At 37.0% G+C, this 72,089-nt stretch overlaps 3 protein-coding genes and 2 pseudogenes across 3 annotated transcripts; 4 read left to right on the top strand and 1 right to left on the bottom strand.

Moving 5' to 3' along the window:
- The first annotated feature begins 10,542 nt into the window (after positions 1-10,542).
- LOC130725326 (cytochrome P450 71D11-like) lies at positions 10,543-27,399 on the top strand (annotated as a pseudogene).
- A 3,842-nt stretch (positions 27,400-31,241) lies between these two features.
- Positions 31,242-33,713, top strand: LOC130723715 (cytochrome P450 71D11-like; annotated as a pseudogene).
- Positions 33,714-43,231: 9,518 nt separating this feature from the next.
- Positions 43,232-44,330, top strand: LOC130722095 (cytochrome P450 71D11-like). The gene has a single exon (XM_057572720.1). The coding sequence runs from the start codon at positions 43,276-43,278 to the stop codon at positions 43,822-43,824; it is 549 nt and encodes a 182-aa protein (XP_057428703.1). The 5' UTR covers positions 43,232-43,275; the 3' UTR covers positions 43,825-44,330.
- Positions 44,331-47,489: 3,159 nt separating this feature from the next.
- LOC130725327 (germacrene A acid 8-beta-hydroxylase-like) lies at positions 47,490-50,495 on the top strand. Its single transcript, XM_057576566.1, has 3 exons — positions 47,490-48,485; positions 49,133-49,660; positions 49,745-50,495. Exons 1-3 carry the CDS (start codon positions 47,490-47,492, stop codon positions 50,399-50,401), a joined length of 2,181 nt encoding a protein of 726 aa, XP_057432549.1. The 3' UTR covers positions 50,402-50,495.
- Positions 50,496-53,264: 2,769 nt separating this feature from the next.
- LOC130722094 (cytochrome P450 71D11-like) lies at positions 53,265-56,305 on the bottom strand. The gene is made up of 2 exons (XM_057572719.1): positions 55,224-56,305; positions 53,265-53,958 (listed from the first exon to the last, which is right to left on the bottom strand). Exons 1-2 carry the CDS (start codon positions 56,130-56,132, stop codon positions 53,335-53,337), a joined length of 1,533 nt encoding a protein of 510 aa, XP_057428702.1. The 5' UTR covers positions 56,133-56,305; the 3' UTR covers positions 53,265-53,334.
- Positions 56,306-72,089: the final 15,784 nt, after the last annotated feature.

Here is a 72,089-nt window from a genome sequence, read left to right on the forward strand (position 1 = left end):
AAAATAATATCTGAAGACCATTCTATAGTTTATCAGGATTTTAGAAAATTGAGCACAGTAAGTGATTCCTTAATCCCAATTAAAGATTTTTGTCTTTCAAAAGAAATTAACCTCATTCAAAATCAAGCAAAAACTAAACCAATAAATTAGTCTTACATATCAAAGAAGGTCTGCAGCCTCGAATCGAAGCTATGATCGGTAATTTGTTCCCAGAATCCATGCAGCTCATCCTTGGTTATGGAAGCTGATGTTATGCCCCGACGACGAGCTAACGCATCCAATAACTCACCAGCAAAATCCCTGGACTCTTGCATTCCTAGAATTCATTCCCACCCAAAACAACAAAACAAAATCAGTTTCAGTAAAATGCATTCTTAACTATTGTCATTTCCTTTGCACCTTTTAGCTTCAGCTCACAAAAAACAGAATATCATGTTCGGATCAGCTTCTCTTTCATCATGCAACGTAAGCAAACCTATTCGTTATTTTACTTGGCGTCAAAATAATCTTGCCGAGCATCGATTGCGTCATAATTTTCTGTAGTTGGAAAATAATATGCATGAATAGTAAATTAAATTCACCCAACTAAATAACACACAACAAATATTTCATAAATATTTCCCGCCAATACAAGCGTGAATAACAGTTTAAACATAATTATACACTGAAAGAACACACAACACTAAAATACGAAAATTAACTAAATAAAACTATTTATTTAATTTGGGGTCTTACAAAGAACAACAAGAAGATGTTGCTAGTGGTTCACATGACGTGTAGAGGAGAAATGCTGGGTTGAGCAGTAAGCGAAAGGAGCCACATGAGGCAGACTCAGCCCAGTTGAAAAGTTAATGATTAAAAATTAAAATTAAAATGATATTAATATTAATTTTAATATAAGAGAAATTGATTTTTTACTAAATGATATTGTTATTAACGTAAAGGTCAAATCAATTTAAATTATTATTATTATTTAATTTTTTTCCTCAAGTCATGGTTAATTTTAAATAATATTAAATTAAATTTTAAATATAAAAAATTGAACAAGTGTATAATTAATAACTAATATAATGAATAATATAACATTATTAATAACTAATTAATTTTTTTACATAAAAAAACTAATTAATTTTTATTAATGCGAGTCAATTTTACATTTACTTATCATTATTATTTTTAGTTATTTTTATCAAGTTGTGTTTAATAATTAAAATTTAAATACTGATATTTTTTTAATTTTATTTATGAAAAATTGAAAAAATAAAATTGAAAAATTGGTAATTAATATAATTAATATTATAATAGGTTATTAATAACTAATTAATATTTATATTATTAACTATTAATTAATATTATTATTAATGTAAAGGTCAAGTCAATTTAAATTATTATTGTTTAAATTTTTTCCTCAAGTTTTGATTGATAATAAAAATGTACATAATATTAAAATTTAATTTTTAATATGAGCAATTGACACCGATTGCAATGTTTTAACAAAGCTATGACACTCACAAATCATTATCTGTCATATTTGCATAGTATCCTGGATGATTGCAAGCTAGTTACCTCTAGTTTGAACACGTTTTCCTTAGTTATGTAAAACGCCAGTGGAATATGGCTGATGACTTTATGTTAAAGTACGCTTTTTCTTTTATTGATAATAATGTATGGATTGAGGAAGGTCTTATGGGTCTAAGCCCTATATTGTTAGGTGACCATTCTTCTTCCTCTATTTCTAATCAATGATATATATTTGGTTTGACCGTAAAAAAATATATATATGAGAAATTGAATTTTCTTACAATTCGCAACTAAATTTATGAATAATATAATAATTTATTAGTAAACAGTATTATTGTTAATAATGTGTGAAAACTTTAATTTTATTTATTATTATAATTATTATTTATTATTTCCCAATTTAAGATTGATAAATAAATTTTAATGATTAATTTTATTTTAAAATATAAAATTTAAAAATTAATATAATGAATAAATATTATTAATTAATCAATATTTTTATTAATGTGATTCAGATTTAGCTTTGCGTATTATTGTTAATTATTATATTTTATTATTTTTTCTCAAGTTTTGATTGAAAATTGAAATTGAAATAATGAATTTTTTATTTTTAATTATAAAAAATAAAAAATAAAAAATAACATTATAAAAGGTTATTAATAACTAAATAATATATATATATATTAATAACTACTATATAACATTTTTATTAATGTAAAGGTCAAATCAATTTATATTATTATTATTTAAATACTTTCCTCAATTTGTCATTTCTAACTAAAATTTAATTTTAAATACGAGAAATTAAACTTTTTATAACGAGTAACTAATAAAATGAATAATTTCAAAATTTTATTAATAACTAATAAATATTATTATTAATGTGCGTCAATTTTAATTTCCCTTATTATTATCATTATTATTTCTAAAATTTTTCTCAAGTTGTGATTAATAATTAAAGTGTAAATAATGGTAATTTATTATTTTTTAATATATTTAATTGAATAAAAATTACAAAGAGTAATTAATATATGGAATATAATAAAAGGTTATTAATTGCTAATTAGTATTGTTTTTTTGATGAAATTAGTATTGTTATTATCTTCCTCTTGTAAGAGAATTTGAGTTATATATATTGATTGCTTTGTGCCTTGATTAAGTCCATCCATTAGTTTATCTCAATGGCTCCTCAAATGCATCACTTGTTAGCCCTTTTCACTTTTTCCATATCCATGATCCTTGCACTTGTCACGACCCTAACCTAAGCCGTGATCGGCGCATAAGCTATTACCATAGCCTAACAAGCCTGCTTTCACATGATTCGTTTCCGCAATACCTCTTATAAAGGAAGAAACATGCTTACGAAGCTCAAACGATAATTGGATAGAGTTTCCTTTGTATTTCTACATTTTTACAAAATAACAAGACCTGCTAATGAGGTGTAACATTCAGCCAGAGATCCAAATATACACATATTCATTATTCAAGAAGTAACATCATCAAATACATCATAGAACTCTTACACTTTACAAAATATGACTATTACATTTTCCATATAGCTGCAGAATACCAAAAAGATCAACAAAACATATCAACATGGCCACCAACCATAGGAGGCCTACCAAAAAGAAGTACTGAACAAGCTGCAACTGAAACAAGCTCCTACTTAGCTGCCTGTGAATCTGAAATGCAAATAAGGAGGGGGTAAGTCACAAAGACTTAGTGAGGGTAACAACACAGGCACGATTTTCTCTTTAAAACTCAGGATAAATATGACAATTGATCAAGTCAAGTAATTCAAATCACTTTCATAAAACATATATGGCATGGTAAAAGCTTCATGCTTTACTAACTCAAATCAATGTCACTTTGACATAGAGAAAACTTAAAGAATAATAATGCGGTTAAAGCATTTTCAATTTATAAAATCACTCAAAATCTGATAATCCAAATACAATAGGGAACACACATGAGAGAACCATAATCATAAGGCGGCTCCATCTCGTTGATAGCCCTTTCCTCCTACGGGGTGGCCTTTTCCCTAGGGGCGGCTCCATCTAATGGATAGCCCTTTCCTTTCTCAAGTCACATCGTGTCATCGGGGGAAGCTACATCTCGTTGATAGCCCTTTCCTCTTAAGGATTATCTTATCCAAGAGGTAGCTCCATCTAACGGATAGCCCTCTCCACCCGGAATCATGTCATATCTCATCAATCTCATCGGGGGAAGCTAAATTCCGTTGATAGCCCTTTCCGTGCACTGGCGGCTCCATCTAACGGATAACTCTCTCCACCCGGAATCAAATAACTAGGTGCACCTAGGCCGTTACCTCCGTTAACGGCTACAGGGTTCTAACATGTATTCCCACAATCATCTTTCCAAAACCATAAGCAATCTCACATCAAAGTTTCAAATATGAATGTTCTCAATAAATATCAAAGCTCATCAAGATGCCATTCTCAATCCAACATGGTTCAATACATGAAGTTTGTAACTTCATAGCTTAAAACAAACTAAAATCATTCTCAAATTCATTTATTTGATCGCATAACTTTAAATAACTCAATAAAAGATAGTCATGTGAATTAAAGGATGTTCCCCCAATTTTAAATAAGTAGACACTTCTAGTTATAATAAAATAGTCCAAACCATAAACATAGAGTAATTAAAAATATGCCACAATGGTCATAAACAACTCACAACTATGAAGGATCAAGAGTAGCACTCCTAACAACTTCAAGATGTCCGGATGAGTCCGTGGTCGGCAAATATGAACACCGACAACAGATTTCAACTCTTTAGGAACTTAATTTAGCTATCTATTATCCAAAAGCAACCATGAAATCCCTAATTGTGAGCTCAAATCCCTAAAGTTAATTTACCCAAAACTAACATAGACTAGAATACCATTCTTTATAATTTTTGGGTTGTGAATATACCTCATTGAGCTCATGTGAATACTCATTATTGGGTGGGTACTGTAAGACCCTATTTTAGTTTGTATTGTTTTTTAGAAAGATTGAATAAAATGAGGGTTTTGTTCAAGTTTGAGAAATTGACAGATGACAACTGTCAACTTGTGTGAATTTTTAGAGGGTCTTAACGACCTCGTTTGGGAAAACTTCCTTCATGAGAGTTGTAGCCCTTTAAGCGTAGACAATTCTCGAAGTAGAATCGCGTCATTCCGACCTCTGTAGCTCGAGATATTCGAATTTTATCGAGCAGGGTTCTGGCTGTAAAGTGCCAGCGAATTTATTAATGTGTTTTTATTTTTATTCCGAATTTGGTTGGGTTTTTAATTGAAAATAGTTGGGTTTTAATTATTTTCAGACCTGATTAGGGTTAATTAGTGGGCCATAAGTTTAAGTGGTTTGGGCTTAAAAAGGTAAAAGCCAAACCCTAGCCCACATGTTGGTTTGCATGGGTTTTAGTCAAGAGAGGGAGGGGGGGGGGGAAACCCTATTTTCTAAGAATCAGAAAACAGAAGTTGCACCCACACTCTTTCACGTTAGAAACCAGAGGAAAAGAGAGAAGAGAGAGTTTGAGAGAGAAGAAGAGCGCCGCCGCCCAAGCCGCCACCACCACTCACGACGCGCGCGCGAGAGAGAGCTTGCGAGAGGGAGAGAGATCGCGAGTGGAAGAGGGAGAGACCGAGAGCAAAGCAAGGAGGTTTGGACAGCAGGAGAACCATCTTCTTTCTTTCTATTTTCAAGCTCTAAAACAAGGTAAGGGCTGGTCCTAGGAATGGGTAGGTTTTTAGGGAATATGCCATGAATTGCCATGAGAAACAACTTGAGTTTGTACTGTTTTTGCATGATTTCTTGTACATGCTTGCTTGCTGGAATTTTTCTCTTGAACAGCCATGAATATGATTCTCAAACGTGGTTTATGATCTGAGTCTGTGATCCCATGCGAGTTGCCATGGTATTTGTTGAATTTTGTGCTGTTTTGCACTTATTATAACATGATACTTGCTAAATGTTTGGTTCTGAAATTTTGAGTGGATATTTGGGTTGTTGGGGCTGTACCATAATTGCCATGGTCAAGGGGGAAGGAAGGAAAATTATTTTGAAAACCATAGAGCCATGGGAGGGTTCGGCCGAACCCTATTTCTTGGGGGTTCGGTGGATTTTCCTTCCGTTTTGATGGTGGATGTCGTGTGGTACCCTGTCGTTGAATTTTCTATGATTATGTGGTTGAAAGGTATGCAAATTATGATTATGGTTATGGATCTGCGATATAATATGCTTATTCTAGTAATTGTCACAAAGGGTCGCTCACCTAGCTGTAATTCCCAATGTGACTATGATTGCTTTGTTGTTATTTTTATTCGACGTTGAAAATTGTAAGACTCTAGGATGACTTTAGAGCCTTAAGAACAAAGAGAAAGAGAATTAATAATGTTGTGACTCGCTTGCAAGTGAAATTAATTAGCGGACATAGGTCAGGTAGACTATGGTCCATGAGAACGATGGGCTTGCACGCGAGGGTGTTTTTGTGGATGAGCCGGTTAGGTCTCCACGTGATAACCATGATTTAGTCATGGGATAGGGATTGACTGTGTGGGTCTCCCTGAGTGATTTGTGGATGAGCCGGTTAGGTCTCCACGTGATTGAGGGTTGTACTGCGGTCCCCTCCGAGAATTGTTCATCTGCGGATGATCGAGATTGGCCAAGGAGTTTTGGTGGGTTGTGTGAAGTGAGATTTCTTTAGCAACTGACTAACTGACTTTATTCTCATAAAAGACATATAACGTACTTATATTGTGTACTGTCGATTTTGTTGTTATCATTTCTGTTGGACCTGACCCTTGCACCACTTGTTTATTTGTTATTTGTGTGTGGGGGGGGGGGTAGATTGTCGTGAAGATAACGGCGACGACCCACTCTTGGGAGCTGATACTCCGTGACGAGCCACTACCGGATGACGACTACACTCCTGATGAAGAGGAAGAAGATAAAGAGGAATAGGCCAAGGAATAGGTTTGGGTTGAGAGACATCCATTTTCTCTTTGGGTTGAGAGTACCGAGTTCGGGAAGCATTGAACAATTATTTTGCTTTCATTTGGATAAATAAAGTTGATGTAATTTACTTTGGTTTTAGATGTATATTTCATACTTATTTTATTTAATTCAAAAGTTTTGGGATGATGTTTACTTCCGCGAGATTTGTAAAGGTTAATCTTTCAAGAGTTTCGCAATTAATGAACCTTTGTCATTAATCAAAGATTAATAATTGAACGACGAAAATTCTTTGCGAAAATTGGATTAATTGGTTACTGTGTGACACTCGAGAAATCGGGGCGTTACATTGTGGTATCAGAGCTCCGGTTGAGAAACCAGAGCACTAAGGGTTTTGGGCTTACGAGTTTCCGAACTCGTGGTGTTTTGTTTTGATAAATGTGTTTTCAAAACTTCGCGGTGAGATTGGGTAGACTTGTTTGCTAAGATGTTTGCTTGGCTGTGAGAATGTCTGCGATTAGTATCATTGCCGTGATACTTGAGATTAAGTGTTTGACTCTTTGTCAAGATATTTTGAGGAAGTTGATTTTGGATGAGGAACATAAGAGTAGAATGAGTATTCATCCGGGAATGACGAAGATGTATCAAGACTTAAAACTTCAATTTTGGTGGCCTGGGATGAAGATACGAGTAGTCGAGTATGTATCAACGTGTTTGACGTGTCAAAAGGCGAAGGTAGAAGCTAAGGATGAATCTTAGTGGAATGACATATGAAATCCAGAGATGAGATGTCAAGGGTACATAATTTTTGAGGTTGAAGTATTAGAAATGGAATCTTTTGGATGGGACCTCAATTTATGTGGCTACTGGATGATAGGGACTCATTGACCTTTCCAGTGATTTTTTTCTAAATTTCCATCTTCGACATATTAAGCTTAATCGACTTAATATTGAAGGGTGATGATCTTCATAATTATAGCTGGTGATGGACCATGATAGAAATGTTGATAGGAATTGATAGATGTTGGTCAAATCTGAGAGATGAGTTTGTTAGGTGTTTGATCCCTTTGTGAAGAAGTCGTAGTGCTAAGAAATGAATATTCATCTAAAAAGTGTTGAAGAGTTAGAGGACATTATTGAAGCAAACTCGGTGAAGGTTTAGATTTTAAGTCCATAAATTCTTGTCCTAATTGTGTAGGACTTAAAGTTTGTTAGAATTGGATTGAGAGATTAAGAAGTTGATTGGTATGATAATGATCAAGTTAGAGAAAGAAATTTTTAGCATAAGTTGAATACATGAGAGTGATGATATGAATTTCAGAGAAATGTGCTAGGATTACTAAGTGAGATTTACTAAGCTGGATTAATACCTTAGGGGTTAAGATTGTCCTTGAAAGTTGAGAGACAGGTATGAATAAGAGATTTAATGGTTTTAGTTGTGACGATAGCCGTTGAACCTTTGAAGATTAAAATCTAGGGAGCGAAAGTTGGGCTAAGTCCCTTGAGGCACAATATATGGTTTGATCTTGAAGGGAATGAATTCTGAGTTATGCAGAGATTTCAGACATAAAAATAAGCTATAATTTGACTTGTGGATAAGTGAAAGATTGCTTTAAGGTATGAAAGGATAGTTCCGAAACAAGAGATGACGTATGGATTGTTAGGTATTGAGATGATGATTAGCTTATAAACGGTTGATCAATTGGACTTGGATTTGGCGCCTAGTGCCCTAGTACGAGCGTGATATCTAGGTCTATCTGAAGATGATTGCTAGATATCTAAGGGTTGTTGCTTACCAAAGATTGAGGTTGGAATGGACGCTCCAAGTGGGACACGCCTGACCACATCGAGACTTTGTGTCAGAATTGGTAAAATAAATAATAATTGGTATTATCTCATTTTGTGAATGGTTTGTGATTTATGTGTGTGATATGATTTGGTGTGCTGAATGCTCATTATTGAGTCATAGAGGCGGGGAAGAACACTGACCGAGTCAATGTCTTCCTTACGTTTTTGTGGTGTTTTGTGTGACTGTGTTACACTCTCGATTTTGTTTTTCCTTACTTAGTAAAGATGGTGGATGGAACCATCGGCTAAGAAAGGATGGCGGATGGAGCCAATGAACGGAGTGCGTCGATCAAGATGGTGGATGGAACCATCAAGGTCGATGAGATGGTGGATGGAACCATCGGTGAAGCAGGAATGGTGGATGGAACCATTGGTCAGACTGAGATGGTGGATGGAACCATCAGGAAAGACGGGATTGGTGGATGGAACCAACAATCGTATATGGTGGATGAAACCATAGATCGGACAAACTAGATGGTGGATGGAACCGTCGAATGGACTAGGTGGTGGATGGAACTACTGAACGAGTGAATTGGTGGATGAAACCTTTGAGTTCGGTGTCCGAAAAGTTTGTTTTCCCGTGCCTGAGCTGTTGATGTTGCATCCGGATCACCTGGGCGGGGCGCCGACCAACGTGTACCGGCATGAGCATAACACATGTTTGACTTAAACTTTTGTTGTTTTGTGTGACTGCAGTGAGGCAGTTTGGGTCGTGTTCTAACGGAAGAGTTCCGTGAGGCTCTACGACGAGTGTCTAGGTTATAGACAGTGAAATGAGAGTGACTTGAACATCCTTACCAAATATTTTTCCTGATTGTCATCTTTTGGATATTGAGCCTGATCAACTTGATATTGGAAAATGGTGATCGGAATGATAGTTGGTGTTGGACTATGAAAGGAACGTTAAGGAGAGACGGATTCTCTTTGTGAGAATGATGTGAAACCAGACCACTTGAGATGTCACGTGAAGACTAGAAAGATGAGACTAAGGACAATAACCTATGCGTCGAGACGACTGAGAAATTTGTGGAGAGTATCAGAGTGCGCAATGGAAGCGTGGTTTGTCCTGCTTTACTAGTTTCGAGGACGAAACTATTTTAAGGAGGGTGGTATTGTAAGGCCCTATTTTAGATTGTATTGTTTTTGAGAAAGATTGAATAAAATGAGGGTTTTGTTCAAGTTTGAGAAATTAACAGATTACAACTGTCAACTTGTGTGATTTTTTAGAGGATCTTAACGACCTCTTTTGGGAAAACGTCCTTCATGCGAGTTGTAGCCCTTTAAGCGTAGAAAATTCTCGAAGTGGAATCGGGTCATTCCGACCTCTGTAGCTCGAGATATTAGAATTTTACCGAGCAGGGTTCTGGCTGTAAAGTGCCAGCGAATTTATTAATGTGTTTGTATTTTTATTCCGAATTTGGTTGGGTTTTTAATTGAAAATAGTTGGGTTTTAATTATTTTCAGACCTGATTAGGGTTAATTAGTGGGCCATAGGTTTAAGTGGTTTGGGCTTAAAAAGGTAAAAGCCAAACCCTAGCCCACATGTTGGTTTGCATGGGTTTTAGTCAAGAGGGGGGGGGGAAACCCTATTTTCTAAGAATCAGAAAACAGAAGTTGCACCCACACTCTTTCACGTTAGAAACCAGAGGAAAAGAGAGAAGAGAGAGTTTGAGAGAGAGGAGGAGCGCCGCCGCCCAAGCCGCCACCACCACTCATGACGCGTGCGCGAGAGAGAGCTTGCGAGAGGGAGAGAGATCGCGAGTGGAAGAGGGAGAGACCGAGAGCAAGGCAAGGAAGTTTGGACAGCAGGAGAACCATCTTCTTTCTTTCTGTTTTCAAGCTCTAAAACAAGGTAAGGGCTAGTCCTAGGAATGGGTAGGTTCTTAGGGAATATGCCATGAATTACCATGAGAAACAACTTGAGTTTGTACTGTTTTTGCATGATTTCTTGTACATGCTTGCTTGCTGGAATTTTTCTCTTGAACAGCCATGAATATGATTCTCAAATGTGGTTTATGATCTGAGTCTATGATCCCATGCGAGTTGCCATGGTATTTGTTGAATTTTGTGCTGTTTTGCACTTATTATAACATGATACTAGCTAAATGTTTGGTTCTGAAATTTTAAGTGGATATTTGGGTTGTTGGGGTTGTACCATGATTGCCATGATCAAAGGGGAAGGAAGGAAAATTATTTTGAAAACCATAGAGCCATGGGAGGGTTCGGCCGAACCCTATTTCTTGGGGGTTCGGTGGATTGTCCTTCCGTTTTGATGGTGGAAGTCGTGTGGTACCTTGTCGTTGAATTTGCTATGATTATGTGGTTGAAAGGTATGCAAATTATGATTATGGTTATGGATCTGCGATATAATATGCTTATTCTAGTAATTGTCACAAAGGGTCGCTCACCTAGCTATAATTCCCAATGTGACTATGATTGCTTTGTCGTTATTTTTATTGGACGTTGAAAATTGTAAGACTCTAGGATGACTTTAGAACCTTAAGAACAAAGAGAAAGAGAATTAATAATGTTGTGACTCGCTTGCAAGTGAAATTAATTAGCGGACATAGGTCAGGTAGACTATGGTCCATGAGAACGATGGGCTTGCACGCGAGGGTGTTTTTGTGGATGAGCCGGTTAGGTCTCCACGTGATAACCATGATTTAGTCATGGGATAGGGATTGACTGTGTGGGTCTCCTTGAGTGATTTGTGGATGAGCCAGTTAGGTCTCCACGTGATTGAGGGTTGTACTGCGGTCCCCTCCGAGAATTGTTCATCTGCGGATGATCGAGATTGGCCAAGGAGATTTGGTGGGTTGTGTGAAGTGAGATTTCGTTCGCAACTGACTAACTGACTTTATTCTCATAAAAGACATATAACGTACTTATATTGTGTACTGTCGATTTTGTTGTTATCATTTCTGTTGGACCTGACCCTTGCACCACTTGTTTATTTGTTTTTTGTGGGGGGGGGGGGGTAGATTGTCGTGAAGATAACAGCGACGACCCACTCTTGGGAGCTGATACTCCGTGACGAGCCACTACCGGATGACGACTACACTCCTGATGAAGAGGAAGAAGATAAAGAGGAAGAGGCCAAGGAATAGGTTTGGGTTGAGAGACATCCATTTTCTCTTTGGGTTGAGAGTACCAAGTTCGGGAAGCATTGAACAATTATTTTGCTTTCATTTGGATAAATAAAGTTGATGTAATTTACTTTGGTTTTAGATGTATATTTCATACTTATTCTATTTAATTCAAAAGTTTTGGGATGATGTTTACTTCCGTGAGATTTGTAAAGGTTAATCTTTCAAGAGTTTCGCAATTAATGAACCTTTGTCATTAATCAAAGATTAATAATTGAACGACGAAAATTCTTTGCGAAAATTGGATTAATTGGTTACTGTGTGACATCGAGAAATCGGGGCATTACATGTACTATTTCTCCTCTCTTAAAGCATAATCCCTAGCACCCAAACTAACCAAAAGCTTCTCCACTTAAAAACATCTAGCTTCTTCTTCTTCTTCAAATAATTGTAGTTTAGAGGTGGCAATTGATGTAGTTTTGGTGAGGAAAAAGAAGAAAAAATAAAATTCAAGAAGAGAAGGGAGAAGAGGTTGCTGTCGAAGGAGAAAAGAAAAGAGGAAAAGTGAAAAGAGAAAGGGAAAGTGGGGTGGGGTAGGGTCGGTTTTGATTTTCTTTTATTTAATGTTAATTTTTTTAAAAAAAACTTAAAAGTGAAACGGTGCGTTTCAGCACTCATGATGATTAGGAAGAAATTTAGAAAAACTCAAACACCTACAAATATACCGCCAGGGCCATGGAAGCTACCTATCGGATCGTAGGAAATATTCCCCATCTTGTTTCATCTCTTCCACATCGAAAATTAAGTGATCTTGCCATAACATATGGACCCTTGATGCATCTACAACTTGCAGAGGTGTTGTTCATTGTTGTTTCCTCAGCAGAGTATGCTAGGAAGGTATTGAAAACCCATGATGTTTTCTTCGAGTCGAGACCTTGTCTTCTCGCCATATATGTAATGTCTTATGATTACACATATATAGCTTTGGCGAATTCTACCATACCTCCATTGTATGGTACACGACTGACACGATTTAGCGTGTACCAATAGGGGACCGACACCTGACAGTGTATTTAAATATTTGTTTCATTTTAAAACATATACGGAAAAAAGGAGAAAAAGACACTTAAATGTTATTGGTCCACGTCAACTATTGTATCGTACCCCAACTAAGTGTTGTAGTATCCTAGCAAACACCATATAGCTTTTGCACCTTATGGTGATTATTGGAGGCAGCTTCGGAAGATTTGTACTATGGAGCTTTTAAGCATAAAACGGGTTACATCTCTTTGGCCAATCAGAGAGAAAGAGATTAGTACCCTCATGGATTGCTTCAAAAGAAGGATCAGAAATCAACCTTACTCAAGCTGTTGTCTCAATCATGTACACATTTACTTCAAAGTCTGCGTTTGGCAAGAAATACGAGGACCAAGACGATTTCATGTCAGTGATAAAATAAATTATAAAGTTTGCAGGAGGTTTCGACTTAGGAGACTTGTTTCCTTCAGCTAAATGGCTTCCCAAAATTTCGGGGATGAAGCCTAAGCTTGAGAAGTTACGGCAAATACTAGACAGGGTTTTGGAGAATATCATCGACGATCATAGAGAAGCAAGGTCAAGAGCTATTGATGCTTTGGTGGAAGCTGAGCCAGAGGGAGATCAAGTCGATGTTCTCTTAAATTTTGAGGATAGTAGCCCTGACTTTGATTTTCGTTTAACTTCAGAGAATATCAAAGCTATAATAATGGTAAGCATATATACTTCCTTATCTTAAGTTACATATATTGAATATATTGAATGACATTGAAGTAGAGAATGTAAGATCAAGTTTTGATCGTGTAGTACAACTCTATGTTTTGATGATTACAAGTTAACTTTTTAGTATGAACAATTATGGTACTCTAACGTGTTTTCTGAGTGTGCTCTTAACAAGCTCTGACCTTAACATAATCTCACACAAATCAGAAGCACTGTGCTTAAAGAGTGACCCTAGCAACGCTTTCGCAATCTCTATGTTCAATCTGAACAGTAGAAAAGCTTCAGAAGATCTGAAGTCAATCAAGCTCTGATATGGACTCAGCTCACTTGAAATTCTGAAGATCCAGGCGTTCTGACAACCCAAACACTCTGAAGGTTCAGAAGTTCTGATGGTGTAGAAGACTCTGAAGATCCAGAAGCTGAAAAGTGAAGACTCTGAAGTCCAGAAGCAAACTGGCTCTGAAGACCAAGTACTTCTCCTCTGAGTTCAGAATCAGAAGGTACAACGGTCAGAGGATCCATGCTTCCCTCTGACTCTGATCAACAAGCTTCACAAGTTCCAACACGAAGCGTTCTTCTGATCAGAGATCAATGAGGTTAAAGGTCAAGTCACTATCCAAAGTACAAAAGCAAATATACTATCCTAACGACCTAACCTAACATACTCAGCCACAACAGAAGCTGGAAAGCCTAGATCTGCCCTCCAACGGTAGTATTCCCATGCAATGTTCAAACCCTAATCCTTAGAGTATATATAGAGGCTGGAAATTGAAAGATGCGGTTGGAAGAAACTCATACGCGCAAGCTATATTCAAATCTTCTAAGCATTCTTTCTTCATAGAATTCATTGTGTTTACTACAAGCTTTTAAGAAGCAATTTCTTTGTAAACAATATTTTCTAAACAGTTGTTTAGTTTACCTTTAGGAGATCAAGGTTGATCGGATCCTAGAGAAGACTAAGAGAGTGAATCTTAGTGTGAGCTAAGTCAGTGTATTGTTAGTCACTTGTAGGTTTCAAGTGCAGTTGTAACAATTATCTGATTAGTGGATTGCCTTCATTCTAAGAAGGAAGAAATCACCTTCACGGGTGGACTGGACTAGCTTGAGTGATTCATCAAGTGAACCAGGATAAAATCCTTGTGTGCTTTTCTTATCTCTTATCTTAAGCACTTTACTTGTGTCTTGAAAGATTTGTTAAGATCTTAAGGTGTAAGTTGTATTCTGAAAACGCTATACAAACCCCCCCTTTCTGCCGTTTTTCATACCTTCAATTGGTATCATAGCGCAAGTTCTGATTACCACACCTAACAGTGTTCAGTGACCCGGGTCGGTGTGAAAAACAAATGGCTACCACCAGTGAGATGCAAAAAGATGGTTACAATGCAAAGCCTCCCATGTTCGATGGTCAAAGGTTCGAATATTGGAAAGACAGAATTGAAAGTTTCTTTCTGGGCTTCGATGCAGATCTCTGGGATATCATTGTGGATGGCTATGAGCGTCCAGTTGATGCAGATGGCAAGAAGATCTCCAGATCAGAGATGACTGCTGAGCAAAAGAAGCTTTACTCACAGCACCACAAAGCTAGAGCTATTCTTCTTAGTGCTATTTCCTATGAAGAGTACCATAAGATTACAGATCGTGAGTTTGCCAAGGGAACATTTGAATCCTTGAAGATGTCTCATGAAGGAAACAAGAAAGTGAAAGAATCAAAGGCGTTGTCCTTGATCCAGAAGTATGAATCCTTCATCATGGAACCTAACGAGTCCATTGAGGATATGTTTTCCAGATTTCAGTTGCTTGTAGTTGGAATAAGACCTCTCAACAAAAGCTACACTACAAAAGATCATATCATAAGGGTCATCAGAAGTCTTCCTGAAAGCCGAATGCCTTTAGTGACTTCAATAGAGCTTACAAGAGATGTTGAGCATATGAATTTAGAAGAACTCATCAGCATCCTGAAATGTCATGAGCTGAAGCGCTCAGAGATGCAGGATCTGAGGAAGAAATCTATAGCCTTGAAATCCAAATCTGAGAAGGCTAAATCTGAGAAGTCAAAAGCTCTCCAAGCTGAAGCAGAAGAATCTGAAGAAGCGTCAGAAGATTATGATGAAGATGAGCTGACTCTGATCTCAAAAAGGCTCAACCGCATCTGGAAGCACAGGCAGAGCAAGTACAGAGGCTCTGGAAAGGCCAAAGGAAAGTCTGAATCCTCATCAGGCCAGAAGAAGTCCTCAATCAAGGAAGTTACATGTTTCGAGTGCAAAGAATCAGGGCACTACAAGAGTGACTGTCCAAAGCTGAAAAAGGACAATTAGCCAAAGAAGCACTTCAAAACGAAGAAAAGTCTGATGGTGACTTTTGACGAATCAGAGTCAGAGGATGTTGACTCTGATGGTGAAGTTCAAGGACTCATGGCTATTGTCAAAGACAAAGAAGCAGAGTCAAAAGATGCAACTGACTCTGACTTAGCATCAGAAGAAGATCCTAACTCAGACGATGAAAATGAGATATCCTTGATGGCTCCACTGAAACACCAATCATGGTATCTGGACAGTGGATGCTCGCGTCACATGACGGGAGAAAGGCGTATGTTCCAAGAGCTAAAACTTAAGCCTGGAGGCGAAGTTGGTTTTGGTGGCAACGAGAAGGGTAAAATTGTTGGTACTTGCACTATTTGTGTTGATAGTAGTCCATGCATTGATAATGTTTTATTGGTAGATGGCTTAACTCATAACTTATTGTCTATAAGTCAATTAGCTGACAAGGGTTATGATGTTATTTTCAATCAAAAGTCTTGCAGAGCTGTAAGTCAGATCGATGGCTCTGTTCTGTTTAACAGCAAGAGGAAGAACAACATTTATAAGATCAGATTATCTGAGTTGGAATCTCAGAATGTGAAGTGCCTTCTTTCTGTTAATGAGGAGGAATGGGTATGGCATAGACGGTTAGGGCATGCCAGTATGAGAAAGATTTCTCAGCTGAGTAAGCTCAACCTTGTCAGGGGCTTACCCACTCTGAAGTTCTCTTCAGATGCTCTTTGTGAAGCATGTCAGAAAGGCAAATTCACAAAAGTCCCTTTCAAGGCAAAGAATGTTGTCTCTACCTCAAGGCCGTTGGAACTTCTGCATATCGACCTTTTTGGACCAGTGAAAACTGAGTCTATAGGTGGCAAGAGATATGGGATGGTCATTGTTGACGACTATAGCTGCTGGACATGGGTAAAATTTCTATCCCGCAAGGATGAGTCTCATTCTGTGTTCTCTACCTTCATAGCCCAAGTGCAAAACGAGAAGGCTTGTAGGATTGTGCGTGTCAGAAGTGACCATGGTGGAGAGTTTGAGAATGACAAGTTTGAGAGTCTGTTTGATTCCTATGGAATTGCACATGATTTCTCTTGTCCTAGAACTCCACAACAAAATGGTGTTGTTGAGAGGAAGAACAGAACTCTTCAGGAGATGGCTAGAACCATGCTCCAAGAAACTGGCATGGCAAAGCACTTTTGGGCAGAGGCAGTAAACACATCATGTTACATTCAGAACAGAATCTCTGTGAGACCAATTCTGAATAAGACTCCTTATGAATTGTGGAAGAATATAAAACCCAACATTTCTTATTTTCATCCTTTTGGTTGTTTCTGCTATGTTTTAAACACTAAGGATAGATTGCATAAGTTTGATGCTAAGTCTTCTAAATGTCTATTACTTGGTTACTCTGATCGATCTAAAGGTTTCAGATTTTATAATATTGATGCTAAAACTATTGAAGAATCTATTCATGTTAGATTTGATGATAAGCTTGACTCTGATCAGTCAAAGCTAGTTGAGAAGGTTGCAGATTTAAGTATAAATGTTCCTGACAAAGGCAAAACTCCAGATGAAGCTGAGCCAGAGGAAGATGAACCAGAAGAAGCTGGTCCCTCTAATTCACAACCTCAGAAGAAGAGCAGAATCACTGCGTCTCATCCTAAGGAATTGATTATGGGCAACAAAGATGAACCAGTCAGAACCAGATCAGCCTTCAGACCCTCTGAAGAGACTCTGCTCAGTCTGAAAGGATTGGTGTCCTTAATTTAGCCCAAGTCAATTGATGAAGCTCTTCAAGACAAGGACTGGATTCTGGCTATGGAAGAAGAACTGAATCAATTTTCCAAGAACGATGTTTGGAGCCTAGTGAAGAAACCTCAAAGCGTTCATGTGATTGGAACCAAATGGGTTTTTAGAAACAAGCTGAATGAGAAAGGAGATGTAGTCAGAAACAAGGCAAGGCTAGTTGCTCAAGGCTACAGTCAGCAAGAAGGAATAGACTATACTGAATTATTTGCTCCAGTAGCAAGACTAGAAGCAATCAGACTGCTGATCTCTTTCTCAGTGAATCACAACATAATTCTTCATCAGATGGATGTTAAGAGTGTCTTCCTAAATGGTTACATCTCAGAGAAGAACCTTGACCATGTTTTCAAATTGAAGAAATCTCTCTATGGTCTGAAGCAAGCTCCCAGAGCATGGTATGAGAGACTCAGCTCATTCCTTCTGAAAAATGAGTTTGTAAGGGGTAAAGTAGATACAACTCTCTTTTGCAAAACTTACAAAGATGGTATCTTAATTGTGCAAATTTATGTTGATGATATTATATTTGGATCTGCTAATCAATCTCTATGCAAAGAATTTTCTGAGATGATGCAGGCTGAATTTGAAATGAGCATGATGGGAGAACTCAAGTACTTTCTGGGTATACAAGTTGATCAAACACCAGAAGGAACATACATCCATCAGAGCAAGTACACTAAAGAACTTCTGAAGAAGTTCAACATGACAGAATCTACAATCTCTAAGACTCCAATGCATCCTACATGCATCCTGGAGAAAGAAGATGCAAGTGGTAAAGTTTGTCAGAAGCTCTATCGTGGTATGATAGGATCACTTATATACTTAACTGCATCTAGGCCAGATATTTTGTTTAGTGTTCATTTATGTGCTCGTTTCCAATCAGATCCAAGGGAAACCCACTTAACTGTTGTTAAGAGGATCCTGAGATATCTGAAAGGTACCACTAACCTTGGCTTGATGTATAAGAAAACATCAGAGTATAAGCTTTCATGTTACTGTGATGCTGAATATGCTGGAGATAGAATAGAGAGAAAAAGTACTTCTGGAAATTGCCAATTTCTTGGACGCAACTTAGTCTCATGGGCAAGCAAGAGGCAATCAACCATTGCACTATCCACTGCAGAGGCAGAATATATATCAGCAGCAATTTGCAGCACTCAGATGCTCTGGATGAAACATCAACTGAAGGATTATCAAATCCTTGAGAGCAACATCCCAATCTATTGTGATAACACTGCTGCAATCTTACTGAGTAAGAACCCTATCTTACACTCAAGGGCAAAACACATTGAGGTAAAGTATCATTTTATTAGAGATTATGTTCAGAAGGGCGTACTTCTTCTGAAGTTTGTTGATACTGACCATCAATGGGCTGATATCTTTACAAAGCCCTTAGCAGAGGATAGATTTAATTTCATTCTGAAAAATCTGAATATGGACTTTTGTCCAGCATGAAGATGGATCAGAACCTCTGACTATGATGCTTCTTTATCAGAAGATGTCTAGTTCAAAGGTAACTCCATCAGAGGATAAGTCCCCATTGGTGCTCACTCTGAAGCTGAGATAGTAAACGTGTGTCAGTAGCTATGATACATCGTTCCTTGTGCCCGTGCTGACAGTCTGTCGTAAGGAGTGTTGATGTGCTTCTCTCCATCGTGTGATATGTGTATTAACTGTTGCTATAATGTCTTTAATTTTTAACCGTTGATCTTACTTTGTTTTTTAATCAACAACGGTTATTTTCAAAAACCCACTATACACACACGTTCTCCATCACTTACTGTTTTACTCTCTCTCTCTCTCTCTCTCTTCGGTTTGCAAAACCCTTTAATTCCCACGATCTCTCTCTCTCTCTCTCTCTTCATTCATATTTCTTTCTACCCAAACCTTCAACCGCTTCAAAGATGGTGAAATCTAACAGAGGTGAACCTGTCGATGGAAGGAGATTTCCTGTCATGGTAGTAGGTCAGATTACCGGTCAATCGGGCTCTGCAATTCAACGAAATCAACCAGAAGCTCAAGCTACATGGCAGATGATTCCTCTCGCACAAAGGGGTTGTGCTGTTATGTGTGTCTACCCTCCTGATGAACTCCAGGTTCTTGCTGAATGGAGATTCGATCTCGACAACATTGCTGCCAACGGGTTTGATCTTCGTCCTGAAGTAAAATCTCAAGGCTGGGAAGAATACTTCAACAGGCTTTGTGGTCTAGTCTACATCAAGTTGGTCAAGGAATTCTGGAAACATGCCGACTGTGATGACAATCAAGTAGTCTCCTACATTGCTGGCAGAAGAATCATCATCACAGAGAAATTAATTGTTGATCTTCTGGGTGAAAACACCGGTACAAGTTACAGATTCCAACTGACGGTATCAAAGGTGAAACCTAAGACCAAAGAAGCTACCAACCAAGCTCTCTACACAAACTATAAGCCAGGCAAGAGTGACTACAAAGTGGTAGAACTTCATCCTAAGTTGAGGATTTGGCACAAGATTCTTCTTCATTGCATCAATCAAAGGCCAAAGGGAAGCTCTCCAGACTACATCAATTTCTGTCAGAAAGTGATGCTGTTCTTCATTCAGGAACGACAGAAGATCTGCCTTCCCTTCTTCCTGTTCTCTTATCTCAAAGAGTGCATCAAGAAGTCCAGAACAACTGCTTCTCACAAGTCTGCCATCAAATACATTCCTTTTGGAAGATTGTTCTCAGACCTTTTCCTAGAAAGCAAACTGATAGAGGATCTGACTAAAGCTGGCTGCACAGAGGATCTGACGACTGTTGTTGGTGATGTCTTCACTGCCACATCCATGAAGAAGATGGGATTAATTAAGACAAAGGTTGCACCTGCTCATGAAGACACCTCTGATGAAATCAGACAGAGAAGAGTCCCTCTGACCGATTACCGTCTGTGGTCTCAAGCTGATGATCCAGTTGCTATCTTGCACTATCTAGCTGACTTGAGAGAACAAGGTTATGAGATAGATGTGGATGAGTTCTTCAGAACCCTGCCACCAGCTCCAGAGTTTGATTCTCCTCCCAAGAAGAAGAAGAAGAGAAGAATAATCATAGAAGAATCCTCTGAAGAGTCTGCTCCTTCTGATGGTGTTGATCAGAAGAAGAAGAATGACAAGCTCAAGAGGAAGCATGAGGAACCCTCCAAGCCAAATGCTCCATCTGATGGTGATGATGATGATGCTCCTCCACCAAAGAAGTCAAAGAAGCAAGTGAGTATTGTGGTCCAACCAACTCGTGTGGAACCAGCTGTTGAGGTAACTAGAACTGAGGCTCCTGCCAGGGTTACTCGGTCTGCAGTGAGATCATCAAGTAGGTCTGCAGTGAGATCATCAAGTAAGTCTGCTGTTTCATTTACTGATGATGATTTAAGCTCATTTGATGCACTCCCAATCTCTGCACTTCTTAACCGCACTGCTACCTCACTCTCTCCCATTCAAGAGTCTCAACCAGCTGACCAACACATCTCTTCAACCACGTCACCTAAATCTTCATTTTTTCAACCTTCTCATGAAGAAGCACCTCTTTGGAATATGCTTCAGACTCCAAGACCCTCTGAACCTACCTCACCTATAACCATTCAATACAACCCACAAGCTTCTGAACCCATTATTTCTGATCAATCTCACCATGAACCCAGAACCTCTGATCACTCTGTCCTCAGAGCATCAGATCATCCTGTCCGCAAAACAACTGATACAGAAAATACAACTCCTTGTCCCTCTGTATCCTTTCCCACAAATGTTGCTGACTCCTTACCCTCAAATAACTCTGAATCCATTCGCCAATATGATCAAATTGCGAAACAAAAAGAGTCTGCTATTCCTGAGTTCTACCATACCGTTCCAAGCCCAAGGAGATATCCTGGACCTAGACCAGAACGTCTAGTTGATCCAGATCATCCCATTCCAGTAGTCCCTCTGAATGCAGCATCTCCTTCATCTCAACCTATACAACCAGCACTTCCCTCTCAACCAGAACCTGTCCAACCAGAAAACTCAGTCTCTAACCATTCCTCGGTTAGATCTCCAAACCCTGAGGTTGAAACCTCACAGCCTAACCTTGAGATCAACACTTCAAATGTCCAAACTCTAGATGTTGGTTCTCCTCAAGGTGTTTCTGAAGCCAATAGCAGTAATCACCCCACTTCTCCTGAAACCAATCTCTCTATTGTTCCCTACACTTATCTCAAACCCAACTCCATTCTTGAGTGCATCAGTGTGTTTAATTATGAAGCATCATTAATGATTCGCAATGTGCAAGGTCACACTGACCTTCATGAGAATCCTGACTCTGTTGCTGAAGAATGGGATCATCTGTGTGATTGGATGATTGCTCAAGTTCCTATTATGATGAGTCATCTCACAGCTGAAAGGGATCAGAGGATTGAAGCTGCTAGGCAGCGTTTCAATAGAAGAGTGGCTATGCATGAACAAAAACTAAGGGTTGAGTTACTTGAAGCTATTGAGGAAGCAAGAAAGAAGAAAGAACAAGCGGAAGAAGCTGCACGTCTAGAAGTTGAACAAATTGAAAATGCAAAGTTAGAAGCTCTGAAAGAGGCTGAAAGGATACAGGCTGAAGCTGAAGCTCTCAGAGGTCAAGTTCTTGCACCAGTGCCTTTCACAAGTGCTGCTTCACAGTCCACTCAAGCTCCTCACTCTGCTCAGGATGTTCCCTCCACTTCTACTCAGTCAAGTTCATCCAGACTTGCTATTTTGGAACAGCGTCTTAACTCTCATGAGACTCTCATGTTCAGCATGAATGAAGCAATTCAAGAGCTCCTGCGTCGCACTGCAAACCTTAGTTTTTAGGATCTCTATCGTTTTCTTCTTTAATTGATAAACTTTTAGTTATTTGTTTTCCCTGTTTTTAGTTATTTACTTCTATGTTTTATATCTATTTATTTCCTTATCTGCTTGTTTATTTCATGTTCCTTCTTGCATTTAACATAACATACATCTGGAAATTTTCTCTTTATATATATATAACCAAACTATTACATATTACATCTTCATACATCTACATTACTCTAGAATGGAGGATCTTTCCTCATTCTCCTACACTCTTGGCGCTGCTCTACTCTTTCCTTCTCCATACGATCGAGCATGTACTCTATGTTGCCGAGTCTTTTGCTCAGTTCATCCCTCTCCAGACGATCTTCCATCGTCTCCAGATCTTTCGTCACTGCTTCTTTTTCTTCCAGCAGATTCAGCTCCAGCTGGCATAGCTCCTGAATCTCCTCCACGAAGCAGAGGAACTCCTTCAGATCTTTCTCCAACTCTGGACTAAGATCCTCTTCTAGCAGCGTTGTGGTAAGCTCATGTATGGTTCTTGAACCATCTGGATGCCTAACATTCATGAACAAATCTTCTTCAAAGGCCTTCTTTCTGAGCTCTTCTAATGCAACCATGTATGATGCCATTTTTTATTTGGAATCGATCTTGTTGTGAAGCTTACTGTGTTCCTAGTCGCTTTATATAAGCATCATTTTCTCTCCGGAAGTTATTGCTACTGCAGTTTCTCGAGGATAAAGTATTGGTAACTGACGCTTCTCTTTACTCCCGTGGCCGGTGGTAAACGTTCTACCTATGCATTAATTCTTTTCTTTAATTCGCTAATCTCTTTTTCATCATTAATTAATTCTCCATCTTTTTGAAACTTAGTCCTTCTTTTAGGGGGAGTACCTTGTACTTCAAGCTAAGTTTTTCACACCCCAAGCTTTTTGCTTATGACAAAAAAGGGGAGTATAACCCAGTTTTTGATGTATATGCTGATTAGTGTGATGTTTGTTATCTTTGGAGAATTTAAGAGTTCCACTGTTATGACCATAGATGTGTCACTGGGCAAATACAAGGAATACATTTCACTTCTTCTGAAGTGATATTAGTTGACTCTGATACCCTACTCGTGACTCTGAATACTCATGCGCTCTGATTATTTCAATTCATCTATGTCATGCGTTTTCACTCTGAACTCTTCTATTATTTAGCTCAGAATCTAGATATTACTAATGTTTTCATTCAGTCTTAGATTCAGGGGGAGCTAAGCTCAGAATCAAGCTGTGACTTGGATTCAGAATGAGCAAAATAAACCATTAACATCAGGATAAGTCTAATTTTATTTATCTAAACTCTGAGTGAATTCAGTTTATTGTTTAAGAATTGTTCATCAAAATACTTGGTTTTGTCATCATAAAAAACGGGGAGATTGTAAGATCAAGTTTTGATCGTGTAGTACAACTCTATGTTTTGATGATTACAAGTTAACTTTTTAGTATGAAAAATTATGGTACTCTAACGTGTTTTCTGAGTGTGCTCTTAACAGGCTCTGACCTTAACATAATCTCACACAAATCAGAAGCACTGTGCTTAAAGAGTGACCCTAGCAATGCTTTCGCAATCTCTATGTTCAATCTGAACAGTAGAAAAGCTTCAGAAGATCTGAAGTCAATCAAGCTCTGATATGGACTCAGCTCACTTGAAGTTCTGAAGATCCAGACGTTCTGACAACCCAGACACTCTGAAGGTTCAGAAGTTCTGATGGTGTAGAAGACTCTGAAGATCCAGAAGCTGAAAAGTGAAGACTCTGAAGTCTAGAAGCAAACTGGCTCTGAAGACCAAGTACTTCTCCTCTGAGTTCAGAATCAGAAGGTACAATGGTCAGAGGATCCATGCTTCCCTCTGACTCTGATCAACAAGCTTCACAAGTTCCAACACGAAGCATTCTTCTGATCAGAGATCAACGAGGTTAAAGGTCAAGTCACTATCCAAAGTACAAAAGCAAATGTACTATCCTGACGACCTAACCTAACATACTCAGCCACAACAGAAGCTGAAAATCCCAGATCTGCCCTCCAACGGTAGTATTCCCATGCAATGTTCAAACCCTAATTCTTAGAGTATATATAGAGGCTGGAAATTGAAAGATGCGGTTGGAAGAAACTCATACGCGCAAGCTATATTCAAATCTTCTAAGCATTCTTTCTTCATAGAATTCATTGTGTTTACTACAAGCTTTTAAGAAGCAATTTCTTTGTAAACAATATTTTCTAAACAGTTGTTTAGTTTACCTTTATGAGATCAAGGTTGATCGGATCCTAGAGAAGACTAAGAGAGTGAATCTTAGTGTGAGCTAAGTCAGTGTATTATTAGTCACTTGTAGGTTTCAAGTGCAGTTGTAACATTATCTGATTAGTGGATTGCCTTCATTCTAAGAAGGAAGAAATCACCTTCACGGGTGGACTGGACAAGCTTGAGTGATTCATCAAGTGAACCAGGATAAAATCCTTGTGTGCTTTTCTTATCTCTTATCTTAAGCACTTTACTTGTGTCTCGAAAGATTTGTTAAAATCTTAAGGTGGAAGTTTTATTCTGAAAACGCTATTCAAACCCCCCCTTTCTACCGTTTTTCATTCCTTCAGAGAAATGCTAGGAACATATATACTAGTTTTTTACGGTGATATTTGGTAAACAAACATTCTTCTAATTCAACTGGAAAAAGTTTAAGATTGAGGGGTTCTTTTGAGAAAACGTCTTGCTAAAGTGTTGTGTGTGGAGCGTGATTTTCGACAAACAAGTGTCAAGGGTTGAGGTTGAGTTTGCGACTTAAAACAAGTACTCAAGAGTACTGGAAACTGAATTTCATTAAACAAAGGGAAAAGTAGACAAAGAAATTCGAAAAACTGAAAATTACATCAACTGAAGAAAATCGACAGGAATTCAATTGAAGAAAACAACAAGTTTGAAAGCATTAAATGCAGGAATTGTAAATGGTTGGTTCTTCAACATACTCCTTCATGATCACGTTAGGCTCTTGAAACTCACTAAAAAGCTAACATGTCCGCATGCGGACATGTTAGCTTTTTAGTGAGTTTTTCTGGAGTTGAGTTGGGAACCCTTTTTTCTGACTAATCTTCGACGATGGCTTCCGTGGGTCAGTGAAAAACTGACTCACCGTGGAACACTTGAAATATTTTATTGTAGTGACAGTAATGCCCTTAACTTAATTTTTTTTGGACAATACTATCCTCATCTTCTCCACTACTTCTCTGAGCTCCGACACTGTTGCCCCACACATCTACAGTTGCAACCTCTTCACCCTCACAAAGACCAGGTTGTAGGACCCAGATACCAATAACACAGAAAAATGCAATGCAACCATCAGAATCAGAAACAAAAAGTGGCAGCTAGAAGGAACAATTTATAAAAGGGGATTGATTAATTTTAATTTATAAAAAAGTTTTCATTTTGAAAATTCTGAATTGGGTGTTATTTCATAAATTGAGTCAAGTTGGTGGTGAAGAACATCGTCTCCGCCGAGGAGGAGGAGGAGCAGCTGAGCGTGACGCTGCTTTGTGAAGTTGAGAATGACGGAGGAGGAGATTTGTCTCCGCCACCAGCAGGAAAAATCAACTCTTCTCTCCAACGACTTCAGCGATGCAAGGCGAAACCAGAGGAAACGAAACGAGGTTCACTGATTCCAGAACAGGGGGAAGGAATTTCGAAGAGGATGATATTGATAACCTTGTAATGCATGTTCTGTAAATAGGATTCAGGTTCAATCTAAGCCCCATCGTGTTGTTGTTTTGTTCTTCCAACAAGAATCTATGGTTTTTTGAACTCAACTTGTTCTGGTTTTTCTCTTTGGTTAGAGCATAACTCTTCACTGGAAGTTTTGGTATGTGGCGGCTTTGGTGCTTGGTGGTTCTGTGGATTCAGCAAAGAATGAGGGTTTGGGGAACAAGGATATTCTAGTCATTTTACATCTTTAATCTTAACCGTTGAATTTAAAATAATATATCTAATGGTGAATTTTAAACTGTACTACCGTGGTTCAGTTTTCAACTGTCCCACTGAAGCCAAAACCCTAATCTTCTCCTATTTATAACACTCCATTGCTGCACACGTCCTTGGCAGTTTTTCCTCTGACGAGTGGGTTAGTGGGTTTTGAATGTTTGGCGCCACACCCACGATCTCTTGCTTGTTCTGGAAGCCTCTTGCACACGTTCTATAACCGCTTGCTTACCACGTGGGGGATCTGACATCGTGGGCAAAGGCGCTCCCCTTTTCAACCGCTCCTTGCGTTGTGGACAAAAGCACGTGTTGGTAACTGCCCACTACTTTGTAACTGCTTCATGCACTGATCTTGTCGAAATATACGGCTATCAGTTTGTCATTTCAACTTAGCATTTTGCATCGTTTTCCTGTGGATTTTTAACCAGATTTCGACAGTTGTCGAGAAGTACCCTTTCGATGAGGTTGATGTCGATAAACCTGCCTTTCATAAAATTGGGTTAACACTAGTACTACATTTCTTACATTCTTTAGAGATATATGAATGTCTTTGGAAGTTACATATTATTGGTTTTTTCTCAAACAATTAAGAAAAATTTATTTTCGTATAAATAGATTACATTTTCAGAAAGTTTGTTTACCTTTTATCTAAAGCATGCGTGTTTAGAATTTGTTAAAAAAGTGGAGGTTTACCTTTCAGGATGTCTTCAGTGCTGGCAGTGAGCCTGCAGGAACTACAATTAATTGGGCAATGGCTGAGATGATGAAGGATCCAAGAGTATTGAAGAAAGCACAAATTGAAGTGAGAGAAGTGTTTAATAGGGGAGGAAAGGTTGATGAAAGTTGCATTTTCCTCTTCTTGAAATCAGTCATCAAAGAAGTCCTAAGATTACACCCTCCTTTTCCTCTTCTTCCAAGGGAATGTAGAGAAGCCCGTGAGGTTAATGGATATAATATACCAGTAAAAAGTAGGGTTGTGGTCAATGCTTGGGCGATTGGAAGGGATCCAAAATATTGGACTGAACCAGATAGATTTTACCCTGAAAGGTTTATAGATAGCTCAATTTATTATAAAGGAACTAGTTTTGAGCTTATCCCATTTGGTGCTGGGAGGAGAATTTGCCCAGGCATGAACTATGGTATGGCTAATGTTGGGCAAGTCCTCGCATTCTTATTGTACCATTTTGATTGGGGGCTACCAAATGGAATGAAAAATGAGGACTTGGACATGACAGAGGAATTTGGAGCTACTGTTGCAAGAAAAGGTGATCTATACTTGATTCCTACAGTTTCTCATCCTTTCTCTGCATCTTAGAAAATGCAGTACTGTCCAACATGCACAACTTGAAAAGTGCCCCTTTAATTACTACTCCCTTGTAGTTTTGGGTATAATTTCAATAGGCTTAATTGCAACTTTGGTCCCTCACGTTTATCAATTCCACGATTTTAATCTCCCACCTAATTTAATTACATGAATGGTCCCTAACTTTTCTGGCTGTCTGCAATGTTGGTCCTACCGTTTATTTGTTAACAGAGGAGGCTTACGTAGATGTCCAATTGGATAGAGAAAGAAGAACTGAAGAGAGAGGGAAGCATGTGAGTTGCACGTGAGACCTGCAACAGTCATTTTCTACCCTCTTCCTCCTGTAAAAACAGAGCACCGTTAGGAAGATGTTTCGAAGCTTGAGATTGAGCGAAAATGGAAGAGATAAAGAACGAACGAGTCCCTGGAGGCGAGGAAGAAGGTTGAATCAGTTGTTAGTCTCTTTCTCTCTCCAATTCGACTTCCACATCAGCTAAGTGACCATCCACGTAAACCTTCTCCATTAACAAATAAATAGTAGGACCAACGTTGCAGACGGACAGCAAAGTCAGGGACTATCTGTGTAATTAAATTAGATGGGGGACTAAAATCGTGAAATTGATAAATGTGAGGGACCATAGTTGCGATTAAGCCATTTCAATATCTCAAATAGTTTGTTGTTTTAGGATGCTAATGCATTTTTTCCCATTTTTTCCACCTATACCCTCATTTAATACATTTTCTCTCACTTATCACATTTCATATTAACCAACCACAACTCTTCTCTATTAATTACATTCTTCTCTATCTAAGTATAATTTAATAGTTGCACATCATACTAGTAAAATTAAATAAGGGCAATCTAGTCAAATTACACTATCAATAATTGATTTCTTACTCTTTATGCCGCAATCTTAAACTACAAAGTTTCTGAAACGGAGGAAGTATTTGATTGTTGCTACCATAAGTTTCTTCCTGCTACTTTTTATTCAGGCTTCAATGTTATAAATTTTATTTTCATTTTGTCACAGAATTGGTTTCCTCATCCATTATATTTCATGTTTTATTATATTCTTTTTAGTCCATTTTACATTGATGAGCTATTAAAAGTTTCACGGTGGATACTACAATTTTCTATTATGTTCTCTTTCTGATTTCTTACTTTTTCCGAAACAGAACTTACAAAGCTTCACAATTTATGCTCGTGTATAGAGAAGGGAGATTAGTACACGGCATGCATCTACATTAAGCACATTAATTTCGAGAAACTTTTATGCATGAATTCACTAAGAGAAACACATAAATTGACTACGAAAAGTAACTTAGCCATGACTTTTTAGCTAGATTACAAATAAACTATCAATATTTAACATCCCCTCTCAATTTGAATTCCTCATAGCACCATTGAATTGTTGAAGCGACTCAAGTGTTAATCTTTCAGCAAGAACATATGATGGTTGCTCTTCAATATTGATAAAATGCAAGTAAATTTTCGTCTTTTGCACCATATCACAAACATAGTTGTGATTTGTGATACAACGCAATGTGCTTGATCTTTCATGAAAACTGGGTTCTTAGACAATGATATTGCAGATTGATTGTCATATAAAGTAGGAGTAAGATCTTCAACCTTTTGCTGCAAGTCAATCAAACTTCTTCTTAACCAAGTAGCTTCACGTGTTGTCTCATTTGGAGAACTAATTTCATCAGTTTTTGCCGATGATAAAACAACTATCTTTACTTTATATATAACTCCTTGAAATGAGTTATGACCTAAAAACTTAGGTCAATGTACTCTTCCTATCATCAAAACTTCATTCCAATCATTGTTAGTAGTAAATCAAACGATCGAGCTTGCTGTCTTCTTCGATCACTTAGGAGAGGTTCCATGTTGGCTAGGAACTTGTTAAACCCATCAGTGAAAATCCTAGCCCAATAATGTACTCACTTTGAAATTTGTAAATTAGCCATTAAGTTTACATGTAGAAAATTCCACAGTACTATAAACTTTAAATTTGAAAAGAAAAATGTTATTTAGTACGGAACACTCCCTCAAAAAATATAAGAATTGACTATGTAATGTTATTGGAGAAAAATTAGGAAAACACTAACCATAAATGGGTGGGTGATCCAAAACTTTTACTGCCTTAAAGATAATGAAGAACTAATAAGCTGCAAAATAAAGATTACTCGGTTCATTCGTAGATATAGAAATCAAGCTAACTGGATGTAGTGGGTATTATGGCCATGATTATTGAAATAAGTTAAGTAAGAAACCAATTAGACTTCAATAGATTTTTGAATTTAATTTTTTTACACCATCATGCAACTAATATGTGGGCATAAGTCAATAGTTAGGACTTAGACCGGATCCGCCCTCAGTGGACCGGGACCGAACTGGTCAAGTCAGACGCACTTCGTCCTAGAGTTAAGGACTCGACGTCTTGCGGGCATGTGGACCGGTCCCGCCCCGAACAGACTGGCGAGACCCAATTGGCGCATCCACACCCAATGGCGAGTTCCATTGATGGACCCGCATAGAGTGACGAGTGCCCATGTAGAGTTATATGTCCAGGACCCATGCATTTACACCCAACAAGGGGGGTCAAAGATGAGGCTCATATGTAATAAATTTAGGTTAATTTTGGGTTTAGCCCGACTATAAAAGGCTAGACCCCTCATTGAATAAGATAGGTTCTCACTATTTTATATTATCGTGTTGACAGCGCAAAACCTTAAGACATTACCCCCTAGATCGGAGTGGTTAGGTGCCGTGTAAGAACAAGACTCATCGGTAATTCTATATCATTTGCCATCGTATAAATTTATGTGTTACTAATTAAAAAGTAACGGAGAAATACGAATTAATTCAGTCACTAAATTTCTTCTAACTCTAATTTACCACCTTAAGAATAGAAGGGAACATAATGTGACAAGTTAATTGGCTAAGCGACAAGAGATCTAGTAAGGCCGATTCCTTCTCTGTTGGAAAAAACAATATACAGTTATGGACTAAAAGGTACTGCCAAATATTCATATGCAAAAACCAAATAACCATAATAAAAACAACTTGTAGACATCCGCACACATGCAACAAAAACTAACACTATGTTTGGTACCACCAACTTTGGCAAGAGAGAGATAACGAAGAGGGAGTTTGTGGAGAAATAAGAACCCACCCTTGTTTGTTTCTATTTACTATAGCGAAGAGGTGCTTTGCAAGTGTGGGACCCAGGTCCTTTTGTTGGTCTTCGCAAAAGTCGAAGAGTTGAGAAGCTGGCATGATGGGATTCTTTTTTTACTTATTTATCCTTATACTGTATGTTTACTAGTAGGTTGCAGCAAAATCTTGATGTTGGATATATATGTCTTTTGATAAAAAAATTCTTTTTCTTTTTCTAATATTTATTTTCCACATCATTCTCTCTCTTCTCTTTCTCATTTATCTTTATCATACCAAACAACCTCTAAATCTACTCTATTTCTCACTCATTTCTCTCTACTCAACTTCTCTCTTCTCTACTCTCTCTACTCTATCTCTCTCTTCTCTGCCAAACGGACCTTAAGAGTGAGAAGGAAAGAGAAAGACGTAATTAATTAAAAGATATATGTTTAAAGAGAGAAAGAAAAAGAAAAATGTTTATATGTTCAAGTATCATTAATATATCGTTACTATAAGCATAAACCTTGTTAACAATATAGCATGAGATTCTAGACAAGAAACAACAAATGTTCACAAAAACAATATGTACGAATAGCTATAGATTAACAGATACGTACTACCAAATAAATATGCTGATCGAATGAGAAAAGCATAAGCCTTGTTAACATTGTATGAGATTCCAGACTAAAAACGACAAATGTGACCATGAACATAGGTGCTAATCTGATGTATACGCTGGAAGATATATAATCTTGAGAGAAACTTTAGACATATCTTTAATAAAAATACAAAACCTGAGAACAAACAGTCACAAAATTAACTAGCCGTCTTTTGTTAACTTTTGTGTTGAATGCATAATGCTCTTTTTAATTCAAGTAATCCTTGAGATATGGGCTCCGCTCCAGCCTCCAGCAAGCAAGTGGAACTGAGAAAAATAGAAAATGAAAGGAGCATCTGCAAGTAGTTCTTGCATGTCTATATTAATGCATAGATATAATTGATTTAGGGATAATGTTTCATCCACACCTCTCTTTTGAGGTGGAGAGGTGGAATGGTGAGAGAGATAGAAAGAAAAGAAAAAGTAAGGGAGAGAAAATATGAGATGTGATAGATGATAAGATGGGAGAGATAGAAATAAAAAGAGGTGGAAATGAAGTGTTTAAAAAATAAGGTGTGTATATATCTTTACTCTTGATTTAGTCCATCCACTCTTTCATCTCAATGGCTCCTCAAATTCATGACTGGTTAGCCCTTTTCACTTTTTTCCTATCCATGATTGTTGCAATCATGATCATAAGGAAGAATTTAAAAGAAAAACACACAACTTCAAATGTACTCCCAGGTCCATGGAAGCTACCTATCATAGGAAATATTCCCCATCTTGTTACATCTCTGCCACATCGAAAATTAACGGACTTGGCCATAACATATGGACCCTTGATGCATCTTCAACTTGGGGAGATCTTCACCATTGTCGTTTCCTCAGCAGAGTGTGCGATGGAGGTAATGAAAACCCATGATATTATCTTTGCTTCAAGGCCTCATCTTCTAGCCACTGATATAGCTACATATGATTCCACAGACATAGCTTTTTCACCTTATGGTGATTATTGGAGGCAGCTTCGGAAGATCTGTGCCATAGAGCTTTTAAGCACCAAGCGGGTAAGATCTCTTTGGCCAGTCAGAGAGAAAGAGATCACTACTCTTATTAAATGGATTGCTTCAAAAGAAGGATCAGAAATCAATCTGACTCAAGCAGTTCTTTCAGTTATGTATACATTCACTTCAAAAGCTGCATTTGGCAAGAAATATGAGGAACAAGAAGAGTTCATATCAGTGGTAAAACAACTTATGAAGCTTGCAGGAGGTTTCAACTTAGGAGACTTGTTTCCTTCAGCTAAATGGCTTCAAAACCTTTCTGGGATGAGGCCTAAGCTTGAGAAGTTGCACCAAATTCTAGACAGGATTTTGGATAATATCATGTATGACCATAGAGAAGCAACGTTAAGAGATACACAAGCTTTGGTTGATGCAGAGGAAGATCTGATTGATGTTCTCTTAAAATTTGAGGACAGTATCACTGACTTGGATTTTAGCTTAACTTCAAATAATTTCAAGGCTATAATCATGGTAAGCATAGGTTCTATCTTCTAGAATAATTCAATCCCCTCAAATAAACAAACTCCAATTTTTTGAATTCACATGCATGCTTTTATCCTTTCAGGATGTCTTCATTGGCGGGAGTGAGACTGCAGCAAGTACTATTAATTGGGCACTGGCTGAGATGATTAAGGATATTAGAGTATTGGAGAAAGCACAAGTTGAGGTGAGAGAGGTATTCGGTAAGAGAGGAAAAGTTGATGAAAGTGGCATTGAGGAGCTCAAATACTAGAAAGCAATCATCAAAGAGGTTCTCAGGGTACACCCTCCTCTTCCTCTTCTTGTTCCAAGGGAAAGTACACAAGCATGTGAGATTAATGGATATAATATACCTGTTAAAAGCAGGGTAATGGTCAATGTTTGGGCATTTGGAAGAGATCCAAGATATTGGACTAATCCAGATAGGTTTTACCCTGAAAGGTTTATTGATAGAAAAATTGACTACATAGGAACTAATTTTGAGTATATTCCATTTGGTGCTGGAAGGAGAATTTGTCCAGGCATGAATTATGGCATGGCAAATGTTGAGCAGATCCTTGCATTCTTATTGTATAATTTTGATTGGAGGCTACCCAATGGGATGGAAAATGAAAAGTTGGACATGGCAGAGGAATTTGGAGCTACTGTGTCAAGAAAATGTGACCTATACTTGACTCCTACAATTTTTCCTCCTTTGCGTGCAACTTAGAAAACGCAATACCATCCAACATGCGCCCCATCAGGGGTAGAGGCATGATTTTCACACTGGGAGATCAAAGATAAAAAAAGAGCATTTAAACGTTCATGTTTGGAATTACTTGTAGAAAATTACTGTGAAGTTAAATCAAAGTGGTTAAAAGCAGTGAAATTGCTTCTATCTACCATAATTTTGCCACACCAGAAGTTAAATCAAACATTTACTATTACTTAAAATAAAAAATATTCACACAAGCACAACATTATGTTTGGATACGAGTCACATTTTTCAGTAAGTATGTTAAGGGAGCGAAATGTACTCTTGTTTTGCAAAACAAATGCAAATGTAATTAAGCATGTTATGAGAGTGAAAACGTCAATGAGAAAGTAGGAATGTGATACTTTTTCTATTTCACTTTTCCATTGGAATATGTCAATTACAAAATTACCCACATTTATATATCTTTCATTAAGCATCATATTTATCTTTTATTTAAAAATAAGTTTTTTAGTAATTTTATATCTAAAATTAAATTTACTTTATTCTATCCAAACAACATATATTTTTTAAAACTTATGTTTGCATTAATTTCCGAACACAAATTCAATCTTTTGTACTTCATTACATCAAACATAACTTTATTGAGGAGTGATACAAATGAATTCTACATACGCAAATCAATTGGTATAACTAATTTTTTCTTATAAGCAGAAGAAATCTATAATTAGTTTGAGTATAAGAGAAACTGAAAGTCAGAATCAATACAAATCCAATAGCTGCGTTTGCTCTAAAGACTAAGGGCTTCTATTCTGAAGACCAGAAGTTCTGAAGGGAACGGTCCAGAAGCTGAAGACTTGAAGTTCTGAATATCCAAGCATCCTCGTGACTCTGACTAGAAGCTTCACAAATTCACATTTGAAGCGTTCCTCTGAAGATCAGAAGTCAACAGTAAAGGACAACCGACCAGTCTACCTACGAGGATCAGCCTTTGTACGATCTGGAAATTCCAGAAGTACCCTCCAACGAATAGAATTTCACAACGGAAAAATCACCTTGTGCTTGGAGTATTTAAAGGTTGAAGAAAGGAAGAAAAAGCTAAGACACTGCATTGCAATATAACTCTCATTCAAGCGATAAACCTTAGCAATCTTTTTCTTCATTGTTCTTATTTTGTTTACACTCTGCTTATTTAGAAACAACTCTTTGTAAACCCAATTCTTTCAAACTCTTGTTTGTATTTCCTCAAGGGACCGGTTAGGTCAGTAGCCTTGAGAAGACTAAGACTTGTGTGTCTTAGTGTTTGCTAGTTCTTAGGATTGTTAGTCACTGAGCAAGGTGTGCTAGTGCAGTTGTAACATCCTTTGATTAGCTGATTACCTTCATTCGACGAAGGAAGAAATCACCTTAACGGGTGGACTGGATTATCTTGAGGATTTGTTCAAGTGAACCAGGATAAAATCCTTGTGTGTTTCTCTCTTTACTCTTTGCTCTCCTTCCTTTGATACCGAGAGTCTTTTGTGAACTTAAAAAGAAACCATTTTTAATGCAAAATCCTATTCAAACCCCCCTTTCTAGTGTTTTTCATACCTTCACCCTCAAACGCTTAAGAGCATCCTTCTCCTCCTCTAGTATGTACATATGAGCCCTGGCGCGAATCTCTGTCATCGAGCTCGCCGGTTTCCGGCTCCATTTGTTATTTAGCGATCCTGACCTCAAACCATTTTTGAACGCCCCCACGCACACATCTGGATTTGAATCTTCAAATCGGGCCATGTACTGTTTGAGCGTTTCACTCTCTCTTTGGCGAATGTTGAACAGATCATTTATAGTCACCTTTTGGATCTGGTTCACCAAAAAACAGCAGCAAGAACTACGATGAGAAATCCATGAAATTAGAAATGGATCCTGGCTGTAGCGTAGTGAACTATGCCTTTGCCGTAGATTTAAAGGTTGAGGGAAACATTTTGCATTTCACAGCATTAGAGGTAGCGTGGATGACCATCTTTGTGTTGAAATATAGAAGATGATCCTTGGGATTTGAATCGGCACTATAAGATTCTAAAACAGGGTTTTCATGTTTTCTGGAATCACCACGTTCTCTACCTCCACTGAGAACAACCTAAACTCGAAGACGTTCTCCGCTTCTCGAATGCCATCCTTATAATACTCACGCTCATATCGAAGATAATCAAGCTGAGCCTGGATATGCTCATTGTTGCGCTGAATATCTCCGATATTGTGCATCATCCTTGCCCAATCCTCCAGGGTCACCACCAGCAAGGGAGGCAGTGGTACTGTTGGCGGAAGAGGTGGTGGAGGTGCTTGAGATGGTGATCGTGGTGGCGAGGGAGGTGGAGGTGGTGGAGTTGGCGGCGATGGTGGCAATGACCCTTGTGGTTGTGTAACACGCAAATATGGGCCAAAATGGCCCAGATCTGGCTGAACTGAACCATGCTGAGCACCAACCACCAGATCTGGCTGGATCGGACGCCGGGGTGGCGAGACACGCTCCCACTCTGAGAAAACTCTGCGTCGCCTACGCTTAATTTCCATGATTTAAAATGAGCCACAAGCAAATACACGTGATCTGGGAATCAAAAGTTTATCGATCCCCACAAACGACGCCAAAATGTGCCAGAATGAACACTCATAACGGGTATAGGCCCTAAATCCTAGTACAGGTAGGGTGAGGTAATAACCTAACCGTTTTTTAGATAAATGCCAAAAGTCCCTTTACATTGGTACGAAAGTTCCCTTTTATAGGGTTCGTACAAGAAACCCTAATTTCTAAGCTAATTGGGCTAGCTGGGCCTTGCTACTCTCGGCCCAATTCCCTTACACAATGGTGACCGCCCTACGACAGTCGCTTAAAATCACGACACCCTATTCCATGAAGTCTATTCCCTCGCCTCTGGCTTGGGTGCCTATGTCCCTCTGAACATCCTTGAGCAAGTCCTTCTTGCGGGTGGAGGTCTCGGCCAATTCAGATCGTGCCCCAGTTCCTCCGCCCCTGCGCCCCATGAAAAATGGTCCCCTGCTATGTTGATATTTTCGATCAAAGTTTGTCTGGGCTACTTATTAGAGAAGAGTTAAGGCTGAGTAGTTCAGTTAGTTTGTTGATCAGTTTATTAGACCTTAGCATGTAGTTTTCTGTTGTTACTTGCTCTCTGTTAGTCTGTTAGTTATTTTCCCTCCCTTTTCTCTCTGTTATATTCACACTACAAATGTGACTGAGATTTTGTAATTGTTGGCATGATAATCAATTCAATACATTCAGTTTCTTTTTAAGTTACCTTTTCTCTGATCCATTTTCATTAGTGGTATTAGAGAGCCCTAAGCTAGGCTCTGTTGGACAAAAAAAACAATATATGCCAAATTTATATTCAGAACCAGATAAGCATATATAAACCTTGTAAACAATATTGTATGAGATTCTAGAGAAGAAACAAAAGATGTTCATAAAACCCATTGATACGAATAGTTATAGATTAACAGGTAGGTACAGCCAATTTAGTATGCAGAATGAGAAAAGCATAAACCTTGTTAACATTGTATGAGATTCTGTACATGAAACGACAAATGCGACCAGGAACATATAGGTGCTAATATATCCACACTATTTTTTGGAAAATAATCTAGAGAAAATTATATTGTTGAGACATATCTTTAATAAAAATACAAAAGATGAGAACAAAACAGTGGGTGAAAAAATATCAAACGTAATAAGTATGGAAGAAATGTTGAATAGAAATATCTTATAATATGATTTATTGAATTTGGAGGAAGAAACATCTCCACGGAGCATCTGAAGGAAAAGTGCAAAAAGATGTATGTTGATCAATTGCCTTACCTTACTATTATTTGGACAAATAATTTGAATCTTGAATTGAGAATTAGTAATAAGGAGAGATTCAACAACAAGGTTAGCTATTTGGCATGTTTGGAAAACTCATATAGGATCCATGTTTCGCCCGATCCACGTTTACAAAAGTAAGAAATAGTTGTTTTTGGATTTCTGGATCCACGTTTGGCCTCTCCAGATTTGAAACGAAACACACACATTATTTGATGTCAAAGCAGGGGATTCTCTTCGTAATGTAGCAACAGTATTTGCCAAGGTTGCTTTTAATGGATTAATTTCCCATGTTGATAAATTCTATATTTCAGCTGTTGGCAATTTCAGATATTTTTTCAAATGCAAAAACAAATTACCAAAACAATACAACTTTAAAAATATTTATCAAGATGGGATAGTTTCGGCCATTTAGGATAGTGACATGACTTGTCCTTCAGAAGTCACCTCACATGGAGCGACTTTACAACATGTACAAGGAGTTTTCTAGAGCCATGATTGTATCATTATTGCTGAACAAAAGACGTTTCATAAATGAGTCTTTCTCTTGAACTAAAGGCGCCTGCGCCTTCATTTGAGAAGTCTTCAAGTTGTCTCGTTAGAACAAAAAAGATCATCATTCGTGGAGTCTTTCACATATCTTGTTAGCATGGTCTCACATGTTTGCATGAAATAAACTCTATTATTACACTAGTATGGTTACCCGTGCCGTTGCACGGGACAAAATTCTGAATATATTATTATTTGTTTTTTAATATCTGAATTAACTTTTTTATATAAAAATAATTACTTGTAAATATAATCCTATGTTTGTTTAATTTATTTATCATATAAAAATTGAATATATTGTTGATTACATTTTTTTGAATTAATTTCTTTTTCCTTATAATTATACACAATTATTAAAATATAATAGATGTAATACTAATACTCTTGAGTTCAAAAAAAAATACTAATACTTTTAAATAGAGCATTAATTAAAAAGTGCAATAGATAATTTTGGCGAAAAACAATAACATCATCTTAACCCTAATTGACAACCATCATGATAGATTGAAAACAAATACAAAATTTTCTTCCTAACATTCTTATCAATGGATTCCAATTCGCAAAAATTATTATATGACTCCCTCACCCTCACCCTCTCCCTCTCTCCCCTTCCCTCTCCCCCTCCCTCCCCCTCCCTCTCTCTCTCTCTCTCGCTCACTCTCTCTCTCTCACCTTCACCCTCTCCCTCTCCCTCTCCCTCTCCCTCTCCCTCTCTCTCTCTCTCATAATTCTGAATATATTAAAATTTGTTTGTAATATATGGATTAATTTTGAATATATAATAAATTACATTATTTTTTTTGTTTTTCACATCTGTAAATAATTATACACAATTTATAAAATATAAAAGATGTGATATTTTTTGGTACATCGGATTGATAAATTGCATCATGTAGAAATTGATCCCTGAATCTCTCCCACTCAACCCACAAAATTATAATAAAGTTTTCTTTTTGTTATTTTTAATTGGAAATATTTTAATGTAAACGTTCTTCTCCAAATAAAATTTTCTTTTTTGTTATTTTTAATTGTAATGCTTATGTATATTTACTCCTTAAAATATTTAAAAAGTCTAGAAAAAGTATAAAAAATATATTAAAACATTTCTTATTAGTTTCAACTTGAAAGTATTTTCATGAAAAATGTTACTCCTCGTATGAGCTTTTTAATATGAAACTTAAAGATCTTCGGTTTTATTAGTTTTTTCTTTTGTTCACGGAGGTTCTGGTAGTTTAAAGGGGGTATTGTGCTTTCTTGTGGATGGTTGGAGATTTTTGGTTTTGGTTATCTCCATTGACCTATTCATGACTTAGACTTTTATTATTTATGTTCATTTATTGAAATTCTCGTCAAAATTTCATATTTACCTCTAAATTTATGAAAAAAAAATATAAAATTATATTGTTTGTTATTTTCAACTTGAAAATATTTTAATATAAATGTTCTTCCCCGTAAAATCTATATTTTCACAATCAAATTAAAATGGTTATGTATATCTACTCTCAAAATTATATAAAAGTATGATAAAAGTACTCAAATTTTATTAAATCATTTTATATTAGTTTCAATTTAATGTATTTTCAGGCAAAATATTCCTCATGTAATATCTTTTTACTATATAACTAATAAATATAGACTAAATATGTTTATTCTTCTCTAATTCCCCGTGGGAGCCCAATATTCACAATCAAATTATAATGCTTCAGTATATCTACTCTTAAATTAATTAAAAAGTTTGGAAAAAAATCTAATTGATATATATATATATATATATATTTAAACTTATGGCAAAATATTATAAAATTATATTGAAATTTATTGTTTTTTAATTTCAACTTGGAAATATTTTAATATAATTTTCTTCCCCGTGGAATCTCTACTTTCACAATCAAATTAAAATGGTTCTGTATATCTACACTTAAAATTATTTAAAAGTCTGAAAAAAAAATACTAAAATTATATTAAAACTTTTTCTAGTACACCAATCTCAACCAAGGCATAATGGTATGGTTCTTCAAGAGAAATTACCATCAAAAGGTCAGAAGCATATATTAGGGGTATATGAACCCCTATTTTCATTTATTAGGGTCACCATGTCACTCTCATACATTGTTAAACATCCATTACATAATTGGACAAAGAGGAAACTATAGTTCTACTGTCTTAATGTTTATCTACCACAATCACCAAACATATTTTTAAATATGAATTAATACATTACATTAGTAACATACAGTGACGGGTGTACACCCTCTAAACATCAACCACAACACTATCCCTTTGTATCTTCACATGATTTTTTGATTTGATTTGCTGATTCATTCCTTCTTGTTCTGCGGGTGTTCTGCATAACTTAACCTTCAAACCATAATTGTACAAATTGTTAGTCCTTAGTCAAATCACACGCGTTGTTCAATAAGAGAAAATAAAGCATGCCAATAAAAAAGTATGTTTGGTGGAAAGATTCATTTTGAATGAAATCAGTTCTGTTGGTGTGCTATTTTTTAAATGAAATAAAAAATTTAAAAACTGAAATGAAAAAATTAACAATAAAAACACTTCCAAAAAAACGTCCCTTCATATAGCAAGTCCCGCAAATGATACCATTTCAAAGAAACATACATGTAGCATGCATGTGGGACCAGTCACAAATGGAAATAACTTGCTTGCTGATTGCTCATATCTTCATAACCTATGTTGAGTTCATTTGCCAAGACCTGCCAATCAGAAAGAGAAGTGAAACAAAATTATACCACTCAGCAAAAAAGTAAATGCTACATGTGATGCAAAATCTCAAGTATAATCAAACATCATGCGCACAAATGTTTGAAGAAATTCATCAACCAACCTGTGAAAGAATTACAATATGTTCCCCTTTAAACCTTGCCAACGAATAACGTGCCTTTGCCAATAATTTTAGCTGACCAAGGGAAAGGAAAAAGAAAACACAATCACAAATTGTTTTGCAACTTAGTGCGTTAAGGTTAATCCATGCAAATTCAGAACTTACCCCCCTGTGATGGTTCAATAAAATTATATAAACAATACTTGATCATCTATCAATATCATCTCTATTCCAGTAACTTATTCTCCTCCACGAATGCATCATAACCTAATAACCATAGCAAGAACCAAGAACATTCTAATTATCTCTAATTGGATTAAGGCTGACAATCTTATCATAAACAGGAGCTATTGCAAAAGGGAAAACTAAGCAACTGAAAAAAGAAGAGTGGATTGAGAAAGGGATTCGTTTGAATTGAGATGAAAATTTGTTGAGATATTTATAGGAAAAATAGGTGATAGTATCAAAAAAAAATTAAATAAGTATTGGGAATATTGATGATTAATGACTTTGAATTCTTTTAAGTTGTTGAAACATAAAATAATGTGATAGAATTGATTTAAATTTGGTGTATTGAAAAAGATACTCCTATATAATTAGTTGCAGAAAACGTTTGTTCTTCCAAAGAGAAATCAAAGAAAATAATTTATTAGATGCAAAAAACAAACAAAATATACTAAATAACTAATTTCCAAGAAGAAGCCGAAGCATGTTTTATGCTTTGATAGTATAAAGCCTTAATTGGTCTATCATTTCCAATTAAAGATCATAAAGAGGATTTAAATGGGATTTAAGTTAGATTAAATCTGATTGGTTATAAATGAGGTGATTTTTGAAATAGCCAAAATGATTGTTTAATTTGTTTTGCAAAAAAAACTTGATTGGTCCATAAAGTGGTGATGGAAGACAAAAGTTAATTATTCATTAATATGAGGAATAAAACTGATTAAACTAATTCAAAATATAAATAATTAAGGTGGTCTATTACATGTATACCCTCAACCAAATTGCAAATTTCAATTGAGCCCCTTAGAAGTTGCCTAAAGAGGAAATAAAGATTTCTTTTTGATTTATTTAATTTTTGAAAAAATAGTTGAAAGGTGCCCAATGCTTGACATGTGTCAATACTTTCCTTCTTATAGTGTCTCTTTTATATTGTATTTAGATTTAGATTAGATGAAATACTCCTCATCAAAATATGATTTTCACATGTTTGCATGAAATAATTAAAGCTGAAAGTGGACTTGATGGAAAATTTGTAGTGGCAACATTCACAATAAAAATAAATCTTTATCTACTTTGAACCAAGAAAAACATGGTTTACAATTGTAAATGACTTTACTGCAAATTAATTTTAACATAAAAGGAACATATGGTAGAAAACATGCATTGAATGTTAGTTGTAAAAATATAATTTATGAGTGAACCAGTTTTTAATATGACATACAATAACTTTTTTTAAGGTTAATTAAGTTAATAAAAGAAAAATTAAATTTGCAGTGGACACTTTAATCTAGCTTGGCTGGTAGTGGAACGGTCAATTTTATGAAAATAAAAAACATAGGAGCAATTTGAGTTATGATATGCTCACACTCTATTTTCTCTCTCATCTCATTTTCACTTATTTTCTCTTTTTATCTCTCTCTTATTTCCTATCACATCATCAATCATATCTTTCAACTCTCTCTTTTGGAGATGGAGAGGTGTCAAAGAAACACTCTTGGAGGAATATGTATGTTTAACCGCTATTCACAAATTGGGAAAGTTGTAGTTTAAGTGATTCGTTCTCTTTTCTTTTTATCGTGTTTTTGACATTCTCTTCATTGAAGCTTGACATTTCTTTTGAGAAAGACTTCGTTACACTTTTGTATTGTAAGTTTTTCAAAACAGGGTACGACTCCAGATTTCAGGCCAATCGGTTTCTTTCCCCTCGCTGACACTCATACATTCCAATACCAAATCGCATCCTCTTTCCTCAAGATTCCACACAACAATTAGATTCCAGTACATCGAGGTGTCAAGCTCAGTTTAATCATATATGAAAGTGAAGCTCGACCTCCGTATCCAACCTCACAAATTTTCCACAGGAAATAACAGTATTGCTATGTATTCCATCAATCCTTGGCATTATATATGAAACAATGCTTTATTGTAGATGATGAGTGTATAATTAAATAAATTCCACATTTCATAACGACATTCTAACCTGTTTAATTGGTTATGTATACATGTACAAGTTATAACACAGCATCTATTGAATGAGATACCTTACCATTCAATAATTGTTTGTGGATAACAGCATCTCTAACCTGTTTAATTATATAACAATTTTATGAAGTTAATTAAGGTTACCAGAGTGTTGTTAATTATTTTATTATTTATCTTTTCGTCAGAAAACTTGCTGTGTCTTTTGCGATGTCTTAATGTCTTTGTTCATTTGAGGGTATAATCTATGTATTCCATCAAATCCTTGAGGTTTGTCTCGAATTAACCACTCCAGCACCCAAGTGGAACAAAGAAAAATAGAAATGAAAAAGGAGTTAATTAAAAGGATGCCTCCACCATGTCTAGCTATATTAATAATGCATGCATCAAATTGCTACGAAGTGCATCAAACTAGTGACATAGACTCTTTTATCTCAATGGCTCCTAAAATTCATGACCTGTTAGCCCTTTTCACTTTTTTCCTATCCTTGATTTTTGCACTCATGAAGATTAGGAAAAATTTCAGAAACACGGCATCTACAACTATACCCCCAGGGCCATGGAAGCTACCTATCATAGGAAACATTCCCCAGCTTATTACATCTCTGCCACATCGAAAATTAAGAGACTTGGCCATAAGGTATGGACCTTTAATGCATCTGCAACTAGGAGAGGTCCTCTTCATTATTGTTTCCTCAGCAGAGTATGCTAGGGAGGTAATGAAAACCCATGATTTTCTCTTTGCATCAAGGCCTCATCTTCTAGTCTCGGATATAGTGTTTTATGATTCCACGTATATTGCTTTTTCACCTTATGGTGATTATTGTAGACAACTTCGAAAGATCTGTGCCATAGAGTTTTTAAGCTCAAAAAGGGTTAGATCTCTTTGGCCAATCAGAGAGAAAGAGATCACTACCCTCATCAAATCGATTGCTGTTGGGGTTTTTGGGCTCCCTTCCTATGTGGAGAAAGGCCCAAATATATAAGCCCACTTTGTCTCACTTAAACAAGTGGAGAGGGGTCAGCTAGGGTTGAGAGAGAGGTCTAATTTGGCAAGAGAAGCAAAGAGAAAAGTGAGAGAGAAGAGAAGAAAAAGGATTTTCGCACAAAGTCTGAGCAGTGTTTTTAGATCTGCCGCCACGCCTTCGTTCACCGTCCGATCGGGCTGAAATTTAGACAGCAGGTTCGTGACTCGTGGTTCTTCAATCTAAACGGTGTGATTGGCGAGATGATTCCTGTGTTGGGAGAAAACTGCGTCGGACAGTAGCTGCAAAATCTGGTTTTTCTGGTTTTCTTGGTTCTCTATTTCATACTTGTTGCTTTGTTGTTTGGCCAATTATTGTGCACGAATTGTGCTGTGTATTAAGACTCTCTTGTAACCTGATTTGACAGTAGTGGAGCTCTATTACTGGCTTGGTCCCGTGGATGTTTTCCTTCTCACATTGAGAAGGTTTTTACCACGTTAAAAATATTGGTGTCTCTTTGTTTGTGATTTTTAGTTGCTGCATTATTTGTTGTTGCTCCTCACAGATTCAGCAAGTTGGGGAAATTATTATCCGCTGTGCATTGCTTTGTTAGAGTTGTTATTGTTATTTGTGTTGAATTTCCCATCAGAGTGGCATCAGAGCTCTTTGGTTAAGGGGCTGTTTGACTTGTTTGAATGATGGAGGCAAATACAAATGGAATGATCTGCTTGAATGGCACTAATTATCACTTGTGGAAGGGCAAGATGAAGGATCTGTTATTTGTGAAGAAGTTGCATCGTCCTATGTTTTCTACAGAGAAGCCGGAAGATATGTCTGATGAGGAATGGAATTTTGAACATCAGCAGGTTTGTGGTTTCATTCGGCAGTTTGTAGAAGACAATGTTTACAATCACATTGCTAGTGAGGAACATGCAAGATCCTTGTGGCAGAATATTGAATCTTTGTATGCTTCTAAATCAGGGAATAATAAATTGTATTTGTTGAATTCCTTGATGAATTTGAGGTACAAGGAGGGCACTTCTATTTCAGATCACTTGAATGATTTTCAGGGGCTCAGAGATCAATTGTCAGGAATGAGCATCAAGTTTGATGATGAAGTGTTGGGGCTATGGCTACTGAATACTCTACCAGACTCTTGGGAAACTTTTCGGGTTTCAATTACTAGTTCATCCCCAGATGGTGTTGTCTCTTTTGAAAATGTGAAAGGCAGCATTCTTAATGAGGAGATGAGAAGGAAGGCACAGGGTACTTCATCTCATTCCGAGGTTCTTGTTACAGAGAATAGGGGGAGAAGTCAGAAAAAGGATCCGAAAGGGAATAGAGAGAAAAGCAGAAGTGCAAGTAGAGAGAACAACAGAAGTAAGTCCAAGTCCAGATACAAGAATGTAGAGTGCAATTATTGTCACAAAATGGGGCACATACAGAAGAACTGTTTTATATGGAAACGGGAGAGCAAAGGCAACAAGGGCAAGCAGAGAGAGAAGGATCATGATGATGATGACCGTGTTACTACTGCTACTTGTGATGATTTGATTATTCTCCGTGACCATGATTTAGTCAATCTTGTATCAGATGAGAGCATGTGGATAATTGATAGTGGTGCTACACTGCATGTTACACCAAGGAAGGATTTCTTCACATCTTACACTTCTGGTGATTTTGGAGTGTTGAAGATGGGTAATGATGGTGTGTCTAAGGTAGTTGGCATTGGAGATATTTGTTTGCAGACCAACATGGGAGTGCAGTTGTTGCTTAGAGGAGTCAAACATGCTCCAGATGTTCGCTTTAATTTGATATCTGTGGATATGCTTGATGAGGGTGGTTATGATAATCACTTTGGTTCTGGAAAATGGAAACTCACCAGAGGTAACTTGGTTATGGCCAGAGGGGAGAAAATTAATAAACTGTATTGGACTAAAGCAATGGTTGCTAGAGACAGTGTGAACGCCATGGATATGGAGGCTTCTTTGTGGCACCGCAGGCTTAGTCATATCAGTGAAAAAAGGCTGAATTGTTTAGCTAAAAAGGATGTGCTTCCAGGATTGAAGAGTGCAGAGTTGGAGAAATGTTCTCATTGCATGGCTGGCAAGCAGACTAGAGTATCCTTCAAGAAGCATCCTCCCTCAAGGAAGTCAGAGTTGCTTGAATTGGTGCATTCTGATGTTTGTGGCCCGTTGAAGGTAAAGTCTTTTAGTCGTGCACTTTACTTTGTAACCTTTATTGATGATTGTTCCAGGAAGCTTTGGGTCTATGCTTTGAAGACAAAAGACCAAGTTCTGGAGAAATTCAAAGAGTTTCATGTTATGGTGGAGAGACAGTCAGGCAAGAAGTTGAAATGCATTCGTATTGACAATGGTGGTGAGTATTGTGGTCCATTTGATGTTTATTGCAAGCAGCAAGGTATCAGACATGAAAAGACTCCTCCTAAAACTCCTCAGCTTAATGGTTTAGCGGAGAGGATGAACAGGACTTTGATTGAGAGAGTTAGGTGTATGCTTTCTGAAGCAAAGTTACCTAAGCACTTTTGGGGTGAAGCATTGTACACGACAGTGCATGTTATTAATCTCAGTCCTGCAGTTGCTTTGAATGCAGATGTGCCAGACAAAATCTGGTTTGGCAAGAATGTCAGGTATGATCATTTGCGTGTCTTTGGTTGCAAGGCATATGTGCATGTTCCAAAGGATGAAAGATCCAAGTTGGATGCGAAGACAAGGCAGTGTATCTTTATCGGTTATGGTCAAGATGAATTTGGCTACAAGCTGTATGATCCTGTTGAGAAGAAGTCAGTTAGAAGCCGTGATGTGAAGTTCATGGAAGACCAAACCATTGAAGACATTGATAAGATGGAGAAGACTACACCCGAGAGAGATATCAGTTTGTCTGATGTTGATCCAGTTAGGACACCTGTTCATGATTTGGGTACTGCTGAGAATAATGTTCAGAATGATGAACAACATGATGATGTTGATAATCAGCAGCAACTTGGAGATGATGTAGATGTTCCTGTTGATGATGGTGAAGAGGAACATGAGTTGTCACAAGATGAGAATCTTGGTGAAGCTCCTGAACCACCTCAAGTTCAACCTTGGAGGTCTAATAGGCAGAGGAAACCATCTACCAGGTATTCTTCTGATGACTATGTTACCTTGACAGATGGTGGTGAACCTGAGTGTTTTCAAGAGGCCATGGAGAGTAATGAAAAGAAGAAGTGGTTGGATGCTATGCAAGATGAAATGAAGTCTTTGCATGATAATCACACTTTTGATTTGGTGAAATTGCCAAAAGGCAAGAAGGCTTTGGAAAACAGGTGGATTTACAGGGTGAAGCAAGAGAGTAATTCTACATCTCTGAGGTATAAAGCCAGATTGGTGGTGAAAGGTTTCAGACAAAGAAAGGGTGTTGATTTCAATGAGATTTTTTCTCCTGTGGTGAAGATGTCATCCATTAGAACCGTGTTGAGTTTGGCTGCTACTCTTGATTTGGAGGTAGAGCAAATGGATGTAAAAACTGCTTTCCTTCATGGTGATTTGGAGGAAGAAATTTACATGAAGCAACCTGATGGTTTTCTTGTTGAAGGCAAGGAAGACCATGTTTGCAGGTTGAGGAAGAGCTTATATGGCTTGAAGCAGGCTCCACGCTAGTGGTGCAAGAAGTTTGAGTCTGTTATGTGTGAGCAAGGCTACAAGAAGACTACTTCTGATCACTGTGTCTTTATTAAAAAGTTTGCTGATGATGATTTCATTATCCTGTTATTGTATGTTGATGACATGCTTATTGTTGGGAAAAATATTTCCATGATTGACAGGTTAAAGAAGCAATTGGGCGAGTCATTTGCCATGAAAGACTTGGGAGCTGCTAGGCAGATTCTTGGCATAAGAATCATGCGTGATAGAAAAGAGAAGAAACTTTGGCTGTCACAGGAACACTATGTTAAAAGGGTGCTACAGAGGTTCCATATGCAAAAGACTAAGGCGGTAAGCACTCCTCTTGCTCCTCATTTCAAATTGAGTGCTAAACAGAGTCCTTCAAATGAAGCTGAAAAATCAGATATGCAACGGGTTCCTTATGCATCTGCTGTGGGTAGTTTGATGTATGCAATGGTGTGCACAAGACCAAATATAGCGCATGCTGTTGGTACAGTCAGTAGATTTCTGTCTAATCCAGGTAGAGAGCATTGGAATGCTGTGAAATGGATTTTGAGGTATCTTTATGGCACTAGTAGTATGAGACTTTGTTTTGGAGGTGATAAGCCAACCCTTGTGGGCTATACTGATTCTGATATGGCTGGAGACATTGATTCCAGAAAGTCCACTTCAGGCTACTTGATTAAGTTTGCAGAGGGAGCTGTAGCATGGCAATCCAGATTGCAGAGGTGTGTTGCATTGTCCACTACTCAAGCAGAGTTCATTGCCATTACAGAAGCATGCAAGGAATTGATTTGGTTGAAGAAATTCTTGCAGGAGCTTGGTTTTGTGCAGGACAAATACTTGTTGTTTTGTGATAGTCAAAGTGCTATTCATCTTGGTAAGAATTCAACTTTTCATTCTAGGTCCAAGCACATTGATGTGAGGTATCATTGGATACGCGATGCTTTGGATGCTGGGTTGTTGGAATTGGCCAAGGTTCATACAGATGATAATGGTGCTGATATGATGACAAAGGCATTACCGAGAAGCAAGTTTGAAACTTGTTGTGAGATCGCCGGTTTGGCGGTCCTCTCCACATAGTTGTGAGGGGGAGATTTGTTGGGGTTTTTGGGCTCCCTTCCTATGTGGAGAAAGGCCCAAATATGTAAGCCCACTTTGTCTCACTTAAACAAGTGGAGAGGGGTCAGCTAGGGTTGAGAGAGAGGTCTAATTTGGCAAGAGAAGCAAAGAGAAAAGTGAGAGAGAAGAGAAGAAAAAGGATTTTCGCACAAAGTCTGAGCAGCGTTTTTAGATCTGCCGCCACGCCTTCGTTCACCGTCCGATCGGGCTGAAATTTGGACAGCAGGTTCGTGACTTGTGGTTCTTCAATCTGAACGGTGTGATTGGCGAGATGATTCCTGTGTTGGGAGAAAACTGCGTCGGACAGTAGCTGCAAAATCTGGTTTTTCTGGTTTTCTTGGTTCTCTATTTCATACTTGTTGCTTTGTTGTTTGGCCAATTATTGTGCACGAATTGTGCTGTGTATTAAGACTCTCTTGTAACCTGATTTGACAGTAGTGGAGCTCTATTACTGGCTTGGTCCCGTGGATGTTTTCCTTCTCACATTGAGAAGGTTTTTACCACGTTAAAAATATTGGTGTCTCTTTGTTTGTGATTTTTAGTTGCTGCATTATTTGTTGTTGCTCCTCACAGATTCAGCAAGTTGGGGAAATTATTATCCGCTGTGCATTGCTTTGTTAGAGTTGTTATTGTTATTTGTGTTGAATTTCCCATCAATTGCTTCAAAAGAAGGATCAGAAATCAATCTGACTCAAGCAGTTATTCAATTAATGTACACATTCACTTCAAAAGCTGCATTTGGTAAGAAATATGAGGAACAAGAAGAGTTCATTTCAGAGGTAAAACAAATTATAAAGCTTGCAGGAGGTTTCTACATAGGAGACTTGTTTCCTTCAGCTAAATGGCTTCATAACTTTTCCGGGATGAGACCTAGGCTTGAGAAGTTGAATCAAGTGCTAGACAGGATTTTGGATAATATCATCAATGACCATAAAAAAGCAAGGTCAAGAGCTAAAGAAGCTTTGGTTGAAGCAGAAGGAGATCTCATTGATGTTCTCTTAAAATTTGAGGACAGTAGCATCGACTTGGATTTTTGTTTAACTACAAATAATGTCAAGGCTATAATCATGGTAAGCATAGTTTCTATCTTCCAAAATACCCCTCCAAAAATAAAACTCCAATTTGAATTGACATGTATGCTTTTAACCTTTCAGGAGCTCTTCATTGGAGGGAGTGATACTGCATCAGGTACTATTAATTGGGCAATGGCTGAGATGATTAAGAATACAGAAGTATTGAAGAGAGCACAAGTTGAAGTGAGAGAAGTATTTGGGAAGAGAGGAAAGGTTGATGAAAATGGCATTGAGGATCTCAAATACTTGAAAGCAATCATCAAAGAGGTTCTTAGATTACACCCTATTGCTCCTCTTCTACTTCCAAGGGAATGTGGAGAAGCATGTGAGATTAATGGATATACCATACCCGTTAAAAGCAGGGTCATTGTCAATGCTTGGGCAATTGGACGAGATCCAAAATATTGGACTAATCCAGATAAGTTTTACCCTGAAAGGTTTATTGATAGCTCAATTGACTACAAAGGAACTGATTTTGAGTATATCCCATTTGGCGCTGGAAGGAGAATTTGCCCAGGCTTGAACTTAGGCATGGCAAATGTTGAGCAAGTCCTTGCATTTTTATTGTATCATTTTGATTGGAGGCTATCCAATGGAGTGAAAAATAAGGACTTAGACATGACAGAGGAATTTGGAGTTGCTGTGTCAAGAAAAGATGATCTATACTTGATTCCCACAATTTCTCAAGCTTTTCCTACAAAATGTAGTACCGTCCAACATGCACCACTTGAAATGTGACCTCCTACTATTTGATAGTTGCTATCATAAGTTTCTTCCGGCTACTTTTTCTTGTTATTCAGGCTTTAATGTTATAAAAGTTATTTAATTTTCATTTTGTGAATCGGTTTCCTTATCCAAAATATTTCATGTTTTTTTTTTTTATTTTTAGCCTCTTTTACATTGATGAGCTATTATAAGTGTCACGGTGGACACTAGAATTTCATGATAAAACTAAAAAAAAAAAAAAAAGCTAGAATTTCATGATAAATCTTATTGTTTGGGCCGGATAAGTGAAAATTAAGAAAAGTTTCTATTTTCTAATATGTAATTTTTTTTTTCTATTTTCTTACTTGTTCTCAAGCAGAATTTAGAAAGCTTCTCAATCTATACTATTGTGTAGAAGTGAGATTAGTGCATGATATGCATCTACATTGAACATATTAATTTATAGAAACTTTTATGTATGCATTCAGTAAGAGAAATATATAAATGTAATAACAAAAGTAACACATTATGGTGGGTAAGATTGAGTCATTGGTTCAGTTCGAATGTTTTTACTGCATTCGATCACTATCGATTATGGTATCAAATTTGGGGAACATTGTTTTTCTTTTTAATCATTCAGCCAAAATAGTCAGCCCATTACATAAAAGCTTAGGCATGCATGTATGATTGCACAGATGATGATTCCTCCTACTTAATTACTTATGTTGCCTATTTATGTTTGTAAGTGAGATGTTGGTTTTAGTTTGTTTATGTTGGATTATAAGGATTATGAAATGTTTTGTTATTACTTATTTTAGAGTTGTTGGATTATATGAAGTTTCTATATTTTAATTTTTCACATTTTTAGAATAAATATTGTGCAAATTTCAAAATAATATTTTTGTATTCTGCATTCGACCATCAAATTTGAACCATTCTAATTGAGATCGGACTAGTTTGGTTCGGAACCAGGATAAAAGATTAGGAATTCGAACCAACCCAAATTGAACATGTTAGATTAGTTTGGACATTTAAACCCCTTAGATTCTAAACAACCCGGACCACTCACAATTTAAAACTAGAAAATTCACACGTCACCACCATCACCAATAGATAAAGCACCAATAGTTCAAGACACAAAAACTTTCATGCATTTCAACGTCCTCGTCCTTTTGACTTCGGTGCAGTTACTCTAGCATCGTGATAGTTGTGCGGTATCACATTTCATTCATATTGAAGTTAGCCTAAGCCTTAATTTTAATTTGTAACCATTTTCAGCCAAATTAATCAAAGCTTTTGAGTGAAATACGCCCTTGTTATTCTCTGAACTCCATAAGGCTCACCGGCCAAAGCTTGCAGGCAGTAGAGATGGTGGATTTGTGATAGACAAAGAGGTGGTAGGTGGATTAATGGGGGTGCGTCTTTGGTTGCATACTTGCTGAACTTGCTTCGTTATTTTGATGACTGATATATGTGCATTTGCTATTGTTTTGCAGAAAATCAAGAACCCTAACTACAAAGGGAAATGGAAAATTCAATGGATAGATAGTCCAGGTTTGTTCAAGTGTCTATGTGTATATCCAGGTTCTTTGTCTCAATTTTGTATAGATTTCAAACTTCCCTATGCACTAGTAAATATCTATGCTTAATTAAGTCCAAAAGGTTATTATGTAATATAATTTTCTCATTGTATGATCTTTTCCTTATGAATCTCATAGTTCCTAGTAAATTTATCAAATTCTAAGTGATGAGTATTCTTTTTGCTCTTATTGACAAGGGAGGACTAAGATGGTTCTATTGTGAAAACCACCTATACTACAAACTAAGATACATTGCCACCAATCCATATATAAAGATGATAAGGTCTAAGCTTAACATCTCATTGACACTCGTGGTTCCATCTTGCTACTTTTGTTTGAGCTCTAATTAATGGACTAGAGAATAAATGTGCCTTCTTTATATGCTTTGAGTTTCTAAACTCTCGAATGGACTATTGTTCTATTCAGTATTCACCGCTTGTTATGTCAAGTTAGTCTTTATTTACAAATAATTGTCACAACCTCAGAGTTTAAGCTATGTACACTTGTAACTGCTGGTATTATTTTTTATATCTGTTACAATGAGACATATTTATAGCCAAGTGATTCTGTCTTGAGTTTGAGTGGTGTGACTTAATTCACATGAAGCCCCTTGTATGGTTGTTCAAAGTTGTTTTTCCTCAGTAATGGCATCATTGCTCAACTGATTCGAACATGATTATAGGAGCATTGTCTGATGCTTATTATTGTTCGAATTAACAACTTCCAAACTGTTCAACCAGTTGTGGCCATTGAAAGAAAAAAATTCTTTAAAGAAAGGGCTGTTGGAATGTAGTCCTCTGCCTTATGTTGGCACAGGTTAGATAGAGGATTGATTCACTTCAGAAAACTGTAATATCTTTTTGTACTACTTGTTGCTTGTTATGATGTCATTACCTTGTTACCTTATGCCATTACATCAATTGCAGATTGTTACTGAAATACCATGTGTTTTCCCAAACTTTTTTTTACCAGATTTCTTCTCCTTGCTCTAGTCTCAAGGTACTTCTCAGATCCTTGTTTATTTTTCCTTCTTCATCTCTTTTCTTTAGAGCACTTGTCTAATTTTTAGATAGAACATGTTATTGTGCATAACACGCACTAACCCCATTTGTCTACACACTAGTATAAATTGAGAACCTTTGTAAGTAATGTTTGAGAGAAAGTAAGAAAATACAAAAAGAGCCCGTTTGGATGCAAACAAAAAAGCACTTATTGAAGCTCATTTAATGCTTCTTTTAGTAGATAAGCTTCAATAAGCTCTAATAAGCCGGTATCCAAACGGAACCAAAGTCCATATATAGTAGCACAAAGAAACATATGATAGCAAATATCAATATAGCAGGGGACAACTTTTTAACTCGTACATACTCGACGAAACTACGTTTTCTAAATTCCAGGCAAAGGATGAGTAATTGTGGGAATCAAGTATAGATCACATTTTCTTTTCATAGTACCTCCAAACTCCTCTGTCAAGTCTAAGTCCTCGTTTTTCATCCCATTGGGTAGCCTCCAATCAAAATGATACAATAAGAACGCAAGGATCTGCTCAACATTTGCCATACCATAGTTCATGCCTGGGCAAATTCTCCTTCCCGCACCAAATGGGATATACTCAAAAGAATTTCCTGTGTAGTCAATGGAGCTATCAATAAACCTTTCAGGATAAAACCTATCTGGTTCAGCCCAATATTTTGGATCCCTTCCAATTGCCCAAACATTGACCAAGATCCTGCTTTTAACAGGTATATTGTAGCCATTGATCTCACAGGCTTCTCTGCATTCCCTTGGAACAAGAAGAGGAGCAGGAGGGTGTAATCTTAGGGCCTCTTTGATGACTAATTTCAAATATTTTAGCTCATCAATGCCAGTTTCATCAACCTTTCGTCTCCTATAAAACACCTTCCGCACTTCAACTTGTGCTTTGTTCAGTACTCTTGGATGCTTCATCATCTCAGCTATTGCCCAATTAATGGCTGTTGCTATAGTCTCAGTCCCAGCAACGAAGACATCCTGAAAGGTTAAAAGTATGTAAAATCAAATTGCTTCAAGCTTTGATATACTCTTTTTAACACAATATTAACACTCCTTAAATTCATGTTCCACTTTACCTCAAAAGTTAGCATAGAAGTGAGAGTTGTTCTACACTTTATAAAGACAATCTTAATCATATCCTCACTCATGTGAAACCACTAACACACACCCCTGATGCAATATCTGAAGTGTGAAGTTTGTAGAACTAGATATCTGTGGGTGATTGTTGAGATTGGCTCATTATCTTATCAGTTATTTGTGTTTGATTTAAGGGGATTGTGATATGGTTGTAGAGGGATTCTATCTTATATAATGGGTTTAGATAAGCCTCTATCTTATCTTATGGGTTTAGATAAGATTATATCTTATCGGTTAAGATTATCTTATCTTATAATATAGCAGTGTCCTATAAATAGATAAGGCCTCTAACCCTAAAAGTGTGCTAGTGGGCTAGTGTGCACCAAGTGTGTGCGGAGTGCGCCGCAATTGGGCGGTGTGCGAGGGTACTCTGCAATTGAGCAGTTGAGAGAAATTGATATTGCAGATGTGTAAGACAATTAGGCAGTTGAGAGAAATTGTTATTGTAAGCACAATTGATTATTGAGAATCAATAAATGGAGTTGTAACTACTCTATAGCCGCAGAGGTAGACACAATTAGCCGAACTGCGTGAGCAAAGTTTCTGTGTGGTTTATTCGTGCTTTCTCGCTCTATCATACTGTCTGAATCAAGTTGTGTCTTTCTCTCAACAGTGATCCATTTATGAATGACTCATAGACGAATCTAGAATAAGCTATTAGCTACACACTATTGTTGACACATTCCTTACAAAGTAAAAATACTTTTTAAAATGTGTGTATGTAAGGAAAATGGTAATTTGTTAGAGAATAAACTAAGCCAATAACTGTGTTAAATAATGTACTAAGAAAATTTACTCCCAACATTTCTGGACATCGAAGACATTCAATATATATATGAAAGAGATGCTGAATTTTTATATGAAATTAAATTAACAATAAGAATCAGTAAACCACAATATAACGAGAAGAAAGAAAATAATAAATGTGATGTGATGTAATGTGATAGAAAACTAGAGATAGAGAAAAAAAAAAAAAAAAGAATGTGTAATGTTGTTACTGTTTTGTGGTATGAGACGTAAAGTTGGATGTGGATACAGTTTGGTGTTTAAAAATCAGAGATTTTTTATAAGGGTGGTTTATTTTTGAAGATTGAAAGTATGCTTACCATGATTATCGCCTTGATATTATTTGAAGTTAAATGAAAATCCAAGTCGGTGCCACTATCCTCAAAATTTAAGAGAACATCAATTAGATCTCCCTTTGCTTCAACCAAAGCTTCTTTAGCTCTTGACCTTGCATCTCTATGGTCATTAACGATATTCTCCAAAATCCTGTCCAGTCTTTGGTGCATCTTCTCAAGCTTAGGCCTCATCCCAGAAATGTTTTGAAGCCATTTAGCTGAAGGAAACAAGTCTGCTAGGTAGAAACCCCCTGCAAGCTTTGGAATTTGGTTTATCGCTGATAAGAACTCTTCTTTGTCCTCATATTTCTTGCCAAATGCAGCCTTTGAAAAGCTTGTGTACAAGATTGAAAGAACTGCGTCAGTAATATTGATCTCTGATTCTTCTTTTGAAGCAATCCATTTGATGAGAGTAGTGATCTCTTTCTCTCTGATTGACCAAAGAGATTTCACCCGTCTTAAACTTAAAAGCTCGGTGGCACAGATCTTCCTAAGATGCCTCCAATAATCACCATAAGATGAAAAGGCTATGTCTGTGGAATCATATAACAGAATATCTGTGGCTAGAAGATGAGGCCTTGAAGCAAATATAATATCATGGGTTTTCATCACCTCCCTAGCACACTCTGCTGAGGAAACAACAATGGTGAAGATTTCCCCAAGTTGCAGATGCATCAAGGGTCCATATTTTATGGCCAGATCTCTTAATTTTCGATGTGGCATAGATGTAACAAGATGGGGTATGTTTCCTATGATAGGTAGCTTCCATGGACCTGGAGGTATATTTGGAATTGAGTTAATTTTTCTTAGATTCTTCCTTACCATAATAAGTGCAAGAATCATGGATAGGAAAAAACTCAAAAGGGTTAACAACTCATGAATTTGAGGAGCCATTGAGATAAAAGAGTAGATGGACTACATCAAGCACAAAGCAATTCTATATAGGTATAGATATGCATTACTTAAAATAGACATTGTGGAGGATTGGACAGTGTCCTTTTCACTCACTGAATGGACATCCAAGAACTACTTGCAGATGCTCCTTGCATTTTCTATTTTTCTGTTCAACTTGCGTGCTGGAGTGTGGGACACAAACCTCAAGGATTGCTTGAATTAAAGTAGCATTATATATGCCTTCAATGCTAAATGACAAAGCATTAAATAAGTTATATATTTTACTCAATTTTAATTGTTATCTTTACTACTATAATTTTAAATTTTAATATGTAAATATTACAGATACATATACAATTGTAAAATTTTTAAAGTGTTATTACAATTATTTTATAAATAATGTTATTATTTTTAGTAGATACCTCAAGACTCAACTTACACTAGTGAAAACCAAGTGCGTTGGTGTAGTGGTTCAGTACTTCATTCTTTAAGCAAGTAGTTGGGGCTTGGAATCCTAACTCTTGCGAATAGAAAAAACTCATTGGTCAGCCCCCTACCGCTTAGTGCGCTGACCTGGGGCGAGGGATTAGTCTCACGGTTGTCGGCTGTGGGGATACCTTGGTGAAGACCAAAAAAAAAGAATTACACCAATGATAAAAAGTTTACATTAATAAGATTTTTTATTTGTATTAATATAAACTAAAATAAAAAAGTGGTGGTTTGAACTATTACTTATGAAATTTTAAAAATTAATTTGGTAGCGAAATCAATGTAATTGTGCCATGTGAACCCTCTAATAAGCAGAGCATAATTTTATATTTTGTGCACTTGCTAGTAAGTAGTAAATACTAAATACATCAAAGCTTAACTCAATAATCAAAACTACATACATAATTTCAGCTTTTTTTTTTTTTGAACTCAACAAAAACCTTAAAATAAATCAAGTAGGATCCGGCATAGAAGCCAATACATTAGAAAGCAAAAAACTAGTAAGCTCTGGCGGACCTTCCTCTATCCAGACAACATCCTGAAAGGTAGAGGCACCCAGAGCAAGATAATCCGCACAAGAGTTCCCTTGGCGACGAACAAAAGAAAAATCAACGTAGTCAAAAGCTGAAAATAAACTACGACAATCGTAAATAATTGAAAAGATATAAGAAGTTTCATTCGCCTTCTTCCACGCCTGAAAGAGGGGTAAGCAATCTGTCTCGAACTGAACGCGTCTGAACCCAAGATCCACAGACATTCAAAAAGGCACAAGCAACATTCAAAATAACATGGTCTCTTCAAATGTCACAGTGAATATAGACTATTACTTAATGTACTAATGCTATACAAATCACAATGCAGATAATCAATGTTAGGTAAACACGATCTTCATTTCGAACATGATTATTTTGTTACAAGAGGAAGGTTAACACAAAAAACTACACCGCGATGTCCAAATACAACGAAGCTATAATGAACAATGGGAGAACTCGTTAAATGCGATGCGAAGAGCCTTCTCTTGACGCAAACCGGGAAAAATTATTACTTGATTTAAAATATTTCAAATTCAATTAATTATTTTCTATATTATCAGATAACAAATCTTAAATGAAATGTCTATTAATTATTTGCATCAGTTATTAAATTTGAGTAATATTCATTATTTACACCAATAAAACTCTAATTCTATTCAATGAAATGTCACAGCTCCATTATTATCTATTTTATAATTAAATATTTTAATATTTATATATTTATTTAAACTATAATAATTGTATATAATTTTAAAAAATATTATAAATAAACCTATTTTTTGAGTTATCCACCCCAAACGTAAGTTAATTAATATCCATCCAAAAGATCTATCTATATCTATATATATATGTAAAGGAGACTTGAGGTTTTGCATGTATTAAATGCATTAAACCATAAAGCTCTCATACATTTATATTAAATACATTAAAAAATAACAAAAAATATTAAATATATTAAAAAATGAAAAAAATTATATAATAAAAAACTATTCAACTACTTATATTAATTAACAACATTCATAAACTTAAAATTGACTTGAGCTTTGCATTTGACAAATATTAAAAATTAAAATTAATAATAAAAATATTTATTAATAAATAATTTATATAAAATACTTTAAAATCTATATATCTTCTATATATCTATCTATCTATATCTATCTTCAATATCTATATACATATGTAAAAGAGACTTCAGTTTTTGCACTCCTTTACATTAAATGCATTAAATAATAAAACATTTCTTTTTATATTAATACCTTTAATAATAAAATTTCTTAAGATAATAATCTATTTAACTGCCTACTAAAATATTCTATATACTTATGCAAAGCAAATTTGAACAGTAAAATTAAATACATAAATAAATAATAAATTTCTTTTGTATTAAATACACTAAATTAAAAAATTGAAAACTAAAATAAAAACTACATCCACTTTATTATTCATTATATTAATTATTAATTGTTAAGAATTTCAATTTCCCATATTTAAAATTAAATATTAAAATTTAAAACTTTACAAGTTCTCTTACTGAAAATTAAATATTTACATTATTTAAATTTTAATAATTTATTACAACTTGAGGTGAATTTTTTTATAATAGTAATAATTGAAATTGACCACCTTTACATTAATGACAATAATATATTTTTAATAATAATTTTCTTATATTCTTTACTAATTTTTAATAATAATTATAAATTAAAATTAAAATTATTTTAATTTTCGTTATTAATCATAAGTTGATAAATTTTAAAAAAATAAAAAATAAAAATTATTACTATTTCTTTATTAATATATAATGTTAAAAAATATTTGAAAATTAAAAAATGTCTCTATATGGTATTTATTATTACTATACCGAATGTATGTATTATTTGAAAAAGATTCTTTAAATATGATTTTTATCTATTATATAGAAGTAAAAATAACTTGAGGAATTCACTCAAAAACAATAACTTGAGGATGCATGTAACACCCCGATTTCCAGGTGTCACATAAGTAACTAAAAATAAACTTTACGCGGAAAAACAGGTATTATTTTTTTTTCGTTCGACTAAAGACATAACCCAGCAACTAAACTAACCGATGTACAACATATATACATGTACAGCCTCAGCTGCACCCCAACGTCACGCGCACTCGCAGTGACCCCAAAGTAGTGTGCCCGTAGGCAAATATGTACAGAACCAGTAATGTAAGTAAAAGTTCATAAGTACAGTCATCCAAGAGAAAGTCGGCCCCAAAATGGCCTCAACAAAAGACCCCTATAGTCCGACAGACTCTCTGTGATTCCTCATCAAGAGAACCACACAAAAAGCCATGCATCGGGAACCTACCCTGTCCCAAAAGTAAGACGAATCAGAGCTCTACACAAAATATGACGCTGCCTAACCTACCCTCCCAGTACCGCTCATAGCTCCTCCTCCTGTCCCTCGTCGCTCGGCGAGTAGCTGTCCACGTCGCTGTCGGAGTCAGAGTCGGAATCCACCGTGATCATCTCAGTGTCTAAGTCCACGACCTCCCTCATAACTGTCCTGCGCACCGTCCTACTCAAGCCCGTCTCATCATCTACCTCCCCAGTAAGAACATCCTCCTCCACCACCCGAACCAGGGGTTCCACACGGTAGCCGCGCGGTGGAGTAAAAGGAAAACGACGTGAGGCAGATGGAACAACGGACTCCCTCTTCGGCTCCACGAGCCTCGAGGACGACGCCACGTCGGTAGGATCGATAGCAGTAGCAGGAGGTGGCGCAACAGGTGCATCAACATCAGCCTCGATCTCGGATGGGTCCTCGTCATCGGAAGAAGATGAAGTCGGAGGTGGTGCAGGTGGTCCTCGACCAGTACCTGGTCCACAACAAACTGAAGGCGGCAAGTCAAAGCTCAGCTCCATGCGTCGTAGCACTCCCCTCGTCAAACGTCCACGCTCGTCTGTCCGGTCCTCCATGACCCTTCCCCGGTACGTCGCTCGATGATCCACAGCATCGATCACCCAAGCGGTGGGGGCATGACGGTCCACCAACTCAAACCTGATCCCCCCCGAGGGAGAGACCATCGAAAACCACTCCGCCATCGACATCTGGCAGTAGGCCGACCGCCCAAACACAAACATGAAACCAAAGCCAAAGCGCTAGGGTCAACTCACGGAATAAAGTAATTATACACTCAACATGTGATTGGGGTATGGATATATATGTTCATGTATATATATATATTAATAATCCTAGCATGTTATTGGCTCTAACAATGCTTCAATAATTCAAACAGCATACAATTCCAGTCAGAGTGAATGTATGCGTGAAATGCAATTCAATATGATCCGGATAGTTCAAGTGGGATGGGCACCATCGAGTCAGTCCTAACACCGGCCTAGTGTTTAACCATTTCCGCTCGGGTGTCACTTACAAACCCATGCACAGTCGGATCAGCCCCAACCACCCTAGGTCGTGCCACTCTGCCCGCTATGCCGAAGATACACCCAGGTGTTCTTCGATGAAGGCCTTCCCAACCTTCGTGAAGCTTTCCTGACTTCACCGAGGCCCAATCTTTCGATCGTACAAACCTCGAATGATGCATGATGCAATATGGTTAGCCAAGCATCGATTCGCCATCACAACGCAAGTGTTTAGCTCAATTATCAATTTCAAAACCCAAAAGTTTAATGTCGGTCAATACAACACAAACTCCATCAACAAGAGTACCCAAGTACTAGGTGACTTCCCCTTGTCACTGTGGCTCACCCCCCTGGTGTCCAACAATTCTCCAGAACCCACAACAAAAGTCGACTTTTCCCCGTCTTTCGCAATTATTTTCCCCTTTAGTTTTCCTATGTTTTATTCGTTAATAAAAATGTTTCGAATTGAATTAGTCAAGTTATGAATTTAGTTCTTGAATACTAAATTCTCTAAGGTCTCTAGTTTTCGAAATTATATTCATTCTAAGTTTTCCAAAAACCCACCAAATGTAACTCCCGGGGAAAGTCTAAGTATACAAACGAATGACTAAGTCTCAAACCCCCTTTTGGACTCGCCTAGGGTTGTTTCCCCAACCCGAAAGATCAAAGGTAACCAGTTCAGTGATTCTCCACTCCGAAGTCGCGTCAAAACGCACAATTCAATAACATCTCAATATCATAAGTTATGGAAAACATCATAACATTAATTCATCATCATAATCAATATCAAAGTAAAGCTTAAGTCGAATTTATCGACGCCTATCATGCAGTCTTAGCTAATAGGTAAGTTGCCCTAACCTCGAGTTGCTCCACCCTCGTGGTCTAGGTTTTCTTCACACAATTGCTCTGAGAAACCCAAAGTTCTTTCAACTGAACCTCGGAGAAAACAAAGCAGAAATCCAAACAAAATCGGTTAGCTCGATCACAATACAACTAATTATCGATAGACAAAGCATTGAAGCTTCAGAATACAACAATCGAGTACGAAAGGACAAGTTTTCGCAAACGAAAAACTCCCCCCCCCCCACACAAACATGCTCTCGGCCACAAGAGGAAAAAGGTTCTGGCGCTTTTTCTTCAATCTAATTTAATTACAAGGTAGTTTTAGAGTAAAACTAGGGTAAAGAAATTGTCGGAAAAATTTTCGGACGAACGGATCGAATTACGACTACTCAGGGGCATTTTGGTCCAAAATTAAAGCTAAAAAACTCAAAGTTAAAACTTCGGAAAACAAATTTGATAACGATGTTCCTAACGACATTTGTAGCAACTAATCCTAAAGGCACTAAGTCGGATTGTAGCTTTTCGTCATTAAAGTTTCAATATGTGCGCAAAAAGGGTTTTTACACAGTTTTTCAGATCTTTGACAACTCGGTCGAAATCGGCGAACAACGGCGAGTGTCCTAGGTTGTTGGGAAAGTATAGAAGGTACCCCAACAGAAAAATCGGGAAAAACGGATAGTTTTACGAAAAGCTCGAAACTTTGAGCTCAGAAAGAGATATAGAAACGCAGTAAAAACAATGATCAGAGGTAAGAATCAAGCTAGTTACCTCGATACCTTGAATTAGGGACAAATAGCTCGAAGATCGGTCGAGTTTCGGCGAAATTCTCCTCTCCTCTTTTCTCTCCTCAACCCGCGGCCTCTTTGGAAGAAATGAGAGATATTTTTGATTTTTTTACTATTTATAGGAAGGTGAAATCGCGGGAAAATAAATATTTCGCGATTCCGATTTTTGCAGTACGTTCATCGGTGAATTCTAAGCGAGATTCTGGCGACAGAATTCCAGACATCAAAACAAATCTCTAACATTTGGGAAAAACAATCCTAAAGCGTGTAAGTTAATCTGTCCCGAAAAACTACTTTTTGCTGTGAAGGTCTGATGACAAAACTTCGTTCTGAAGAAAGATTGGAAACATCGAAATAAATCTGACAACGCAGATGGAAACTTCGTTAAAAGCTCCGAATAGAAAAAGTCTTCATTCAGTGATTGAATTTAGGGTTTTTGAAGAAAAGAATTTAGCGTCGTCGGACTTCCGAGAATTGAAACCTATCGTGCGTACAGTCCAGAGTTCCGAAATGAAACACTGGTCGAGGAAAAATAAAGAGAACTTCTTATTTTCCCAAGGATTTGAAATTTCACTTAAACGTTGCTTTAAGAGCGGAATTAGCCAATTCTGGACACTCTCGCCACAAGGCGGGTTTGCAGACGACTCGCACTAACTCCTAAAACGACTATGAAACAGTCTTTAAGCAATTCCTGAACTTTCTTCTTCATTAATCTTTCTCAAACGGCGAACTCCTGTCACGCTTACACTGATCCTACGCGTGAGTCGGAAAAGTAAACGGTTCTGTAAATCCGGGTCTTACAATGCATAATAGAGAAACATAATTATAACAAAAGTTGAATAAATTTAAGTTTACTAAATAATATTTTAAAATATTAAAATTATGACTCATTATAGTTATAATTTTTAAAGTTAAAATTATTTCATTTTTATAAAAAAAAAAGTATAAAAAAAATGTTATTATGACTTATATTAAAACCTTATTACTTGATTTAAAATATTTCAAATTCACTTAAAGGATTTTTCAAATGATTAAATAAATAAATTATTAAATTATTTTTTAAGGATAAGTTATGATTAAAAAACAGAATAACATCTGGGGATAATATTCTCTCTAACTGAGTATCAATGTTTACAATCGGATATATGATAAATCAGTCTCTCTGCAGTTGAAACCACAATAATAAACCCAAAACAATAGAATATGTTACAACCAAAGTTTCTAAAATTAATTCAATGCTAATTATTAAATATCAATTACTAAATTTGAGTGATATTAATTATTTACGGAAATAGATATTTTGTACGAGCAATTTAATACACCAAAACTATTATTTTGATGTCTCAACATGGTTTTTTATTATATTTATAATAAAAAATAATTCTTATATTTAGTAATTTAATAACACTATAATAATTTTTATACAATATTAAAAAAAATAGTGTAAATAAACCCGTGCAACGCACGGGTATTATTTCTAGATATAATGGTAATTAGTGTCTTATTAAATAATAGAGATTAAAGATGATGTCAATATAATAATAATAAAGCATCAGAGAGTTCAAAGTAATTTTTCCAAATATATAATATGTATTTAGTTATTACGGATATAAGTTAAAGAGGCTAAATTATACAACTATTTACCACCTGGTACATACACTTAGTACTAATACAATGTTGTTCTAGCTTAAACACAGTTTTGAGGTTCGAGTCTTTATAAATATACAACTGCATTAAATACTAAGGTAGCGTTTGACCCAACTTTTTTAGAGCTTAAAAGTTACTTATAAGTCAAAGCTAAAAATAAGATCTTTTAAAATAAAGCTAAAGTTGTTGGGTGATTTTCATTATTTTTACATCTTAAATGTGACTTTTAAGATAAAAGATGTTTGATAAATAAACTACGTTTTTTCACATATACTAATACTAATCTAAACATTCAATGACCGATGAATGATGCCTCTGGTGATCAGAATAGGGCCCTCTGGGTTTGCTTAAGCAAAATGCCCCCCGTTGAAATTAGCCTCTTTCTAGCCTAAGTTTTATGAGAAAATTCAAACATTTAGTTTTGTAATATTGCACAGATCTGGTCGAATTACATTACCACAAAACATTTATCTGTACAAATTTTAAATTGTCAATCTAGCAATTTTTCAAAAGTATGAGGTTGGATCTAATTTCTGCACTTATCTTCAACGCTCTGCTTGTTCTAAACTTCACCGTTCTTATACAATTGGAGTGAAACAGATATCGATCAATGATATTTAGTTTTCCAGAAACTTGTAGCCTGTGATGCAGATCTGTGATAAAGGGGTTTCATTGGACATATACAGTAACAGTGGTAGTTCTTTGGAGTGAATTCAGTTAAACAGGTCTGAGAATTTAAGGAAGGAAGAAAAACAAGAAGAAGAGATAAGAGGGTGGTTGAATGGCTTTGTCGGTACCGTTGATGAGAGACATATTGAAGAAATATCTGATGATGGCCGTATAGAGGCAGTAGAGCGGTACAGGGGCACCAGAGATATAAGATTTTAGTCTGAGACGAGATGTAAAGTCATGGAACGGAAGATGAAGTAAGTTACTTTTAAGTAAAAAGCTCCTATTCCTAACTTATTTTAAAAAAGATATTTTCTTTATTTTATATTATAAAAAATAAGCTACTTAAAATTATAGAGCTTTTTTAAAATTCTATTTGGCCTAACTTTTACTTAAAAGTAACTTAAAAGTAAAAAATAAGTTGAGTCAAACAATACCTAAGTAGAAAAAACTTTACTGTCCATTATTATCGTATCCAATTTAAAATTGAAAAAAGCAATTAAATACACTAAAAAAGATTCTACTTCTATGTAGTCCATGGTTTTGACTTTCGTCCAAGAAAATCAGTCACTACTAGCACTCTGCAATGCAAGATGTCCAGCTTATCCACCTATACGTGAAAGTGAAACCAAAAGCCAACAAAAGCAATAATTATCTTTAAAATACTAAAAACAAAAGCAATAATTGACAGGTGAATAAATTTATATAATTACTACAAATTTAGCGCTTTCATGGACTAATTAATTTTGGCCTTTCCTGTCTTTAGTGGCTTCTAAACCCCTAGAGACTAATTAATTTTGGCCTTTCCTTTGATGTAAGTTAGGTATGATTCTCTAAAATAGGAGTTATTTTTTAGAGTAAGATAAATCATATTTAGTATTTACCTTAAATAAAATGTTGATTTTTTAGAACAGATTAACATTTTAATAGTTTCGAAACTGAGTGCACTTAGTTTGAATTGATTTATTTTTGTTAGAAATCATTTTTTTTTTCAGTTTTTAGTGTTTTTGAAAGAAAAATCATTTGTTATAATTAAATCTTTTCAAACATATCATTTTTCCGATGTAAAAAAAAATATTTTCAACCATACACTAGTTTATGAAACAAAAAACATACGCTAGTTTATACACTGCACTTTTAATATTAAAAATGGGGATGATAATAATAATAATAAATACATTTATAATATTCATTTTTATGGTTATTATTTTGAAAAAAAAAAGTAAGAGTCATATAATAATTTTTCTTAACAAATTAATTAAAATGATAGAACGAAAAGAGAGCACCACCAGACTTTCAGGCAGAACGTCAATGACATGCTGAAGAGACTAACGGAGGCTAACTTTTAGCTAGATGACCATCCTTTCCCTTGGATGATGAAGGAAACCTTCATCTCAAGGGAAAGAACAAATCGTTAGAACATGCTTTTACACTGCAAAAACAAAAGATATTGAAGAGATATACGAGAGGCTTGAAGGGAGAAACAGGAGAAGCGATGATGAGGTTGATGCTAGAGAGGACATAACATAGATGTAAAGCTTAGCATATGTTCCGTGCTAGAACCTAGAGAGAGAAGGTAGTACCCAAAGTGTGAGGAAAGTGATGTGAATGCTTAGAGAGAGAAACTCTAACCGCTTAGAGAGAGAAAATATAACTGAATTTCAATGCTATTATTTCTCAAATGAGCTAAGAGTCCCTTACAATTGATATTCCCCTCCTATTTATAGAGATGGAGTTGGGCTTTGGCGCCCTTAGTCTGTCCAAATAGGCCAGTTGGGCCTCGGGAAGGGAGGCCCAAGGTCATGACGCGTCCCACGCCCAAAGTTGAGTCTCCTGGGCGAGGGACCCTGGGGTCTCGCCCAGTCCACAAGTCCACAAGACACCGAGCTCGAAGCATGAGAGCTAAGTGTGTCTTTAAGTAAGAAATAAGGCGAGATCCCTAAGGATACTGACTAAAACTTAAAAACTTAAAATCTAGAAGTGAAAAACAATGGCCAACAAATAGAGCCTTTTGCAATCAACACTTTTAGACCCCCAGTCGCATCCTCTTCTTCCGGGCGACCCAAGTCCACAAGCAGGCTTGTCGCGACGGCCTTTAGTCCGCCCGCCTCAGCATAGTTGTGCACGTGCCCTGAATCGTGATATTTTGTCGCACGTTGTTGTAAGATCAAGTTTTGATCTAGTAGTACAACTCTATGTTTTGATGATTACAAGTTAACCTTTTGATATGAACAATTGTGGTACTCTAACGTGTTTTTCTGAGTGTGCTATTTACAGGCTCTGACCTCAACTCAATCTCACACAAATCAGAAGCACTGTGTATAAAGAGTGACCCAAGCAACGCTTTCGCATTCACCATGTTCAGTATGAACAGTGGAAAAGCTTCAGAAGTTCTGAAGTTATACAAACTCTGATGTGGACTCAGTCACTAGAAGTTCTGAAGATCCAGAAAGTCTAATAACCAAGAAACACTGAAGGCTCAGATGTTCTGATGGTGTAGAAGACTCTGAAGATCCAGAAGCTGAATAGTGGAAACTCTGAAGTCCAGAAGCAAGAAACTCTGAAGGCCATGTTCTTCCCTCTGAGTTCAGAATCAGAAGATACAATGGTCAGAGGATCTGTGCTTTCCCTCTGACTCTGATCAACCGGCTTCACAAGTTCCAATATGAAGCATTCCCCTGATCAGAAGTCTCCTAGGTTTAAAGGTCGCGTCGCTATCCAAGTACAAAAGCTACTGTACCTTCCTGACGACCTACCTAACGTTCTCAGCCACAGCAGAAGCTGGATTTTCCAGAACTGCCCTCCAACGGTAGCATTTCCCATGCATCGCTCAACCCTAATCCTTGGAGTATATAAAGAGGCTGAAGACTGAAAGAAACGGCTAGAAGCATTCACATACGCAAGACATATTCAAAAATCTTCTAAGTTTTCTTTCATCTGAAATTCATTGAGTTTACTATTAGCTTTTTAGAAGCAAATCTCTTGTAAACAATCCTTTGATAAAAACAGTTTGTTTAGTTCCTTTAGGAGATCAAGGTTGATCGGATCCTAGAGAAGACTAAGAGAGTGAATCTTAGTGTGAGCTAAGTCAGTGTAATTGTTAGTCACTTGTAGGTTTCAAGTGCAGTTGTAACTCTTACCTGATTAGTGGATTGCCTTCATTCTAAGAAGGAAGAAATCACCTTAACGGGTGGACTGGAGTAGCTTGAGTGATTTATCAAGTGAACCAGGATAAAATCCTTGTGTGCTTTTCTATCTCTTATCTTTAGCACTTAAGTTCTCGAAAGATTTGTCAAAATCTTTAAGGTGGAAGTTTTATACTGAAAACGTTATTCAAACCCCCCCCCTTTCTACCGTTTTTCATACCTTCAATTGGTATCAGAGCGCAAGTTCTGATTACCACACCTAACAGTGTTCAGTGATCCGGGCCGGTGTGAAAAACAATGGCTGCCACCACCAGTGAAACTCAAAGAGATGGTTACAATGCAAAGCCTCCTATGTTCGACGGTCAAAGGTTCGAATATTGGAAAGATAGACTGGAAAGTTTCTTTCTGGGTTTCGATGCAGATCTCTGGGATATTATTGTGGATGGCTACGAGCGTCCAGTTGATGCAGATGGCTAGAACCATGCTCCAAGAAACTGGCATGGCTAAGCACTTTTGGGCAGAGGCAGTAAATACAGCATGTTACATTCAGAACAGAATCTTTGTGAGACCAATTCTGAATAAGACTCCTTATGAATTGTGGAAGAACATAAAACCCAACATTTCTTATTTTCATCCTTTTGGCTGTGTTTGTTATGTTCTCAATACTAAGGATAGATTGCATAAATTTGATGCTAAGTCTTCTAAGTGTCTATTACTCGGTTACTCTGAGAGATCTAAAGGTTTTAGATTTTTTAATACTGATGCTAAGACTATTGAAGAATCTATTCATGTTAGATTTGACGATAAGCTTGACTCTGACCAGTCAAAGCTAGTTGAAAAGTTTGCAGATTTAAGCATTAATGTTTCTGACAAAGGCAAAGCTCCAGAGGAAGATGAGCCAGAGGAAGATGAACCAGAGGAAGAAGCTGGTCCCTCTAACTCACAAACTCTGAACAAGAGCAGAATCACTGCAGCTCACCCTAAGGAATTGATTCTGGGCAACAAAGACGAACCAGTCAGAACCAGATCTGCCTTCAGACCCTCTGAAGAGACCTTGCTCAGTCTGAAAGGATTGGTGTCCTTAATTGAACCCAAGTCCATAGATGAAGCTCTTCAGGACAAGGATTGGATTCTGGCCATGGAAGAAGAACTGAATCAATTTTCCAAGAACGATGTTTGGAGCTTAGTGAAGAAGCCTGAGAGTGTCCATGTTATTGGAACGAAGTGGGTATTCAGAAACAAGCTAAATGAGAAAGGAGATGTAGTCAGAAACAAGGCAAGGCTAGTTGCTCAAGGCTACAGCCAGCAGGAAGGAATAGACTACACTGAAACATTTGCTCCAGTAGCAAGACTGGAGGCAATCAGACTGTTGATCTCTTTCTCAGTAAATCACAACATAGTTCTACATCAGATGGACGTAAAGAGTGCCTTCCTAAATGGTTATATCTCAGAGGAAGTCTATGTTCATCAACCCCCAGGTTTTGAAGATGAGAAGAAACCAGACCATGTGTTCAAATTGAAGAAATCACTCTACGGTCTGAAGCAAGCTCCCAGAGCATGGTATGAGAGACTTAGCTCATTCCTTCTGGAGAATGAGTTTGTAAGGGGTAAAGTAGATACAACTCTTTTTTGCAAGACTTATAAAGATGATATCTTAATTGTGCAAATTTATGTTGATGATATTATATTTGGTTCTGCTAATCAATCTCTATGCAAAGAATTTTCTGAGATGATGCAGGCTGAATTTGAGATGAGTATGATGGGAGAATTAAAGTACTTTCTGGGAATCCAAGTTGATCAAACACCAGAAGGAACATATATCCATCAGAGCAAGTACACTAAAGAACTTCTGAAGAAGTTCAATATGCTGGAATCTACAGTGGCCAAGACTCCAATGCATCCTACATGCATTCTGGAGAAAGAAGATAAAAGTGGTAAAGTATGTCAGAAGCTCTATCGTGGCATGATAGGTTCACTTCTATACTTAACTGCATCTAGGCCAGACATACTATTTAGTGTTCATTTATGTGCTCGATTCCAATCAGATCCAAGGGAAACCCACTTAACTGCTGTTAAGAGGATCCTAAGGTATCTGAAAGGCACCACTAACCTTGGCTTGATGTATAAGAAAACATCAGAGTATAAGCTTTCAGGTTACTGTGATGCTGATTATGCTGGAGATAGAACAGAGAGAAAAAGTACTTCCGGAAATTGTCAATTTCTGGGAAGCAATCTAGTCTCATGGGCAAGCAAGAGGCAATCAACCATTGCACTATCAACTGCAGAGGCAGAATATATCTCAGCAGCAATATGCAGCACTCAGATGCTCTGGATGAAACATCAGCTGGAGGATTATCAGATCCTTGAGAGCAATATCCCAATCTATTGTGATAACACTGCTGCAATCTCATTGAGTAAGAATCCTATCCTGCATTCAAGAGCAAAGCACATTGAGGTAAAGTATCACTTTATTAGAGATTATGTACAGAAGGGCGTACTTCTTCTGAAGTTTGTTGATACTGACCATCAATGGGCAGATATCTTTACAAAGCCCTTAGCAGAGGATAGATTTAATTTTATTCTGAAAAATCTAAACATGGACTTTTGTCCAGAGTGAAGATGGATCAGAACCTCTGACTATGATACTTCTTGATCAGAAGATGTCTAGTCCAGAAGGTAACTCAATCAGAGTGTGTGTACCCACTGGTACTGACTCTGAAGCTGAGACAACAACACGTGTGTCAGTATTTCTGATGCATAGTTCCTTGTGCCCGTGTGACAGTCTGTTATGATTGCGTGTAGATATGCTTCTCTCCTGTGTGTGATTTGTGTATTTACTGTTGCTATCTATCTTTAATTTTCAACCGTTGATCTTAAAGTGCTTTTTGAATCAACAACGGTTATTTGATAAAACCCACTATACACACACGATCTCGTTCACTTCCGGTTTTTTTACTCTCGCTCTCTCTGCTTTTCAAAACCGCTTATTCTCGATTTCTCTCTCGATCTCTCTTCATCTTTCAACCTTCATCTTCTACCTCAAACCTTCAACCGCTTCAAAAATGGTGAGTCAAACCAGAAGATCTACTGCAGATGCACCTCAGTTCCCTCACATGGTAGTTGGTCTAGCAACGGGTCAAAGGGGCCCTGAGAATCCGACACAAGATCAAGGTCAAGCTCAAGACCAGAGTGTTCCAATTGCAGAACGGGGCTGTGCCGTTCACTGTGTATATGCTCCTGAGGAACTCCAAGTCCTGGCAGAATGGAGATTCGACCTCGACAACCTGGCTACAAATGGGTATGATCTTCGTCCCGAAGTCCAAGCTCAAGGTTGGGGAAATTACTTCAACAGACTTCGAGGACCGGTGTATGATAGATTGGTCAAGGAATTCTGGAAGCACGCCGACTGCGATGATACTCAGGTGGTATCTTACATTCTCGGAAGAAAGATCATCATCACGGAGAAGTCCTTCGTGAACTTGCTGGGTGCAGACACTGCTTATGGGTATCGTTTCCAACTCACGGAATCGAAGCTGAAACCCAGCACCAAGGATATAATCAACCAGGCCCTGTACACCACTTACAAACCGGGCAAGACGAGTTACAAGGCGATGGACCTTCACCCCAAACTCAGGATCTGGCACAAGATCCTGCTCCACTGCATAAACCAGAGACCGAAGGGCAGTTCTCCAGACTACATCAACTTCAATCAGAAGGTGATGTTGTTCTTCATCCAAGACCAGAAGAAGATCTGCCTTCCCTACTTCCTGTTCTCCTACTTGAAAGAATGCATCCGGAAGTCTCGCACCACTGCCTCCATCAAGTCAGCAATCAAATATATCCCCTTTGGGAGACTGCTCTCAGACTTTCTCATTGAAAGCAACCTGGTGCAAGATCTGGTCAATGCTGAATGTGTGGCTGATGAGTGGAACAATCTGGGCACTTGGCTAGTGGCTCAAGTTCCAATTATGATGCAGCTCCTGCATGCAGAGGGAAGTCAGAGCATTGAGGCTGCAAAGCAAAGGTTTGCTCGAAGGGTGGCTCTTCATGAACAAGAACAGAGAAATAAGCTTCTTGAAGCTATTGAAGAAGCCAAGAGAAAGAAGGCTCAAGCAGAAGAAGCTGCACGTCTAGCAGCAGCTCAAGCTGCACAAGGCAGACTAGAGGCAGAGCGACTTGAAGCTGAGGCTGAAGCTCTTAGATGCCAAGCACTTGCACCAGTTGTGTTTACTCCTGCTGCTTCTGCTTCCATTCCAGATCCTCAAGCTGCTCAGAATGTTCCTTCCAGTTCTACTCAGTCAAGCTCATCCAGACTCGACATCATGGAACAACGTCTTGACATTCATGAATCCATGCTGATTGAGATGAAGCACATGATGATGGAACTTCTGCGACGAACTGACAAACCTTAGTTTTAGGATCTCTTCTTTTTTCTTTCTTTTTCT

This window comes from Lotus japonicus, chromosome 6 (assembly GCF_012489685.1).
Source record: "Lotus japonicus ecotype B-129 chromosome 6, LjGifu_v1.2".
Classification (NCBI taxonomy): Eukaryota; Viridiplantae; Streptophyta; class Magnoliopsida; order Fabales; family Fabaceae; genus Lotus; species Lotus japonicus.

Coding starts and splice junctions, on each gene's coding strand:
- LOC130722095 (XM_057572720.1), top strand. CDS start 43,276: ATGGCTCCTAAAATTCATGACCTGTTAGCCCTTTTCACTTTTTTCCTA.
- LOC130725327 (XM_057576566.1), top strand. CDS start 47,490: ATGTGTGAGCAAGGCTACAAGAAGACTACTTCTGATCACTGTGTCTTT. Junction 48,486..49,132: donor GTGCTGATATGATGACAAAG/GCATTACCGAGA, acceptor TGTGATTTTTAG/TTGCTGCATTATTTGTTGTT. Junction 49,661..49,744: donor ATGTCAAGGCTATAATCATG/GTAAGCATAGTT, acceptor TTAACCTTTCAG/GAGCTCTTCATTGGAGGGAG.
- LOC130722094 (XM_057572719.1), bottom strand. CDS start 56,132: ATGGCTCCTCAAATTCATGAGTTGTTAACCCTTTTGAGTTTTTTCCTA. Junction 53,959..55,223: donor ATATCAAGGCGATAATCATG/GTAAGCATACTT, acceptor TTAACCTTTCAG/GATGTCTTCGTTGCTGGGAC.